This window comes from Strongylocentrotus purpuratus, unplaced genomic scaffold (assembly GCF_000002235.5).
Source record: "Strongylocentrotus purpuratus isolate Spur 01 unplaced genomic scaffold, Spur_5.0 spur5_contig_863, whole genome shotgun sequence".
NCBI classification, from domain to species: Eukaryota; Metazoa; Echinodermata; class Echinoidea; order Camarodonta; family Strongylocentrotidae; genus Strongylocentrotus; species Strongylocentrotus purpuratus.
Window position 1 is genome coordinate 521,047 of NW_022145572.1, and position 72,089 is coordinate 593,135.

At 37.9% G+C, this 72,089-nt stretch overlaps 4 protein-coding genes across 4 annotated transcripts; 1 reads left to right on the top strand and 3 right to left on the bottom strand.

Annotated features, from left to right (window-relative positions):
* The first annotated feature begins 2,913 nt into the window (after positions 1 to 2,913).
* LOC115919211 (histone deacetylase complex subunit SAP18-like) lies at positions 2,914 to 5,789 on the top strand. Its single transcript, XM_030972418.1, has 3 exons — positions 2,914 to 3,040; positions 4,271 to 4,377; positions 5,417 to 5,789. The coding sequence occupies exons 1-3, from the start codon at positions 2,960 to 2,962 to the stop codon at positions 5,787 to 5,789; spliced, it is 561 nt and encodes a 186-aa protein (XP_030828278.1). The 5' UTR covers positions 2,914 to 2,959.
* Positions 5,790 to 9,145: 3,356 nt separating this feature from the next.
* Positions 9,146 to 18,539, bottom strand: LOC763037 (acetyl-CoA acetyltransferase, cytosolic). Its single transcript, XM_030972613.1, has 8 exons — positions 18,370 to 18,539; positions 16,889 to 17,079; positions 16,163 to 16,288; positions 14,950 to 15,067; positions 14,060 to 14,326; positions 11,641 to 11,795; positions 10,691 to 10,801; positions 9,146 to 10,149 (listed from the first exon to the last, which is right to left on the bottom strand). The coding sequence occupies exons 1-8, from the start codon at positions 18,413 to 18,415 to the stop codon at positions 9,979 to 9,981; spliced, it is 1,185 nt and encodes a 394-aa protein (XP_030828473.1). The 5' UTR covers positions 18,416 to 18,539; the 3' UTR covers positions 9,146 to 9,978.
* Positions 18,540 to 23,205: 4,666 nt separating this feature from the next.
* On the bottom strand, positions 23,206 to 32,579 carry LOC579089 (acetyl-CoA acetyltransferase, cytosolic-like). Its single transcript, XM_779223.4, has 8 exons — positions 32,465 to 32,579; positions 29,591 to 29,781; positions 28,934 to 29,059; positions 27,015 to 27,135; positions 25,347 to 25,619; positions 24,805 to 24,959; positions 24,032 to 24,142; positions 23,206 to 23,448 (listed from the first exon to the last, which is right to left on the bottom strand). The coding sequence occupies exons 1-8, from the start codon at positions 32,508 to 32,510 to the stop codon at positions 23,278 to 23,280; spliced, it is 1,194 nt and encodes a 397-aa protein (XP_784316.2). The 5' UTR covers positions 32,511 to 32,579; the 3' UTR covers positions 23,206 to 23,277.
* Positions 32,580 to 38,038: 5,459 nt separating this feature from the next.
* LOC115918294 (cytochrome b5 reductase 4-like) lies at positions 38,039 to 44,217 on the bottom strand. The gene is made up of 7 exons (XM_030972619.1): positions 44,031 to 44,217; positions 42,941 to 43,081; positions 42,130 to 42,291; positions 41,028 to 41,178; positions 39,947 to 40,036; positions 39,250 to 39,417; positions 38,039 to 38,350 (listed from the first exon to the last, which is right to left on the bottom strand). The coding sequence occupies exons 1-7, from the start codon at positions 44,200 to 44,202 to the stop codon at positions 38,296 to 38,298; spliced, it is 939 nt and encodes a 312-aa protein (XP_030828479.1). The 5' UTR covers positions 44,203 to 44,217; the 3' UTR covers positions 38,039 to 38,295.
* Positions 44,218 to 72,089: the final 27,872 nt, after the last annotated feature.

Consider the following 72,089-nt stretch of genomic DNA (forward strand, 5'->3'; position numbering starts at 1 on the left):
ATTAAACTTGTGAACCTTCTTATGTAATACATGTATATAATGTGTACTTAATTTTTATATTGGCTTACATTTGCTCTTTCCTCTCATTTCTTTTTTATGTTATTGTTTATCCTTGATTTGTTACTCTCTTTATTGTCTGTATGCTGTGTTTTTTTAACAGTCTTCTGCACTCAGTTGGACCTCAATTTCCAATTCAAAAATCTCAATTTCAATTTCATTTATATAATATGTGATCAATCAGATATGTGTCATAAGTCCGGATAATAGTTTCATTTTATTTTAAAGTTATTTAATATACATGTAATACTTTGATAGCATTTAATCAGGTAAAGAAAACCCCAGTATAAATATTGAACATGCTAGTTACATTATATTTCTATGGAGAGTCAATGCTATTATGTTATTGAAATTGTACATTTGTAATATGTTATTGAAATTGCAAATTTGTAATATGTTATCTATAATTTCTATGTTGGCGTTACATATGCTCGTGCCTCGCCTTTCTTTATATTTTTATTGTTTATCCTTGATTTGTTACTTGATTTGTCTTATTTGTCCTTATGCTATATTTTTACCAGTCTTCTGAGTGCATCAGTTGGTTGGGCGGAGGGACCTTCACGGTTACAGTAATTAAGTTTGCTCTCTTCTTCCCTGGCCGCCATCTTTTGCACTCAGAATATTGCTACAAAAATTTGTATTTGCAATTTGTTGTCATTCCAATTTTGTATTTACCATGTTTATATTGTTGAATTGTTATATTTCTTGAAAGTGCCGAATAAATAATACAATAATACAATACAATACTTTTCCTTCAAGCGTTCGTGCCAGCCCAGAAAGGGCGAATTAGGGAAATAAATAAAATTAAAAAAGGAGCTATAATAAAGAGAATGAAAAATAAATAAACAAATTTGTTTAAATCCTACAAAAGATCTTAACTACCTATTTTCACAAAATGTATCTACGCCAATACCACAAATCTGTATGTAGCTTTAAATAGGTAGTCATGGCTTAATTGTCACTTCTTCATTTTTGACGACTGCCCCCCCCCGCCCCCTCCTTTATTTCGGCGCCTTGCTGTCCACGGTTTTACAAGTTGGCCTATATATTTCCTGGTGTACTATATGCTCTGCTTTAACTCCTTGGCTGTTCTAAACACATTGCATATAGAGTTTAGAGCTCCGATGTGACCCATTTAATGCGGCAATAGTATTTCTTTTTAAATGATAAACTAATATATATATATATTCAGTGGGTGTGAAGTATTTGAGTTTCTCCCCAATTGGGTGTATTGGGACACTGTGTCACATATAATTATGTAAGTTACACTTTTTCTATGTCCATAGATATGGTAGGCCAATTATTTTTCCCTTATTGCAACAAAAGGTTTCAAATACAAATAAGAAATATAAAGAGATAGGCCTATATAATTGTGTGCAGAACGATGGTAGAAATATGAAACTGCTTGATATGTCAAAAATGTTTTTTTAAAAAGTGCTGAAAGTATAAGACTATAGGGTACCTGTTTACAGATTATTGAAAACAATTCATGGAAAACTTGTGAATACCAAGAAATATATAAATTGTATTTAAAAAAAAATCTTTATTGTGTGAAAATGTCGAAATTTAGATGGAATTCATAAAACTAGTCCTAATCAATTTATCCATTTTTATTTTCACTAAGGGTAATATTATAGTTAGATCAGCGATTCAATAGATGTTTCCTATTTCAAAAAATTATTCCATCAATATCTCAAACATTTATAGGACAATAAATTGGTGTTGAAAATTAATAGTGATTTTAGCATTTTTGAGAATGTTGTCCCAGTTTCCATGACTGTCCCATGCACTCCACACTGCTTGGTACTGTCCACACTGTCTAGTAATCGTGGTGGTGGAGTGGGGGGGGGGGGGGGCTACTTCTCAGGCCTCGTTTAAGACGCCATTTTAAATGATTTTGGTGCCTAATGTCACTGAGTATTTCATACGGTACTAAATGCCATTAGAAATTTGAAAGTCCATGGTGACAAAAAATATTTAAAAAGTTACAAACTTAAACAGAGCTGCCCCACCGTTTATAGGCCTATAACTAATTCATCACCCTTCTCCAGTGGCCTAACCAATGATAATAAAGAACCAAAGACATAAGATTGAAAGAAAGAAAGAAATTAAGACAGAAAATAAAGAAATGGAAATTATGGAGCAGATCGAATAAAGAAAGTAGGAGCAACTTGAGAACACCCGCACCACAAAATTGACCAGATTTTCACCAAAGCTAATCTAGTGCAAAAAGACGTGAATGACCCTAAATCTAAGTCTAGCCAGTGGCAGATCCAGGGGGGGGGGGGGGGGGCGGCTCCCTGAGGAAAAAAAACACTGTAAAAACAGTCACCTTTATATAGACGACTGACCCCCTCCCCTGGTGCTCATCAAGGGCGACGGGGGGGGGGGGGGGTGCGATTTTCACATTTTTTGGGGCAAAACAAAAATTAGTCCTCCTTATACCTGACCCCCGCCTCCGCCCCTCGCTTGTTCATCGACTGGCTGTTTCGCTAAATATTTTTCTCACAAATTGGGCCCCCTCTTTGGCGGCCCTCCCCTGCCGCCGGCTGACCCCTGACTCTATACCTATAGTATAAGTATAACCCTAGGTTATATATAACGTTTATAAAATTTATAACGTTCATGAACATATTATAAACCCTATCGGTGATGAGGTATTATTTTTGATACTCTTATTTTGAAAAAAGAGAAAGAAAGAAATTAATATTTGAAAGAAAGGCGTTGGTGATAATAGTCAGGTCTTGACTGATTGCCATTACAACAAAAAACAACAACAACTATTCTAAAGTCAAACCGGAAGGAAGAGTGAAAGAAAGGATAAAGCATCTAATTTTTTGATAACTGTTTTGAGAGCTAGAGATCGAGAGAGTCTGGAACGATAATTACAATCTTGACAAAGATGGCGTCTCACGTGGTATCACGGATCACAGAGGTCGATAACAAGCCTCCAGCGCCAGAAAACCCGATAGATCGTGAAAAGGTAAGCTAAAAATGCATCGTATAAGTATTTTGAAAAATTAGTGTGAACGTTTGGCGGAAATACATTGCAAAGTTTGGACGCAAAAAGCCCCCAAATAATGGTAGGGTGTTTAGCTTTTAAAAATATTTTATATTGTAGTCCCATATGTTGTCTTTCGTGTACCATAAGCCTGTACCAATCACGGGCCATAAAAAAGGGTCGATACCCCGCCTCTTTCCCCACTCGCAATTAATATTTAAGATGGTACGAGTGTACATGAGAATATGTGTGTATGTGTGTGTATTTCTTTAGTAGTAATGTACTGTAGGGCCTATTTACAAGTCTTACTCAAATCAAATTATTGCCAGTTTTCTTAATTACGACAACAAAATAAAAAATTGAGGACTCTCGGAACTTTAAGGTAGACGTCATGTTGATTTGTGCCTTGTAGATTTTTCTTTCAAATTCGTTTACTGAAATATGCATGCCATAAATGCTGAAATTTGAAAGCCCTAAGACTTAGACCTATACGTCTTTTTCTTTTGTTGAATTCTTCCAGCAGTCTAGGGCCACTCAATTACTTCTGAATAATTTTAATAATTTTGATCATTTTTTTATAATCTCTTTTTATCTAGTGTCTAGATGCCATGACTTGAGTGAAATACGAAGGTTGTCATGATCGAGAATTTAATAAACAATTTTTTGGAAATGAAATGAATTAAAAACAATAGTTAAATTAGAGCTAGTGTACCACAGGGCATTGTGGGCTTGTGGCGTGTGGCGTGCGGCGTGCGCCTGTAATCCAGCTAAGAGTGGAAGTTACAAACTGATTCAGCCGAGGACGCATGTTCGAAACTGAGTCACGTCTTTCGGATGGTGACGTTAAAGGTCAGTCCCCAGACTTAAATAATGATCTGATTGATACACGTCTGTAAAAACCCAATTACACACACACAGGGCGTTTTGGCGTGCACCCTGATCCAGCTATCAATGAAAGTTACAAACTGATTCAGCCGAGGATGCAGGTTTGAAACTGAGTCACTTCTTTCAGATGGTGACGTTAAAAGTCGGTCCCCAGACCTAAATAATCATATCTGATTGTCACACGTCTGTGAAAACCCCAATTACACACACACACACACACATACACGCAAATTAATACAAGTACTAATGTAAGTCTCAATCTAGGTAAACTCAGTTCATGTCACATTGTATTAAATGTCTGTATTTTGTCGTTCGTCTTTTCCACAGACGTGCCCACTGCTATTGAGGGTGTTCTGTAGTAACAATCGCCATCACCAGGAACATGAGTTTTCTAGGGGCACAGTCCCAGCCAACGAACTGCAGATCTACACATGGTAAGTTGGTCATTGTAACAGTTTCACTGAATGCAGAGGTGCCAGTTTTCAAGCTTTTAAGCTTTTGAATGACTGTAGCCCCTCTGTTTCAGGCTTTTCAGACTTTTTATCGTTCAGAATATATGGGAAACCATACTTATGGGGTCAATTTTCATGCTATAAAGGAAAAACCCTGTGACTGGTTTTAGCCCTTACAATGTAGTGGTGGTTATTTTAACTGACTGCTAAGAAAGCATTAAATGCTTGTTAGTAAGCAACCAGAGGACCAACGGCTTTAGGTCCTCTCCAAGAGACCTGGTAATGGGGATGAATGCCTTACCATAGGGCACTAGCGCATCGCCTTGGTGTCAAACCCGGGTCGCTCTACCAACTGAGCTATCGCCATTTCAAAATAAGCTGGTAAATTCTTCACATAAACATGTTGCAGCAAAAAAGTAACAATTAAACATACATGTACAGTATGTTACTTTCTTTAGAAATAATGATTTACCATGGGCATGGTAGTGGCTAAATATGTACATGAGAAAATTGGCAACAAGTATAGCAATATTCAGTACCCTTACATTATGGGAAATATCAACTGAAGTCGGACTCTATAGATAATTTTAAGCAGATTTTGATGCTGTGATGAGAAGCCATGTACTATGTGTTTGATGCAGGGGTTTTAGATACAGAGAGCTTTCTTCTGTGCCCTACAATGTACCCTCTTTTTGGTTGAGTGGATATGTCACTGGACTCTGGATCACAAGGTTTGCGGTTCGAGTCCCGTCGTGGCACTAATGTCCTTTGGCAAGGCATTAATCTACATTTGCCACACTCAACCCAGGTACCTGGTAGGATTATTCCTTGAAATGCACTATGTGCTGATAACGGCAGTTGGAGCTAAAGCTAGAGTAATAATTTCCAAAGCTCTTTGGAAGCGCATGGAGACGTTAATTCATTATGTTTTACATGCTATACAAGAACAGAATATTATTATTATTATTATTATTATTGCCTTTAATTCTATTGTTTGTATTTGATTCTGTTTTCTTCCTAGGATGGATGCTACATTAAAAGAGTTATCCAGCCTCGTGAAGGAGGTCAACCCGGACGCTCGGCGGCGAGGCACATACTTCGACTTTGCCATCGTCCACCCTCATCCCAGACGCAATCAGGCCTACCAGATGAGGGAGATCGGGATGACCTGCTCCGGGCGCAAGGGACCGGACGATTCCGTCACCCTGGGATCTCAGAGTTTCACCATTGGTGATTATATCGATATCGCCATCACCTTGCCCCCGAGGGGTGGGCTCGGAGGAGGGGAAGGGGGAGGGATGGGAGGAGGAGGAGGAAGGATGGGAGGCGGAGGAGGGATGGGAGGAGGCGGGATGGGGATGGGGATGGGGAGGAGAGGGGGTTGGGGGCGGTGATGGATGCAGTGGTATGAGTAGTAGGTAGTGGATCAAAAGGAAGAGGTAGACTCATAGGGTGGGGTCAAGAAGGGGTGGGTGGGAGGAGTTGTGGGAGGTTGAGGGTGGGAAGACGAGGAGGCGGTGTGAAGGAATTTGAAGAAGGTATTTGCATCGACAGTGACTCGTGGTAATGGCAAAAATCACACACAAATCTTCTGTCAAGAGACGGAAGGCCTATGGCATTAAAAATCATTCTTTTCTTAGGTACAGAAGTATTAAAAAGCAAGATTCTTTTTAAATGCTATGAAAGGGAAGGAATGAGGATATTATGCGAATGGAACAAGCAGGATAGAATGTCTTGTATGACCTTGGCATTTAGCAATTGCATATACATTTGCACCTGATATGATACATTGGAAGAAAAGAAAAGAGAAGAGATGCATAATTCAGAGAATGATAAAATCTCTTTGCAAAGACATGAATTGATAATAGGTGTTGATACTTTTATTGCTGCTTACAGAATTCTGAATTTTACATAATGATTGAATGAAGAGTTGAGTTGGCTGCTCTAGGCAATCGCCAACATTGGTTCAATCTACTCTTGGGCATATTATTTCAGAATGACAAATCATATACTAGTGTAACAAATTGTCTTCAAACATAAATATCTTGGAATAAATCTGAGGCAGGTTTGATTCATTTTTGCTGGTTTACCAAATGGTTCATCTTTTAACAAGATTTCTACTTCCCATTCCTCCTCTGTATTTGTGTAATGTACCAGCCATTCAATCAGTAAATTTCATGACTCCACACACTTCATTTTAGTGATTATTTTTTAGTATAGTAGACAGTGAGGTGTACAAAAGTTGTTCTAGTTCCAAGATTAAGAGTTTTTAACAGTTCATAATGGGCAAGGATGTTTATAATGTTTTATCTTGTATGCCAGTGTATACGTTAACATAGGATATTTGGACATCAATTTCATTGCATCTTTCTGCATTTGAAATAAACTAGGGCATGTGTGGCTATGTGGCTTTTAAAGTAATGTTATATCCAAGGGCCCGATCCTAGATACCGTCACGAGTCTTATCAAACTTCTTGACTATCCCATTGAAACTTGTGTTATAAAATTAACACACGTTTCAATGGGATACCGATAGTCAAGAAGTTAGACTTATGACGGTTTCTAGGAACGGGCCCCTGGTCTCAGAAATTTACCTTGAACATGTAACTCATCCCTAATTCCCCAGAATGTCTTATTCTCTGATGCAAGCCAACTAGATTCATAGTCCAGCTTGATAGAACTGAAGTACATGACAAATAGAGTGGACTTGGCATTCTAACTATCTGATGGTCTTTATTTGTGATTTTTTTTTTTGTATTACAAAAAATTAACGACATGCAGAAGGTTTAACATTCTTTTAAAATTGTTTTAATATGCCTTGGCATTTTCACTATTAAAATGTAAATCCCTTTTTCTTTTAGTTCTTGTTTGTATAGTCACTTTTTAATACTTTCAAATTTCTGTGTCTCCCAATGTTGAGGATGGTAGTTGTGAGCATCTACTTGTAAATAAATCTTTGTATTATAAATGAATAATAATTGCATTTTGTCTTTCTTTATTTCTTAGTTTTTGTTCCATCCATGTGTAGTGCTTGCTAATATCCTTTTGATGCATTACAAGTCTTTGTATTCAAGAAACTTTCAAACAATATTAATAATAATAATGGGCATTTCAATAGCGCCGTCTATCTAGAAATTCTATTCCGAGGCGCATTTATTATTACCCCGGCTTTAGCCTAGCAGCTGCCACTACAGCGCTCCAGCATTTCAAGGAATTAATTCCTGCCAGGTACCAATACCTCACTGGGTCGAGCATGGCAAATGAAAATTAAAGCCTTGCCAAAGGACATAAGTGCCCTGTCGGGGATCGAACCACGACCCTCGAATTTCGACTACGGCACTTTTGTTTATATGGTTTATTGAGAACACTTTACAATACTCAATTAATCAACTGAAGTATGAGAAAGCATTAATTTTTATTCAAGTACTAATAATTACCATACACCAAATGACATGAAATCCTCTGTAAATCGACAAATACATAATTACAAGTTGAAATTTCATACAAAGTTATATATTTAGTAAAGCGAATACGTCCGCCACAGATGATCATCATATAGAGGCCTGATATTAGCTTTAAATTCAACTTTGAATACTTTCATAACTGAATTGAAACAAATAAAACAATCCTTCTCCTGCCCTGAGTTCGAGTGGAACATCTCTTACAAACAATACACAGAGAAATGTTCATAGTATGAAATCCATTTTACTGTGTAATCGTAGATGCCTTTTTTAAATCATTGCACATTGTTTAAAATTATTTAGGGCAATACACTTGTAAATTGTCTTTACACAACTTTAGCAAAAATGCATCTACACTCTCATGATTAATGTATCTCCTTTGTGTTGGATCTTCAAGTAATTTAATACAGATAGCTAATATCACAGCTACCACGAGATTACAGTAGAACCTCATTTAAACAACTCCTTGGGATCAGGAATGAGCTTGTTTTACCAAAACCTTGTTATATCCGAGATACAAAATAAAGGAATACAAACAAGTGTAGCCTTGCAAAATGACCCTGTTTAAATGAGTAAACTCCTAGTCACAAGGGTAACTACCTTGCAATATGGAAACCTTGTTGAATCAAGGCTAGGAAGCAATAGAATACAAGGAGAGTGGACTAGCAAAACTACATTGTCACTGAAAGTTTTCCACAATAACGAGGTTGTTCTGTTAAAATGGTGTCCTTCATATTAAACAACATCACAGTAGTTCTCCTTTACCCTGCTCGCATAAGTGGTTCATGCAGTGATATGTTCATCTATTTGATAATTGATACACACTGCAGTCACAACCACAATAGCACTTTGGGTCAAAGATAATTTCAGAACCTCTATACGACAGGAAGCCAGCTAAATTAATCCATTTATTCCTCTTGAATAAGGAAGAAATTATTATAAATCATGATTATATTTTGTTTTCTGCCAGCCATGTTTTCAACTGGCTCTTCGTCCATTTTAGTTTTCAATACACATTACTTTTCATTCAGACATACACAGATAAACAGATGTACATTTTCACAAATGTCGTAATATGTCAAAATTTTGTACATTGGTCCCCATTCCTGAAAGCATAAAGTGTAGGCATGAAATCAAAATTAAGTAGAGCTGCAGGAGAGAGAGCAAGACGCCCTTTCACACAAAGCCTGGCAGAAATCATCAAAATTGATGAATAGAGCCAACAAACTTAAAGCAACCACAACAACAAAAGATAAAACAAATTGTCCAACAAAAATAGAAAAAATATATAATGCTGACCATTCTTCTAGCATTTACAATCTATTATTTTTGGAAATTTCATAATTTACAAAAAAACACAGATACTTCAACAGAACATTTTCAGTGAGTTGTCATTAAAATCATTTTAAAGTACATTATATATCAACAGGAAAAAAGTGTAATAGACTTACAAAAAATCATCAAAGGGATCCCCACATAATGGCTTCTTTCAATGATAAAAAGAATATGTACATGCCTTATTCAATATATATACTCATGTTCTTTTATCTAAGTTATGTATGTTTGGTTCGAAATCAAAGGATAATATTCACTCTCTGTAAAAAGGGGGAAGGTTTGTATCAACATTCCCTCATCAAAAATATAAGACAAATTTTGAGCTTAGATTATCACCTCTTTGAATTCAATGACAGTGCAGCATTTCAAAAGACTGGCTTTTTTTTGGTTTCGCTTGGGAGTGTTTCACATTGAGGCATGTTTTACAGAAACCTGTATATATAGACTACTTGTTCATAAGGACCGTTTCTCTTGTCATGTCTGGGTGGTCTTTATATCCAGTTTCAGCTGCTTGGTATATTTGAGAAAGCTCAATCTGAAAATGCTCACCAATTCCTACAAATTCATTTGTTCAAGAAATATTCTGCTTGTAACTTACTTTCAGGCTAATTAATCATACATTCAATTTAATCATCTTAATTAAATGTCTCTTACCATCCATTTATGGGTTGCAAATGGATGCTACTACCATTAAACACTTTGCAACTTAGGAATTTATTCCCACAAAAGCAGGACCAATTTTTAAAAATTGATTTACTGAGATTGAATGAGATTGTTATTTGCCCGACTATGAAGTTTCTACACACATGGCAATGCCCATCCCTCCCCCGATACAGAGTGCAGCCAAGCCCTTCTTGGCATTGGTCCTCTTCATGGCGTTGAGTAGGGTGACGATGATGCGGGTGCCCGACACGGCTAAGGGGTGGCCCAGGGCTATGGCTCCTCCGTAGATATTGACCTGCACAGAGAGAGACAGAGATAGAGAGAGAGAGAGAGGGGGGGGGGGGGGAGGGATGTGTGCAAGAGGGAGGGAGAAGGAGAGAGTGAGAGAGAGAGAGAGAGAGTGAGAGAGAGAGAGAGAGAGAGAGAGTGAGGGGGAGATAAAGACAATGAGAGAAGAGAGAAGAGATAGAGGAACAAAGGAGAAAGATAAACAAAAAGGGGATAAATAAGAGGTGATAAAAGGTAGAAATATAAAAGTCCATAAGAGAAACAGGGACAGAGAAATGGTGTACAAAATGGAATGAGAGGGAGAGAGAGAAAGAAAAGAGATATGAATGATGAGTCAGTAAACAAAAATGAGAATTCATTTTTTTATAAGTTCATGATAAAACTTTGGTCTTAAGAAGAGTATTCTTCACCTTCTAGTAAATGTATCCATGCTAACGTGTATGTCTTGCTCTCATAAGTGCATTTCAGTCCATTTAGATACCGGTAAGCTTATATTCTGTTAAATATACTGCAAAAGTCATCATGTTCATCCCTGAAAATAAATTTACCTTTGAGGTGTCAATACCAAGCTCCTTGGTGACTGTGAGAGACTGCGCTGCAAACGCCTCATTCAGTTCAAACAGGTCAACATCACCAAGGCTCCAGCCTGCTTTCTCAAGCTATGGAATGAAAAGAACAAAAAACAGAATAGTAAATATGAGTGATGCATTTTGTTTTAATGACTACACTTTAGCTGCAGGCCCTTCTAACTGACGTCCAGATAGGCACTGACCAGCTTCTATCCAAATGAGGTCCTGAATGACCACATGACCAATATTATCAACAACAACAACAGGTCTGGTTAGGTGTAAATGCAGAGATTTCATACCTGTTACACAATAGTAATAATATACCTTGTTCATCAAGGGTAGCCTCATCATGTGTAAAATTTGCAATGATTAGTTAAATTTAGTTTGTTATATATTTGTAAAACTGTGAAAGAAAAAGAAAATCAAACAGAAATAAATAATTTAAATCAAATCAAATCAAATAAAATACTGTTCTCCCCAAGGGCCCCTGCAATCATACTGCTCCAAAACTTATATTTGATAGAGCTCCTTCTTCAACCTGGGCCCATTGCATAAAACTTACCATTGATGGTAACTACCATGGTAACAGGGCTCAACAGCCAATCAAAATCAAGGTTTCCATGGTAGTGACCATCGATGGCGAAGTTACCATCAATGGTAAGTTTGGGGCAACGGGGCCCAGAAGGCATCTAACACCCTTCAGCTTTAATATTACAATTCATGTGACCATTCGGGAGAACAAAAATGATCCTAGATAATATTGCTTTGAGCAGTAAAAAATCTTCTCACCCCTCCCCACCAGATAAAAATGTCGCTGTTTTCACGAAGTGACGGTAGTGAAAAAAATTGCATTCACTTTGCGTGATGATTTTCCTCACTACCGTCACTTCGTGAAAATAGGGACGAAAAGATGGGATGGATCTACTTACAGCTTTCTTGATAGCAGGAATAGGACCAGACCCCATGATAGCTGGATCTACCCCAGCCTGGCCCCATGATACTATCCTTGCTAGAGGTGCCACACCCCTTTTCTGAGCCTCGGACAGCTTCATGAGAACCACTGCTGCTGCTCCATCATTGATACCTGGGCGAGAGGAATAGATGATGTAGTATAAAAGATGGATCAGGGAGGTGGTTCATATCCAGAAAGATGTCATGAACCACGACATGGGCCACTTTAACCTATCATGACTGTACACAGGGCGCGACAAACCCGCTTGCCCGACATCCCGGGGCAACCAAATTGAGCCGTCGGGCAAGTAAATCAAATTATCACTTGCCCGATTCGGGCAAGTGATACTTTTACAGTAATTTCCTAGTGTCCAAGAACTCTACCATTCACCCGTCAACTTCTTACCCGTCGTCAAAATCCAGAAGCAAAAAAGCGATCGTTCCGATTTCGAAAAAACTTCACAGACAGCTAGCCAGCTCAGCTAGCTCAGCGCGCATGCAACAGTGACACTTCAAGCCATGAATGCCGCTCCGCCTCCACGCACGGCCGGCCGTGAGCTAGCTAGAGACAGCTAGCGCGATCGTACCAGCTGCGAGCTTATTCGCGCTCTCTCTCTCTAGCTCTGCAGGCCGCACCGACAGGCCTTTGCTATTCTCTGATTGCCGATTGGTTGAATCACGCCAAATATGACGTCATTATTCTAGGGAAATGAACACGTGCGAATCGGAATGGAATAAACAACAGGGATTTTCTAGTAAGTACAAAAAGTCAAATGTTTGATATTTATTCATAATGACTGTTAATGATTGTGAACATATTATTTAAAACTCGCTGCTCATATAAATCAGATGAATGTTTTTGTCTTGTTTTCAATTTATTACTGCGGTCTCAAGATCCGACCGAGCGAGTCATTGTGATAATAGTATCGAGACCCCCAGAATATAAGCCGTTGTTGTTTTGTTTTCATGGTTTTAGCGACGTTGTTTAGTCTAGTTTTCGCATACTTATCCGAGATTTATCGTAAAATATCTTCAATATTATTATTTAGTAAGAATTTACAAATTTTGGCATGATATTTATAGCAGTGAATGATGAAATAAAAATGTCCGTACTTTATTTAAAATAGTTGATTACCCATTATTTACATGACGTTTCTTGATGGAAGAGTTGACCCAAATTATTAACAGCTGAAAATTAGCCTACGTTTCCAAATGACAGCGGCTTGCACAGACACACACGTGCGTTGATCAGCTGTTTTTTCTCGATTGTGCTAGTAAACATGGAGGCACCGCCTTAAAAGTTTTGGGCAAGTGGAAATATTGTTTGGGCAAGTAAATTGAAAACCCACTTGCCCGACAGGGCAAGTGGTGAAAAAAATTCTTGTAGCACCCTGCTGTACATTCCCATTCTCTCGGACCAGAGCCATCTATATACAGAGTTTGGCCAACTTGGTTTCCCTGGGTGACAACATGGCATATATTCTTTTGTTTTGTGCTTGCTCAACAAAGCAGTAGTTGCCATGTTGTCTCCAACTCCAACCAGGTTTGCCAAACTCTGTGTATAGATGGCTCTATCTTGGACTGTTCTACTACCCCAGCTAGTGGCGATAAAACATCAGTATTGAAGATGCCTGCAGCAACGAGTAGGCAATTTATGGAAGTACTACCAATCAGATGAACCTCTTCCAAGGAAGTAGGAAATGTACTCTGGCAGATCTTAATTCTGCATTGTTAAAATAGGTTTTTCTGCATTTCTTAAAGTTTAGTGTCTGTGTGAGTGATTGTAAATCGGGTTTTTACAGCCATCATAGACACCAGTTGGTTTAACTCATTAAACTTGAAAAAGGGCTAAAACATGTTGAGCCCTGCACATTTTATACAACATGTTGCCTGAAAAGGACCTGAAATAGATACATGAAAAAGCTTGAGATCAGCCAAAATCAAGCAATGAGACATGTATCAATCATATTTAATTATTTACATCTGGGGACCGGTCTTTGACTCAGTTTCAAACCAGGGTCTGACAAAGTCAGTTTGTCGATAACGGCAACTAAAGTTTTGAATGATTGTCATACATGATCTTTCACAAGTTAATCATGGCTTCTTGTTCTTTGTTAAATGAAATTTGTATGAAGCTTTTTCCCCTGGGAGCAAACCTCAGTCAGGAAGAAAAAATGGTATGGAAGGGACATGGAAGGAAGCGACCAACTGATGGCAGCACATCGCTGTCCACGTTTTTAACAGCACATCACTTTATATGTATATATTTTGCACCTGGATTGATGCCTACACACATATTGGACATGGCACACCACACTGCAGTGCGTAATCGTTGCATGAAGTAGCATTTAACGAGGAAGAAGAAGAAAAAGAAGAAGAAGTAACAGGAGGGCTTACCAGATGCGTTGCCAGCAGTAACCGTTCCCGTTGCATCCTTGATAAAGCACGATCTGAGTTTAGTCATCCCCTCGATGGTTGACCCCTTCCTTGGGTACTCGTCAACGTTGACCTCTACCGTGGCCTTGCGGCTCTTAATCGGCACAGTGACGATCTCTGTAGCGAAGATGCCTTCTGTCTGGGCCTTCTCGGCCTTGAGCTGCGACCCCAGAGCAAACTGGTCCTGCTGTTCACGTGTGATTTCCCATTTCTTGGCCAGGTTTTCAGCTGTCAAAATTGGTAATTTTCACAAAATAATGTTATTCCATACAACTTTCTGAGGCATAATGAGGATTTTCCAAGGACAGAATAAGGAATATATTGCATTTGGCAAGCTTTTAAATACAGATGTTTCAGACAAGATGAAGAATACAGAGTTCTTTTTTAAGGTAGAAAAATATGAATCATTTCTCCCAAATAGGAATGGTTTGCAGCTTTTTAAATTCTTTTTGTATTCCATAATAGTTGTCATTTATGCAAGGTTCATGAAGCTCTGCAAGAAATTTGAAGGGTTTTTCCTTCAACACCTTATCAATTGAAGAAGATACAGTAGATCTTGAGTGAATTCACCATGAGTACATGAACATTCACTTGATGGGACAATTAAAGACCATGTCGAAAGCGAAAAAATGAAATAGATGCATTATACATCAACGGAAAGCTAGCTACATAGGCGAGCTGATCAGGTTCACATGTTATGTTGTCACTTGTCAACTGTACGTTTCTTTTATGCAATACTAAAAGAGAACATATTTTGTATTCCTTTAAAATATATTCTACATTCATTGTGCTTTCTATTGATATAAAGTTGCATTTTCATTGGATAGGGTCTTTGAGTACCAATTATATACCTGTAATTCCCATGTGGTAATTATTGAATGCATCCATAAGGCCATCATTTACTAACAGATCCACCAAAGGCTTGTCACCGAAGGACAGACCGCTACGAAGATGGGCTGCATGGGGCGCCTGAGGGAGAACAAACAATGAAATACATACGTATCATGGATCTATGACATATTCTTCATCAACAAACGCGTCGTGGTGGACTTCATAGAGTAAGGCTAACTGAATTCCTAACATCAGTCAACTCCTGGACTTTAACACTAAACCTAATCCTCACCCTAACCTTAACCTAAAACCAAGTTGCAACTTAAACCTTATCCTTATCCTACAACGTTGACGAAATAAAGCCTGGGGCAAATGTGGCATATCGTCAGTTCCCCACAAGAAGGCTATAACAGTAATGGCCTTTTTTTGCGGGCTGCCAGCGAAATGTCACACCATGAATCAACTGGTCGTGCGACTGGGAGAAAGACATGGGTGTGCATGCAGCTAAAGGATGTCAATTTTGAGAACAACATGTTCCAAAGTTTTGATCATTCTGTGACTTATCTATAAATTACTTCCACAAATAATATGTATAGCTACATGTATGCACTGGTTAATTTTTAAATACATTAACAGTTTGTACTGACATTATGGCTCAAACTATCATGCAATAGAAGAGTTTTTTCTACACACAGTCGAAGTAAAAAAATAAAAAAATAAAAACCACCACAATGTAATAAACTCTGTTTCTGCGAACATGGTTTATGACCCCAACCTTTACTTGATGTATGAGCTTTCAAAAATAGCTATACGTGGGTCTGTATGGAACATGGACATAAATTATTACCCTTCTGACTCATACTTCCTGACCCCTCCCACCACAATAGAAGAGTTTCTTCTGTATACACAATAATACTATGTAGTCTCATAAGGCTTTAAACCTTCATACTTTCTGACTTCACAATCAAAATCTAATAAACTCTCATGTTTATACAATCTTTTTTAAACACAATTAGTGAGCCTCCATAGTGGTAATAGAAAAGTATGCACATTTCATAAAAAAATGACTGATAACATGCAACTAAAATATTTAATGAATTATTCCATGATGCTTCTACACACTTTTGTTTCGCTTCCTTGCCCCCTCCTCCCTGAAACAGAACAAATTAGCTTTCAAAGATAACGATAAGTGGGTCTTCCTGACACAGAGTTTATTCATGGACCATTACCAACCTGGCTCATGCTTTCCTGACCCCCTGCAACCACAATGGAAGAGTCCCCACACATGATTGCCTGCGCTCCTAGGACTATTGTCCTCAGGCCGGAACCACACAGCATGTTGACGTTAGTTGCTGGTACCTGCAAACAACAGAGAGATATAAATAACGGATGTCATCAAATTCCAATAGTCGACAATGCCATGCAATACATTTATATCCCCATTTATGAAAGGTACTGTACATCAAAGGTGTTAGTCAGCATTTAGAAATACATGTTTAAAAATCAGTTTAAATGGATCAGCTTTTCAATTTTCAAATATGAGGAGGACAGATACCCATGTTGATTTATATTTTCCTGCACACACAGCAAGTGGTTAATTTCAAGCCAAATTTCTTATCCACATTTAAATTGTTCCCCACTACAGATGCTCAGGACAATTGCAATCAACTTTGAACTTGAAGCTATGATGGGTTGCATATGAATTTGATTGTTTGATTCTTCAAAAACTTTTGACCTGACCTGGGCCTTTTTGCATTGATGGTAACTGTTCCATGTCTGAATACCGTATTTTCATTGGTTGTCAAGTGATGTTGTCATGGTATTTAATACTGATGGCAAAGATGCAATCTCGATAATATGCAATGGGGACAAAGGTGTGACCCATGATGACCTCTTGACACACCAATGACCCCTGACCTTTCAAATGACCTCTACCCAATGTTCCTAATCATTAGTCACCTCAACTGGTATTCCTGCATTCACACTGGCCTGCCTGGCTGGATTCTGGCCTTGACCCGCTGTGTACACCTGACCCATGATGACCTCTGAAACATCACTGCTACTGACCCCTGACCTCTGCAGGGCTTCCTTGATGACTATGGTTCCCAGATCATGGGCTGCTACAGTTGACAATACTCCATTCAGACTACCTATAAACAATAGAAGCAATGATGAAACATCTATTGTGTAGCATTTATTCACCGACAATGTATCCGAGCACTTTACAGAAATACATGTATAATTACCCCGGTTATCGGATTCAGGCATGCTCGAACACAATGTATGCACATTTTAAATTCCCTGGAGAGCATTCCAACCACGCCCCCTTTTACAGACTCTTACAATCCAGAGCGAATTACAATGACTTTTGCATCCTAACAGGTACAACACCTCTGTTGAGACAAAGATTAATGTCTTGTACAAGGGCATTAGTTCCAGGCTAGGATTTTTTGTGATTTATCTTTTTTGGAAAGAGGTGATTACTGAGACTAACGCTGGGAGAAACAACATGTGAAAGATATTTACGATAATACCGATTCAGAATACAAAGACGCACGCACAAATTAGCAAACTTCCTGCGCGCGCTCCTTTAAACACAAATTGCTATTATCGTAAAGCAAGTATCAAATTAGCAAAGCAATAATCGTTTTTTTACGTGTATACTGCATGTCTTTGCATTTCAACCGGAATCAAAATCGCGAACTCTCGTAAGACTAAGAGGTTATCGTTTTTGTAATATAAATTGTACAACTTATCAATATCATCAGGAACATTGGAAGGTAAGCAAATCAGTATCACTCCAATATCAAAATCTCATAATTTATTTTAATTATTTGACCAATTTCAAAGTACTTTGTATGAGAAGAAAGAGTCCACTAGCTATCTCTGAAGCGCAAAGTCAGTGTGCAATGTTTGTTGGGTGCGGGAAGGGGTGTTCAGCTAGACAAAATTTTACTAGGGTTTGTTTGCCTGTCTCTTCACACAGGGTTATGGGTGCTAATTAAAGCTTGGTGATGTTAATATCATATTTAATATTTTCATATGTGATCATGACTGAGGAAGGTCATCAATCAAATATCACATTCACAATTCTATTTTCTTTGATCAAATAAAAAATGTGTGCAACAAATTTACAAAATTTGTTGGACATCCTACAATTGTTTTCTCATGGCAAGTCCTGTCTGAAGTTAGTCAAAATTAATACCATGCTCCGTTTCTAAAGGTTGACATCCACTTCCCCTAAATACAGTCGCAGTTGGGAGCTGGCTGGGGACCAGCGCTGGCCAGTCAACCGAGATACACCTTATATAGTCAAGTGGGCGTGGATTTTACACACTTACAACCATGACAACACACAATTCTTCGCGAGTGGGACCGTACACGGGCAGGCGGCGAATCGTGACAAATCAATGGGCGGAATTCGCTCTTTCTTCACTTACCAATTGCAGTGCGAACGGCAGAAACGATGACAACTGGATCAGACATGATGGCTGATATTTTTCGTTGCGGTGAAGCCGAATTATCAAAAGTAAAAGCACTCTTTGAGTAGAGATTTGACGTTCTCCAGACACAGCTGACGCCACAAAAGAATCCAGTCGTTTGAATAAAAGTGAGCCGTATTGACGTATAGGGAAAATGAATGAATTCAAGAAAAGCCTGTTGAATCAATCTAGTAAAGATCGTCCGAGACTGACCTTTGACACAAAACTTTGGACCACTCAGCTCAAGTCAAAGATCGATGGACAGGAATAGACCCCGGGGAATATACTTCTTATTTGTCTGTTTCAACTTTCAAGGAGGATTTAAATGCAAATATTATTATTATTATTATGTAATCGTGATATTACAGTCCCTGGTGATTAGATATATCTCCCTCTCTTTCGCTTTATCCCCCAGCCTCTCTCGATCTATCTCTCCCTTTCTCACGTCATATGCAACGCTAGTGTTAACCTTATTGGCATTGTTTGTTCCCATACAGTTCAATAAAAGTATTACATTTTCATCTTTTTCTTCATTTTGTGTATATTTTATTCACTGTATATAACTGTAAAGTGGTTATGAAATCATTACAAAAGTATGAAAAATATGAGTGGTTACATAATTTTATCTTTAATCCACATCTACTGGTGCAATATCAACAATAAAAAATGAAAAATATATACCTATCAAAAATATAATTCTAGGGGTATGGCTGCTCAGGAACTATATTATTATGAATAATTACACTTTTTCTCTTTACAAAATGAATGTCATATAACATATTTTTAGTTTTGCAAGCATGTATGTGAACATGGAAAAAAAGAGGCATAATTTATATACATGTTTATCCAAATCACATGGTAAACCTAAATCTAATGCAAAATCCCGCAAAAACAATTGAAATCATATCGCCTTTTCATCCAAAGTCCCCTAATAATGGGTACCATCTTCTGCCAAAATGACCCTTAAAAAGGGGTATGGGTTTAGACGCTTCAGCCGCACACCCCCGTTCAAACCAAATTTGAGTACCTTCCATCTTATTACATCTTATAAAGAGGAAAGAACCCATTCCTGATGGGGTTATAAGCACATTCTCATAACAGCAGACGGAAAAGACCTTTGATAAGTGACATAATTATAACTATAAATGCAAGCGAGCGTAGCGAGCGACCTTTGGGGGATATTGCTCTTAGTCACTTGAAATTAGGGGCACGTGTAATGATGAGAGGAAAAGGGGAAACTTATCGAAAGGGATAAGACACTTATTAGAAAAGAAAAAGGAGCCCGTGTCAAAGTACAATGGGTAATTATCAGAGTTGAAAATGGGGTACTTCTTACACCTAAAAAGAGTGGCGGATCCAGGGGTGGGCCGAAACGGCCGTGCCCCCCCCCTATTGGCGACGCAAAAAAATTGAGAAGGAAAAAAGAGGAAGAAAAAAAAAGGCGCGTACGCAGGGGGGGGGGGGGGGTCGAACCCCCCTCAAATTTTTGTCAAGTTGTCAAGTTGGTCCTGATGTGTATAATGCGTAGACCAGGGGTTCTCAAACTTTTTCTTTGACGGTCCAGAAGCGATTTCTATGAAAGCTGTAAGGTCCGAAATGACACTTGTATACTGAAGATAATGAGGCTTGTTTTTGGTCTATATCTGATCCAAGGAGAATTGTTACAGTTTAAAAAAAACAGAACCACCAGTGCTTCCACTAGTTTAAATAGAGTTTCCTGAAAAAGAACACCCAATATCCTGGAATTTGAAAGAATTTTCTTAAAACTTTCAAAATACCTCTTACGTGGATTTCTTATTTGGATGAATCGCTATGACGTTTTAATATATATCAATTATTGAGTGGGCTTATTTTGCTTTCTAATAGATCCATACAACATGGCAGAGCTTGAGGGGCCTGGCAGAGCCTTTTCAAGAGAGAAATTGTCTTTAGGAGAAAAAAAGAGGTTATTTCTAAAATGAAATGAAAGGGATATTGACTTTCAAGAGAGAAAATTGTCTAAAAGAGAGGAAGAGAGGTTATTTCTAAAATGAAATGAAAGGGCTCTTGTCAAATAGCCCTTTCATTTCATTTTTTCTCTCGAAATAAACCCCTTTCTCTCTTATAGACAATTTTATGAGATGGAATCTTCAATCTGAAGCCTTTTTGTGCTCTTTGAAAATGGCACACTGAATGGGGGCAGTGCAATTTAAATTTCAAGGGATGGATTAGAGTTTTTATCGCTCTTGAAAGTCAAATAGCCCTTTCATTTCATTTTAGAAATAAACTCTAATACATTCCTTGATATTTAAATTGCGCCGCCCCTATTGTGTCCTCTTTTTAAAGAGCACAACAGAGCCCTCAGATTAGGCAGCAAGTAGCAAAACAAACCCGTAACACTGGACACAACATTCAATGGGATGATGCCCATATCATTGAGTTTGAAACGCACTTCTGGTCAAGAATGGTAAAAGAAGCATCTGCATAAAAAGGATGAATCCTTCACTGAATAGGGATTCTTGCTATACACTTTTACCTTTGTGTAAATGATAAAAGGTCCACGGGCGTGGTTGTCAGAAGCTTAATTACATAAAAACTCTCTCCAATTTTGCAGGGGGAGAGCCTTCGTCGGGAGTCTTTAATAATAAAAGGGATAAATCCTTCACTGAATAGGGATTCTTGCTATATGTTACCTTTCTTCGCTCCAGTGATCTCGAGGCAGCAGACAGCAAGAAATTGTGTAAATAATTTGCTGTTGCCGGGAGTCTTGCATGGGGCGGAGCCCCAGGAAGTTCTTGAACTTTAATTTTTTTAAGGAAATTCCAAATAGTCGTCATGAGCGATAGAAATTGTAATTTCCTCCTTGAGAGTCACATAACCCCTTTCATTTAATTTTAGAATTTAATCTCTCTTTCTCTCTTAAAGACAATTTCATATAACTTCTGTTTTCGTATTGTTGTTCGTATTGTGGGTTCACGTGCCCCCTAACCTGCTCATCATTAGTCTTGCACCTAATTTAAAGCGACTAAGAGTAATTTCCCCTAAAGCTCGCTCGCTCGCTCGCATTTATAGATGATACAAATATATGTCACTTTAAAACAAATGCTTTTTCAGTCTTCCGTGATGCTTATAACCCCATCATGATTTGGTTTTTTCACTCTGCGACCTCACAGATCTTACATTTTTTTGTCGCTCGCTTTGCTCGCTCGCAAATGAATATTCAGACAATCACACTCAGCCGAAAGTGTGATGCTTAAGCAATAACTTGTATGATATATAAAGAAAAACAAATATTGAAATCGTCCCTGATAATGGAATCACAATGAAAGGGTATATACCAATGTCTAAAAAAATGTATATTTTCGCTTTGAGATTTCGCTTTGTAGGTGCCCTTTTTTGTTGGTGCTTTCCACTTTGGAAATAGCTCCGCCGCCCCTGCTTACGCATTAGCGCCAGCGTAAATTTCACGCTTGCGCGCACAGGGGGTGTCTGTGTGTGTGTGTGTGTGTGTGTGTGTGTGTGTGTGTGTGTGGGGGGGGGGGGTTCCTCTCTAGCTCTGAAGCTGATTTTTTTTTTTACCTAGATTCGTGCGATTCGGTTAATACTTTTAGAGGGAGTCTGAGGGGTGATGTGCCCCCCTCTGAAGCTGACATTTTTTGGATTTGGATTTTTGAAACTGGATTCGTGCGTTTTGGTTAATAATTTTTTGGGGAGTCTGATTCGATTTCAAAACACCTGCAGTTAATGCGGGATGGTGTTGCAGCCTCTCTTTCCCCGAAAATTTAAAAATTACCAATATGCATTTGTTATATCTTATCTCGTATATTTTGGTGACAATTAACACTTTTCACAACATACATAAGCTCAAATTTCCGCTCACTCGCTTCGCTCACTCGCCAAATTATTAAACCAGGAAATAGATATTGGGGCAAGAGGCTTCAGCCCCCACTGATGGAAATGTCAAAAAAATTGCGCGCTAGCATAACTTGAAAACGGGGAATGTTGATATCGGACAAGAAATGTGACGTGAGCATGTCCCCTTTCCAAAATAATTGTGCCCGTTTGTAGGTACCAGTACACTATTAAAGTACAGTATTCTAATATGACCTTGTTAGTATTGGTAAGTTTAAATAACGGTCTGCGCGAATTTCGAATTTCCGCCCCCCCCCATTTGTGCATTTGTCGACGGAAAAGAGGCAACCATCAGATTTTGATAGGGGCATTTATGAAAAAGGGATAGATTCCTTAAAAGAAAGGAAAAGGGGCATGTATCATTAGTAAAAGGGTAATTATCGGAGGTGAAAAGAGGCACTGACCTTAAATGAAAAGAGGCACTTATGAGAATAAAAAAGGGACACTAATAATAAAGGGATATATGCATTTGTTGAAAGAAATGAGGCACCAAGTAGATTTTAATAGGGACATTTATTTGAGGTGAAAGGGGGTTTTTATGAAAAAGGGTAGGGGCACTTATAAGAAGGAAAAAGAGCATTTATTAGGAAGGGAAAGCGGCACGTGTCAAAATAAAACGAGTATCTCTCAGAATTTAATAGGGTCATTTACCAGAGATGAAAAGGGGCACTAGCATGAGAAATAAAAGGGACTATTTTCTTAGGTGAAAAGGGGCATTTATGAGAAGGGACATGGGGCACATGTGAAAATATAAGGTGCGCTTATCCGAGTTAAAAAGATGTAGTTATTAAAATGGGAAGGGGTAATTCTTACAAAGGAAAAGGGGCACTTGTCAAAGTAAAAAGGGCGCCTCTTAGATTTGAATAGGGCAATTATCAGAGGTGAAGGGGGTGCTTTTTCTAGAGGGTACTTGAAAAAGTGGGAGGGCACTGTGCCTCCCTGCCCCCCGGAAGCGCCGCCTCTGTATTTGCCTGACTAAAATGCTTCTACACAAATGGCAATGCCCATCCCTCCCCCTACGCAGATAGCAGCCAAGCCCTTCGTGACATTGGTCCTTTTCATGGCGTTGAGTAGGGTGACCACGATGCGAGTTCCTGACATGGCTAAGGGGTGGCCCAGGGCTATGGCTCCCCCATAGATATTGACCTGCAGAGAGAGAGAATGAGAGAGAGAGAAGAGAGAAGGGATGTGTGCAAGAGGAAGGGCAAGAGAGAGAGAGAGAGAGAGAGAGAGAGAGAGAGAGTGAGAGAGAGAGAGAGGGAAAAAGGGGGGGGCGAGAGAGGGGGAGATGGAGATAATGAGAGAAAAGAGGGACAAAGGAGAAAGATAAACCAAAAGGGGATAAATAAGAGAAAAATTATGTAAGGGAGAAACATAAAGTCCATAAAAGAAACAGGGTCAGATAAATAACGTACTAAATGGAATGATAGGAAAAGATAGAGAGAGAGAGAGAGAGAGAGAGAGAGAGAGAGAGAGAAAGAAGAAAAAGATACGATCATTGAGTCCTGTAAAATCCCACCTAAGAATCCATTTCAAGTTTATGACAAAACTTTGGTTCTAAGAAGACTATTTCACCGACTTACAAGGTTATCAACGATATGTACGTAATCTCTGCTCTCATGTATTTCGGTCTACTTAGATGAGATCATATTCTGTAAAATATACTGCAGAAGTCTTGCATACAGAGTACAGCATATTGCCCCTGATTTTTTTCTTTTCTCAAAATTACCTTGGACATGTCAATACCAAGCTCCTTCGTGACTGTGAGAGCCTGTGCTGCAAATACCTCATTCAACTCGAACAGATCAACATCACCAATGTTCCAGCCTGCTTTCTCAAGCTAACATGAAAGGAAAAGAACAAAAACAGAAGAGTTAAGATAATGAGTGATGCATTCTGTTTTTTTTACCTAATAACTAAAAACCTTAAACAGGCACTTTATTTGTGAACATATAGTGCCATCTTCTCTTTTGCAACACTTTTCCTAGCCGCGATATGAGTAAAACAGGCTCTTGCTTACTAGTTGATATTATGCAATCATGTTAGATAATTACGAAGATCTATATAGCAGCTTCTTTCAGCTTGAGGTCCTGACTCGTCGTATGAACGATACAATCATAACATTGTAATCTGATTTGGTGCAAATCACGGAGATTTTTACTTGTCATAAATATAAATGCCCAACAACTGATATCCGATGTGGCCTTTTGTCCCTGTCCGACTAGGAAGCCTAGAACACACCAAACTTTCACACTTTCTTACGACCATTAACTAGAATCCCCCTTTTCTGAAAACTTCTCTGTAAAACCATACAAAGTTAGGTGTGATGGTCTGAATATTCATGGACCAGCATGTTCTTTAAGTTTGTTGAGGTCGCACTTCCAGTGTTATTACAATTCTTATGACAAATAAGAACCACAAACATGATCTCAGATAATAATGTCTTCAGCAGTGGAAGACTGGGATGTCCTCAAATGGCCCACCTGCCTCATCTATACTTACAGCTTTCTTGATGGCAGGAATAGGACCAGACCCCATGATAGCTGGATCCACCCCGGCCTGGCCCCACGAGGCTATCCTTGCTAGAGGTGCCACGCCCCTTTTCTGAGCCTCGGACTGCTTCATGAGAACCACTGCTGCTGCTCCGTCATTCATACCTGGGCGAGAGGTGAAGTAGAAGAAGTAGTAAATCTTCAATAGCAGGTGCTTATTTTGTGTTGCTAAACAGTGTTGCTAACAGTTCTGAAACTTGTGCGCGTGTAGATCTATACGAAGAGCATAATATTCCAAAATCAGCTAAATCTACTTTTGCTGAAAATTTAGTTATTAATAACAAAAACATTGTTCACTTAAGTAACCCTCTTTCAACAAAATTATTTACTTAAATTTTGGGAACAATTATGAAAAATGCACCTTCTAATTTTTCCATACTCGCCTGGAGTTAATGGGTTAAACGCTTGCACTCATGGGTCAGATTTTCCACCAGCTAAAACGAAGGGGTTAAGATAGTGATAGCAAGAGGGTCAAGAGCAACGTGAACTTACCGCATGAATTTCCCGCAGTAACTGTTCCTGTCGCATCCTCGATAAAGCAGGATCTGAGTTTAGCCATTCCCTCGATGGTTGACCCCTTCCTTGGGTACTCATCAACGTCGTACTCTACCGTGGCCTTGCGCTTGCGGCTCTTGGTCGGCACGGTGACAATCTCTGTAGCGAAGACGCCGTCTTTCTGGGCCTTCTCGGCCTTGAGCTGCGACCCCAGAGCGAACTGGTCCTGCTGTTCACGTGTGATTTTCCATTTCTTGGCCAGGTTTTCAGCTGTCAAAATCAATATTATTTTCACAGATATAATATTCCATACTTGCCAACCTTGACCTCCGAGGACATAATGAGGAATATATTACATTTTGCATGTAAATTACTGTCTTGTCCCGTTCTTGATTCTCAGTGTTGGCATCCCCCTTTCCCCCCTATTTTGTATTTTCTTCTGTTCTTACTTGTTAATTTAATTATATTACCCATTATTCCTAAGTATGATTTTAGGCGTCCACACTAATTGTACAAGCACTGCTTTTTAGTGGACCCTTCTGTTTTCAATATCTATTCCTAAATTGTTGTAAATGTTTATAATTGATTTGTAATGTTTTCAATGTTGGAAACATAAATAAACTGAAAATTGAATTGAATTGCATACTTTTATACAGACAAGGAGAAGAGTATAGGGTTCATAACACTGGATTGAAGGCGATCTTAAAAACGAATCATTTCTCCCAAAGAGAAATAGTTGATGGTTCCTTTTTTTGTAAAATCGTATTTGTTCTTTTATTTGTATTCCATTTTTTGATTTCATTTATGCAAGGTATACATGTGGCTCTGTAAGAAATTTGAAAGAGTTTTTCTTCAACACCTTGTCATGTGAACAGGATACATTAGATCTTGAACAAATATACTGTGAGTACATGAAAATTCATTTTATGCAACGTTTCAATTCACAAAATAAATAACATGACATGACGAGCAACCCAAGAGGTATTTTATTGATAACAAAATATATAAAAAAGCTCTGTTTTAATTTTCATTCCAAATAAGGTAAACATCCCTTTGGCAAACATTCAAACATACTTTATACAAACAAACAAACCAATTAATCTATATGCTGTAATTTAAAAAAAAGAGATGAGAGCGCTAAAAGTAAGTTATGGCTAGATTAAAGAAATTATTACCAGATATTACGATGCTCCAGAGTCCAGACACCTTTTTAAAGTGGTCGTAAAGATGTACAGGAACCGTATCTTTAAGAAATGTATTACTCCATGTGTCTTTTTTTATTAGTAAAGCATTAGTAAGCCTATTCGCAATGACTTTTTCATTCATTCAGCACGGCTCAGGCGAGCCGATCGGGTAAACATGTTTTGTCGCCATCGCAACTGCAGCAAATTCCCCTATTGACCTAAAATGTGGAGGATTGCGGAAAAGGAGGTTTTAATATGTTTTTGTGCAATAATGAAAGGGAAAATATTTGTTAATTCCTTTACATTTGTATTTTACTTTCATTCAGTTTTCCATTGAATGATATAAAGTTGCATTTTCATCGGATAGGGCAGGGGGAAACAAAAGACGCGCGGTGCCACGGATGACTTCTAAGGGGCCTCTTGGACGGTATCTCCATCCATTACATTCTCCCTAGATAGGGTCTATATTGTACCAATGTACCTGTAATTCCCATGTGGTAGTTATTGAATGCATCCATCAGGCCATCGTGCACTATTAAATCAACCAAAGGCTTGTCACTGACGCCAGATAAACCACTACGAAGATGGACTGCATGGGGCACCTGTAGGAGACCAAACAAAGAAATACATCATTAAAAATGGATCTATGACATATTCATCGGTCACAATAGGGCATTTTTGTACAAAATTCGATGCACGTTTTTGTGAAGTGCCTCGATACAAATAATGTCATTTACACGTCACAAATATATTATGAAGCTTTATTTCAATAGTCAGAATACTAATTGCATCAACTACGTGTTGTTAGGTGGGGGGTCCCGCCCCCCCCACTCAATGTTATTTAGGGTACGCGTATGCATGTTCCCTCCTTTTGAAAACACCCCCTAAGTCCGCCGGGTGTGTAAAGTCATTACGGGCCGGATTTTTGGGAACACGCATGCTGTCCCACCGACCCCGGAGTGGGAGGGGGTGGGTGGGGCAAGCGATAATGTTTGTCCTACCAACAACGTTTGTATGCAATTGGCATTCTTACATGGCTAAACAAATGAGGCATTTATATCCTCATCATGTGGTAAATGTTTTTTGCCCATCACTAGCTTTCCCTCAACTACATGTAGTCTGATAGAAATCTGCCTCTTTCAATATATCTTATAACCCCACTATTCAATGGACTTTCATGTATCTACATGTACACTTAGTTTATGCTCTTTTGCCAAATCCTAAATGATCGTCCAAAGATAATGATAGTACGTGGGTCTTCATGAAACTGAATTTATTCAACCTGGCTTATGCTTTCCTGAACCCTCCGACCACAATAGAAGAATCTCTTCTGCACACAAGTCATCCATAATGGTAGTCTCATAAGACTTCGAACCTTCTTGCATTCTAAATCTTCACAATCAAAATCTAATAAAATCTCGTGTTTCTTATTTGTTATGATCCCCTTAAAACTCAAACAATGAGCCTCCATAGTGGTGATAGATTAAAGGTATTACAAAGTTTTGGTATGGGATCATGAATTTGGTTCAAATTAACATATTGGAAGCATATGCGATCTTACAATATTCAGTGATCGTTGTCGCGGTTGAAATCGAGTCTAAAGTTATGAAATTGTAAATAATAAACTCCTTATGTTGTATAGCTCCCTCTCAAGGTCAATATATTAATTAAACTACAAAACAATTTTTCTTGACTAAAATCGACCGATTAGCTTTTCCCGTTCGGAAATTAAATATCACAACTACACATCCTAAGATTTTCATGGTCGCAGCTACCATTGTACGGCCGTAGGTGCTATTTGAAATTTATCAAAATCTACCGGGAGCACCGGTAAAGTTTTATATTCAATTTTTCTCGAAAGCAGAAGTGTTTTAGGGGCTAAAATTTCTAATGCTTATAATTCATCCACAGGGGCATCCAAATATATCAAAATAGTAAAGAATCACTATCCACCCAATTTTCAAAATTTCCCAAAACTTTGTATTACCTTTAATATGTGCACATTAAATACCAAACTGACGCTTGCTTTCATAATATCTTGCAACCAAAATATTCAATGAACTTATAAATTTCTACACAGTTAGTTTTTGCTCTCTTGCCCCTTTCCTTCCAGAAACCTACCAACAGATTTGGTAGCATGTATATAATTATAATTACTACTTTTGTTAATAATCATGATTGTTAAAGACCACAAAAACTACTGGGCCAGAGGGGATTAGACCACACAGCGAGGTCACTGACAGGTGGCTATCTCATTAACTCAGCTCTCAACTAACATAAGAAAAAGAGGATCATGGGGGACCAACAGGCACCGATTGGGGAAGTTTTCTATATAGAGGGAGCAAGTAGCTACAAGTAGGACAGTGGGGCTTTAATAAAGTGATATTGATACAAACCGACCTGGCTCATGCTTTCCTGACCCCCTGCAACCACAATGGAAGATTCCCCACACATGATTGCCTGTGCCCCTAGAATAATTGTCTTCAGGCCAGAACCACACAGCAAGTTCATGTTATATGCTGGTACCTGCAAACGATAGGGAGGTATCAAGAAAGGATGTCATCAAATTCCAAATAATCAACAATAACATACAATACACATATCCCCAGACTATTAACTAGCCAAATATTTTATTTTATTGCTATAATTAAAAGTACTATTAGGCCTACATCAAAAGGGGTTATTCAACATGTAGAAATACAGTTTAAATGGAATGGATCCTTATCCATATTTTCTTTCTATGTAGGAAGGATAGGAATGGTTCCTTTGTTATTTGATTTATTTCCAGCACATATACATGCAGTATGTGGTCCATTAATTTTAAAGACAGGTTTCTTACTAAGATTTAAATTGTCCCCCACTACAAATGTTCAGAAGGATCTTAATTGAGCTTTGAAGCTGTAATGGTTTATATATCATCTAATTGTTTGATTAGTTACAACCTCTCTTGATCGTACTGGCCGCATACACGTGACCCATGATGACCTCTTGACCCATCAATGACCCGTGACCTTTCAACTGACCTCTAAACTCAATGTTTCTAATCATTATTATCACCTCGACTGGTATCCCTGCATTCATACTGGCCTGTCTAGCAGGGTTCTGGCCTTGACCTGCTGTGTACACCTGACCCATGATGACCTCTGACACATCACTGCTTCTGACCTTTGACCTCTGCAGGGCTTCCTTGATGACTATGGTTCCCAGATCATGAGCTGGAATAGTCGACAGTACTCCATTCAGACTGCCTGTTCACAATATAGACGCAATGATAAAACATGCACCATGCATTTACACATTCATCAAGCAATGATAACTGCGTTTATATAGTGCTTAGTCATCGGATTCAGATTCGCCCGCTCACAATGTACTCGCACATTTTCCACTTCCTGAGGAGCATTTCAACCATGTACTATTTTACAGACTCTCACAACTTATGCTGAGCAAACTTAAGTGCCTTGCGTATCCTACCGGATACCCATTTAACACCTGGGTGGATAGTGGGGCTGGGATTTGAACATGCAGTGTCCAGTAATCTACAGTCTGGTGACCACTAGACCACAACACCTCTACACAGCAAGAATGTTATGACCATTTAAACATCGCTTTTTTATGTGCCTTAAAAAAACGTCAATATCTGTCAAGTGCAGATTTCTTTGTCTTTGAACATGATTTCGACCTTGGATGATAACTGGAAATATCAGACGCTCTTTCTAATATTAGGTTAAATGATTTAGTGGAGTGAAATTCCTGAGAAAGAACTAAAATGATTCTCTTAATTTACCCCATTTATTTTATACATGCAATAAATCTAATCTCAATGTATTGTGAGATCCTATTTAGTGGTCGATAAAAATGTTATGACTGAGGAATGGTCAACGATCAAATATCACCTTTACAACCCTAAATGTTGTTATAATTAATTAAATAAAAAACGCACGTGACAAAGTTTGCAGGAAAAGTTTGCAGGAACCCCCACATCATGGCAATTTCTGTCCGAAGTCGGACAAATACCATACTCCATTTCAAAATGTTGACATCCACTTCCCCCAATACACTAGTCGTGGTAGGACGTAGGATGGGGGCCCCACTGCACTTGGAGCCGACCATGAATGGTCCTAGAATTGAACCCTGGGGCACTCCACATCTTACTGCCATCGTCTGTGATTCACATTTTACTAGTACAACATATTGTTTTCGATTACTTAAATAACTGTTAAACCATTCCAATATAATTTCTCTAAAACCATAATATTCCAATTTGTTTGATAAAATTGTGTGATCAGGAAAATCAAAAGCCTTGCTAAGATCTAGAAACAGGCCAATTGGCCAAAACAAAGGCCAACAGGCATTTGTGACCTTATGTATAAACTCGGTGATGGCAGAAGATGTACAGTGTCCCGCTCGAAAACCAATTTATTTAGGAGTAATGATATTGCACTTTTCCAGGAAATTATATTATATCTTATATCTCATGAAATCTATTCGTGTAAAATATACATTGTATTCAAAAGTTATAAAATCAAATCATCGACAGGATCTTGTTGATAAGTACAAAAAATACAGAAATGTACTGACCACTGTGCTAAGAAATGCAAAAAGAAAGTACTATTGCGATTTGTTACAAAATAATGTGAAGGATACAAATAAAACATGGGCCATTATCAATGAATAATTGTTAGCTGGAAAAAACAGATCACCGAGAAGAGCTGAAGTGGACAGACTAATTAAGAAGGTTCATGGAGAAAGTATGCAACTTACATCTCAATCTGATATTGTGAATGAATTTAATGACTTTTTTTGTAAATATTGGACCGAATTTAGCAGATGAATTGCCGAATACAGATGTAGCATATGGTGATTTTTAGGGCAGAATATAGAGCAATCTTTATTTTGGAAACCAATAACTGCAGTTGAAGTTAAAAGTCAAGTTCTGCTACTTGATACCAAAAAGGTTTGTGGTCACGATAACATTCCAGTGCAATTAATTAGAGATAGTGCTCCATATATTTCAACATCCACTGGCATATATATTTAACTTGTCATTAGAAACTGGCAAGGTTCCAGATGAAATAAAGATTGCAAAGGTTACTCCCCTACACAAAAAAGGGCCAAGAGAAGATCCAGGTAATTATAGACCAATATCGGTTTTACCTGTCATCGGTAAAGTTTTAGAAAAATTGATAAATATCAGATTAATACAATTTCTAGAAAAAAATGATATATTCTATTACCATCAATATGGATTCCGAAAGAAATATAGCACTAAATTGTCTTTGATCAACTTGATAAATTCAACTTTGAAATCTATAGATCAGGGAAAAGTAACTCTGGGTATGTTCATCGACTTTAAAAAAGCATTTGACACAATTAATCATAATATATTACTAGGTAAACTATCTAGTTATGGCATTCGAGGATTACCTCTAGAATGGGTTAAGGATTATCTCAGTAACCGATTTCAGTTTGTCCAGTGTGGTCAAACGTTATCAGAAAGGAAAAAGATAAGATGTGGTGTTCCACAAGGATCAGTATTAGGGCTAAGTATCGATTGTAACAGTAAATTCATTATTTTTTGTTTTTTGTTAAGGGGTTAGGCTCGACTAGCACATGTGCTATTATCTGGCCCCTTTTACCAACCAATAGTTTCTCTTTCTGTATATGTAATTATTGTATAAAATGTATGGAATGTATTGCTGTTGGTAAAAAATAAATCAAATCAAATCAAATCAAATATACACGACTATGTACACATTTCTCTAAAATCTTTGACAAAATAGGAAGAACAGACATGATCCATTTTTATAAGTGGGAATAACCTTTGCAATTTTTAGTTTATCTGGGGCAATACCAGTATTTAAAGATAAAATGAAAATGTCACATAAAGGGTAACATAAAATATAAATAACATTTCGCTTTTTATTCACTTACCAATCGCAGTGCGAACGGCTGAAACGATAACAACTGGATCAGACATGATGGCTGATATATTTAGTTGCGGTAAAACCGAATTATCAAAAGTAAAAGAACTCTTTGAAGAGAGATTTAACGTTCTCCAGAAACAGCTGACGCTTAAAAATTAAAAACACTAGCCGCATGGACTCGATCGAACGGGGAAAAAAAATGAACTCTAGAAAAACCCCGTAAAACAAAACTAATAAACTGATAAAGATCGTCCGAGATAAGACTGACCTTTGACACAAAACTTTGGACCACTAAAGTCAAAGATCGATTGACGGTAATCGACTTTTTGTTTGTCTGATTCAAGAAGGATATTAAATGAACTACGGGGTTATCATGGTTATCATATAATGTACTTGTTATATTACCCCCCCCCCCTCCAGTGGCGTACGCAGAATTTTTTCAAGGGGTGGGGGGGGGGGGGGTTACAATCGGGCCCAAAATTTCGCAACGACTCAGGAAAATATGAAAAGTCACTCAGTGGGGGGGGGGGGGGGGGGGGGGGGGTAAGCGGACACTTTTTTTTTTTGGGGGGGGGGTCCAAAAAAAATCGCAACGACTCAGCCAAGAGGACACTTTTTTTTTTCTGGTCTCGAAATTTGAAAATTTGACTATTTGATCCGTTGGGGGGGGGGGGTAGGTCACCTTTTTTAGGTCAGCCATTGGTATAATTTTAAATTGGTATAAATTTTAATTATAAAAAAAAAAAAAAAAAAAAAAATAATAATAAAAAGGGGGGGGGGGGTTTCACAAAAATCATACACAAAACATACACATAAAAAAAAATCAAGGGGGGGGGGTTTAACCCCAAACCCCCCCCCCCCCCTGCATATGCGCCTCCCCCTCTCCCTCCCTCCCTCTCTCTCCCTCCCTCCCCCTCTCTCTCTCTCCCTCTCTATGTCACTTTCATCCCTCTCTTTCCCCATCCTCCTCTCTCGATTTATCTCTTCTTTTTCACAAACAACACTATAGTTAACTTTATTGATATCTTTTGTACACACACAGTTCAATCCAAGATTCCATTTTTCATTTTTTATAATCTTAATTTTTTATTTGTGATATCACAACAAAAATATGAATAAAATGAATGGTAATCTGGTAACATAATCATCATCAATTAACATCTACTGATCAAAATATACAAGGAGACAGATGGGCTTTCTTTTTCTTTACTTTGTCCATTTTATATATAATATGTGTCCAACTCAAGTGTACAGATACAAACAACACTTCATTTCCCTGCACAAGGAGCACAATGTCTATAAAAACTACCATGCTTAATACATTGCCAGTTATACATTGTTTCAAAAAAAAATGCAAGGTGGGTTTCTTGATAACTAAGAAAGCAGTGGTATAGGAAACATTAAAAATAAAAATAGACTTCATGTTATTATTAGCTAATCTTTAACCTTTAGTAATCATATGATTTGTTCCACTGGGGTGTCATCTCAAATTCGTAGTGGGGACATATCATCATTAGTGGAGTCGAAAATGACCCCCTATTTGCAGACTTTCAAGAATATTTTCCATGAAATGTGACCCATTTTTGCCCAATGCAAGGTTTAGAATGTGCGCTAAATATAGTCCTATGTTTGGCTTATTGAGTACAAACTCACAAAAAGTATCCCATTTTGAAGGAAATCTGAGTCACAGCTTCCATCTTGAAATATATGACCCTTTTTCTATCAATTTCTTGTTCTTTATAGAAAAAAAATTGTCCCCTTTTCAAATTTATTTTCTTCACATTTGCAAACACTGAAATGCGTGCGATTGTAGTGAAAATTAACCATATTTTCACGAAATTTCGAACTATCATGCCTATACAATGCCAATATGAATTGACACCACCAGGGTTTGTTGCAGCATTTTATCAATTTTCACTACTTCTTACCAACTAGTGGAGAATACCTGTTGCTATTTTTATAAAGAAAATACCTCTTATCCCCAAGTAAATAGTGATAATATTCTATTGATAGCAGCAATTCTAGTAAATTTTGTATAAAACATATCATTATATAAATATACATGTATCTATATCTAAATATACTATTTCATCTCCACCACATGCACAAACTCAAACATTCTCCTTAGTTTCATAAGAAATATAAGACGTTAGCTTTATCTTTATGTAAACAATACAACATACAAGCACTATGCAAATACAGTGTAGTGTCAATGTTTGTTTTTTCCCTGCAAGGAATCGTTGTCATATAAATCATACATGTTGAATACAAATTATTATACAAATAGTCCCGAGAGATAAATGTACAATGGCTAAGGAAAGATAGATAAAAAATGCCAAGTATATAATAAAAATTACGATGAGATATCCATTTACCGACAAACCTTGAACTTTGGGGGTTATTATGAGAGAGGGATTAACACCCCTTTCATGTTAGGGGTAGACAAAGGTCGAGCCTGGAATCGGTCGGGACTTAAAAACAATTATGTACCTCTGTCTGCTATACTGCATACATTACACAAGAAACATCCCCAAAACACCTGGAAAAAAACATGTATTAATCTCCCTGCCACTAAAAGTAACACCATTCTATTCCCCCAACCTCCCTCTGAAAGGCAGGGTATTCTACTTCACTACTTCAGATTTACGTATACTGCTCACAATGTCCTGATATCCCACAATATCCCCCAAGGCATGTCCCACAATGCATTACCAACTGCATGACGCGAGCGTGATGATGATTAGGTACACAAACCAGAAATTACTCAATAATAATAATAATAAGAATGTTTTATTTACCCAGGGTAGCCACTTCAGTTTATGAAACTGCTCTTCCGGCGGGCCCTGCATAACATAATATGTTATTACTACCCTTCTCCAATCTAATATGCTGAGCGCCTAGATAGAAGGCAGGAGGTCCCATTGTTATAAGTCTTTGGTATGAATCGGCCGGGGTTCGAACCCACGACCTCCTGTTCATGAGGCAGGTGCTCTAACCACTGAGCCACTATGCCCGGTCTCGAAAGATGGTGTAATTGGAAATACACAACAGCAGTGAAAGTGATGTTGATAAAATGCCTGCCTTTGAATTATGAAATGGAGCGATATCCAAGAATAAGTAGAAAAACAAAAAGCAATCAAGATCACAACATACCTGTTTTTAATTATATCCTGATTCAAGGAATCATATGAAAAATGGGAACCAATGCCAGCATTGGCTTCATATAAAAATGTTAATAATAGTACCCTTTTATTTAAAAAAAAGTTCATAATGCTGATGATATTAAACATTATTTGTGCAAACATATAGTAGATCATTTAAGGGCAACCAAGAGTTGATAACAAAGGTAGTTTTGAAGGATAGCAGACAAAAGCAGAGTGACTGATTGTGCAAAGTTTAAACAAAACTGGATAAACAATATAGAAGAGTTCTGAATTTTTTGCAGTTGAGATCACTATAAATATCAGTACTTCAGACTGGTGAATTAATATGGTCGCTGTTTTGTAGTATTGGACAATTTCTCCACTTGTTCTAACATAAGAAATAACCTAGCAGAATCAATTCATTCTGTAGAGGATCTACCACAACTTCCCATCAATAATACATTCTGTGTACAGTTCCATGTGCTTGGGTGAGAATTGAGATTCTATATTTCGCATTTCTACACATGGAAGAGTGGTCCAAAAATGGTGTTACAGTGAAAGGACCACTATGCCAATATGAGACCTACATACATTTAACATTTAGTTAAATCTCGACATCCACATAATTTTTTGTTTACAGTACACAGATATATATATTATAAGTTTTAATATGATATGTAAAATGAGTTTAATCTTTTACAGCATAATAAAGATTGGAAGTATTTCAGAAAAGGCTGAAACATTACACAATTTTAGAGATTCAATGAACCCCTCGGAAATGTCCTTAGGTTCTGGAAAACTAGGAAAAGCACAATGTACCGGGAAACAATATGATGCGACAAATGCCCTAGTTACAATATATACATTTTTTCCACAAAATTCAGTACGGAATGAAATGACAGCGAGGTGCAGAATACCAAAGGGTTTAAAAAGTATGTACTCATGAACAAACAAATATATACATACTTATACAAGAGCAATGTATCATTCATTTTGCTTGGGAGAAGAGGGGGAAGTAAAAATATGCATTACCGTATGTATCTCCAAACCATTATACACTATAAATTCCTATAAAAATACACCTAAAAAAAAAGATTATGAATAACCCTTGTATAAAACAACATAATTCATGATTCATGTGTATCCAACAGTACTATGCAATAAGAATATATGAAACATCTAATATCCATAAATCTAAATACAATTTGAATTTGAATTCGTTTAAAATTGGTATGTACACTATATACATTATATGTCCATACATGAATCTTCAATATCCAAACTACTGCATAGGTCTAATCTATTTCTACAGATCGATTATGCTGGGGAGTGTTTCACAAAGACTAAAATCGACTTTAAGTTGGACTTTACTATGGCAGGCCTTTCATGCCACTGTTTGGTCTCACCATTATGATCTTTAGATAATATTTTTTCCTTTAATAATGAATTATCAAAAAAAGGAAATTCTGTAGATATGTGACTGTGATTTTGTTTACGTCCCTTGAGAGACCAATGCCAGTAAATGGTGAGAGCAAACAGTGGCATGAGTGGCCTGCCATAGTTAAGTCCAACTTAAAGTCGATCTTAGTCTTTGTGAAACGCCCCTGAACCTTATCTTTAATTTTTACATTAAATCCTTTGTCTACTGGAACTGGGTTGCTCCTGTTTTACAGTGTAAGCCTACGGGAATGAAACATTTCAACTGGTTAAATTCTACATCATTTCAGGTGTCACTATACAGACCAAGCATGTCCAATGGGGTAACAGTACTGATTGAGATCCAATAATATACAACATGTTGAAAACAACAACCAGTAGTCTTGCAAGTGCTCACACATATACAGTCAAACCTGTCTATAGCCACCGCCCATGAGAAACACAAAAAGTTGTCTTTGTAGATAGGTTCCTTTAGTACATGTTTCAATGAGAAACCATTTTCAAGGGAAACAAAAAATGTGGTCTTTGTAGACAGGTGGTCTCTAAAGCAGGTTTGACTGTATACGTACCATTCATATCTTTTGACTGAAGAACATTGGTCTGAATTCACTGTGAAGCACCAGGCTTTGCCAACCACACCTTCATATCAGAAGAAGAAAAAAAACAAACATTTTTTGGTGTTTTTGTCCTTCATTCATCGGGGCTCATTTTAGATGTGCATCTGCAAAAGCAAGATTTCCTATAAACAGTGATGCTCATGTATGCATCTTTTGATCTTTCCGAGGGCTCTGTTTGGCCGTAAATATCTCCATACACACGTACCACTACTGCATGAAGGTCGATGGCAGGGCAGTCAACGAATCAAAAGTTCTCAGAACAGGTCTGAAATATTCATAGGACGATGGTATGGCCTGGCGGATGGGCAACACCCAGATGTAAAGACTGATCCAGTCCCAAAACATCTCCATACCTACATACCGTCCTTCTTTTCACGAAGTGACGGTAGTGAAAAAAAATTGCATTCACTTTGCGTTACGATTTTCCTCACTACCGTCACTTCGTGAAAACAAGGACGATACTATCGCTACATGTAGGTTGATGTGTCGTAAGGCTAGGGCGGTCGTAACAAGTCATAACAGGTCTGAAGTATTTATGGTTGGATAGGCAGCACTGAGATGTACTTTAAAAACTAATCCAGTCTATCGTAAAATGTTTTCATCAAAAGTCTATTTTCTTTGTCCAACGTCTCTTCTTGTGATCACCCAGCGAACATGCAGATGCATTTCTCATTATTACCAGCATCAAGAAGTAGTCTGTAAAGAAGAAATACGGATACAATGAAAAAAAAATGTAAAGACCAGATCAAAATATCAAATTAACTCTCGTCACGTATTTGTTTGAAAAAAAGTAGATGTAGTGGGTTTCAGTGCAATTTAATTTTGGATTTCTTCAAAACAACAAAATATGGGGACCTTATTCTTTGTAAAATATATAATGAATGTACTGTAATCCATTTAAGGAACAGGGTTAGGATTAATGTTACAAAAGAACAGCAGATAAAAATAGCCCAGAACAAGATAAACACCTGCAAATTTGTTTATCTTCATCAATCTCTAATCAAATGAAAGTTTATTGATTTTGTAAAAATGATTTTGGATAATACAGGTACGTGTTGTATAATAAGCTTCCATTATGATTCTACTATACTTAACTTTGTAATTAATCTTAGTATCATATTTGTTTATGGATTTAATTTTTATTAATATTTTTAACAGGGCCTCATGGAAAAACCAGCTTTAAAGGTGAAATGAGTTGTCCTGTGTAATAATCAGAATTGATTAATTGAATATATAAATAAAATAATTAAATGAATGAATGAAGTATTAATAAATGAGCAAAAAAACCAACAACAAACAAATAAATGAAAAAATAATCATATTACTAGATAAACAAAGGGATTCGCTCCTTCTTCCTTGTAATACAAGTTCTTTAATTAAATTGATGTTCCTACGTATAAATTGTATTGTTTGAAAAGATGTCAATATGTTGTCAAATTGAATGGAAGAAAATAAATGTTCATTTGAATTGAATCGAAACAGTTAACTAACTAATTAACTAACTAACTTTATGTATTAATTAATAAATAAACATTGAATAAATAAACTAACAGATAAATAATAAAATAAATAAATGACAAAAAAATTGGACATACTGGTAAGCCGTGTTCATGAATGGTGTAGGTCCACAAATGGCAAAGACGGGAGTTTCTTTGGGTCCATGCTTGGGTATCATCTTGCCCAGCAGGTCTTTACTGATGCGACCCGTGAGACCCGTCCAAGACGGCGCACCTTCAGCAGACAGGATGTGAGTGACTTCAAACCTGAGGGATAGTATCAGATATTGTGAAAATATTTAGTTAAGATCTGATCATGCGATTACATTAAGAAAGCAAATTCTGGAAAAGATTGAAAAAGGCAGATTTATGCAGCATAGGAGTCTTAGCTCAAATGTGAGTTTTGGAATCATTAGTACGATGAACAGAAATTGATCTTGTAAAAGTCACTCTACTTACTACTCACTCTACACAGGAATGTGTATATGGGATTACACAAATATGTGGCATGAGAGTTTGGTCCAAGCACTTTAGTAGATGCTTCTCGTCACATACTGAACATGAAGGCATAAGAAGAGCCATCATTTTCAGGGGACACGTTTCTTATGATATTCTTTCACAATGAGCATGTGACATATTTAAGCTTGCATCTAAAAGTATTCAACAAAGGCCCTAATTTAAATAACCAGTCCACCTTTCACTCTATATGTCTTCAATGATGTACATGTTTGTAAAACCACTTCAAATTCACTCCAAATTCAATTATTCAGATAGAATCATTTCTGACAGCTCTCACCTTCCTTTGCTTTGCTCTGCACACTCATCCAAATGTTCCCTCCATACAATATCCTTCTGAGTCTTGTTGAAGAAGAGGAGTTTTAATTTGCTGCATTTTCATGCACACGAAAAAGGGGAAAAGAATGCAAAATCATGTAGTAACAGTAGAAATTTTAGCTTCTTGCAGCGGTATACTACATGCTCCTCCATTGCATGGTTACAACGTAAAAGAAGCATAACAATAGAATAGAAGAGATGAGAGAGAGAGAGAGAGAGAGAGAGAGAGAGAGAGAGAGAAGGAGATAATGAAAGTAAGAGGTAGAAGGAAATGGGGACAGTCTTCATAATATGTCAGTGTACCAATTTTCTATCTTTTTAAGATAAGAGAAAAAAAAGAGGTGAGGAATGTATCTAACAAATTTATTTATATATGCTATCTGGTTTAGACACACTATAACTTCACCATAATATTAGACTTGAGTCTTTATTTACCTATCTATAAAATGAAAGTTTAGCTAACATTAAGCCTCATCAAGATTGGTATGCATTTCAATACAAACTCTTTATCCTAACCATGTGATTCTCCCTCTGTGTGACACGACTATGATTTTAAGCAATTATGCATTTTTAATTGATGCATCTTTTTTGTGAATAGGTTCCGTTTCAAGCACATTTCAATATGAAATACCGCTTCAAGGGCAACAAAAATACGGTCATTATATACAGGACGGCCAGGTGGTCTTTGTATTCTTTCCCGACAGGTGGTTTGCCTGTTTGACCGTGGTTGAGCACTTAAAGCCCGTCTGCACTAGTTTGGCCAGGAGGGATTAGACCTCCCTGCATGGTCACTGACAGGTGGTTATCTCATCAAATCAGCTCTTCATGAACATAAGAAAAAGGGGATCATGGGGGACCAACATGCACCGTTTAGACAGTGTTTGCTATATAGAGGGCGCAAGTAGCTATAAGTAGTGCAGTGGGGCTTTCAATTCTTGGGTGGGATCCAAGGCCCATGAAGTGAGGGGGTTTCTCCCACCCCACCCCACCCAACCCAACACCCCCTACCCATCATAATGAAAGTGTGGACTTTGTCATTATACCATTTGGAATCTTCAGCCAGGCCCATCTGTATAAGTTTAACCATGGGCGTGAAGCCCGTGCCTGCCGCGATAAAATAGACCACTGTCAGCTGCTTGTATGTACACTCGTGATCGAAGGTACCACTGTGGTTGCTCATCTCTATATTGTCACCTTTAAAGAGAAAATCAAGAGAAAAGACTCACAATTTAAAGCCGTCTGTTCTAGTTTGGCCAGGAGGGATTAGACCACCCAGCGTGGTCACTGACAGGTGGTTATCCTATCATCTCAGCTCTCAATTAACATAAGAAAAATAGGATCATGGGGGACCAACGGGCATCGCTTAGGCATTGTTTTCTATAAAGAGGGAGCAAGTAGCTATGTACAAGTAGTGCAGTGGGGCTTTAAAATTGCAATATTTGAACATGCGTGTAAACTTGAAAGAAGCATGATGATGTAAATCGTAACGGTATCGACAGAATTTGACATTAGATATCTAAGCATACATGTACCGCACATTAACAAGCATATCCCCCTCACCCCCTCCTTCTCTCTCTCTCTCTCTCTGTCTGTCAAACTCTCTATGAAAATCTCATTGTCTTGTGCTCATTATAACTTTACTTTGGCAAAACATGATTGTATTTTTCTTTCCTTCTCATTTCATCCTTATGACCCTGTGTCTCCCTGTGTCTATTTCTCTCAGTTTCACTCTCTGTTTGTCTGTCTGTCTCTGTCTGTCTCTGTCTTTATCTCTCTATGTCAGTACTTTTCATACTTTTCTTTAATCATCTTAACCATCGTGATCACAATAATCATCATCATCATAATCATCATCATCACCATCATAATCATATCCCCCACTACCATTAACTTCTTCATCATTAACTTGTCTTTCTCTCTCTCTCTATCTCTCCATCTCTTGTTCCCGCTCCCTCTCTCTCTCTCTCTCCATTTCCATCTCCATCTCCCACTCCCTCTCTCTCGCTCCCTCTCTCTCTCTCTCTTGCTCTCTCTCTCTCTCTATCTCACTCTCTCTCACTCTTTCTCTTTCTCTCTCTCACTCTCTCTCTCTCTCACTCTCTTTCTCTTTCTCTCTCGCTCTCTCTGAATACATTCTCTGCTTACCTTCTTTGAGAGTTGCTAAGTGTTGGGTGAACTGCCCCTGTGGATATACTTTGAGCATTAGGTGAACGCTGTTCCTGGAATTGGGTCCATCCGTCTCCTCGTCCCCGTCGTCCTTGAGTAGACTTGGGAAGACTGGTGTATATGGTCTGCTCACTTCTTCCCCTGTAACAGAACAAATCTCATGTGTGTTGTATTCACATTGATAACTGAGCCTATGGTCACATGTCACAAAGAATAAATATACAAAGAATACATGTCGTTTTCAATGTTATTAATTTTAATTCGTTCTTATAATGGCGCTTTTCAGGACCGCAGGCCCTCTCCCTGGGGAGCATTCCAGCCAGGCATCATTTTTACAAGTGCGCACTTGCTCATCTAACCACAATTACTTTCAAATCCTACCGGGTACCCATTTAACACCTGGGTGGTGAGTGGCAAATGTAGATCAATGCCTTTCCAAAGGACATTAGTGCGGCGGCGGGACTTGAACCACGAACCTTGTGATACACAGTCCAGTGACGAATCTACTCGACCACCTCTATGCATAATTGGCCTTATCGTCAAGGATTACCAGAGGAGGCCATGTTGCCAACTTATCCAAGATATGTGTGAAATCCTCTGGGGCTACAGCCCATGAGACCGACACCCCAGGAGACCGAAAATGCCAGTCTAATGGGCCTTCTGGACGATTTCTGAAGATTCAAAAGACCAATATGTCTTCTATTGACTTTTTCTATGTTCACAAGACCGACATTGTCGGTCTACTGGAATGTCCCGATCCTCAGAGTCAAACAAGTTAGAAGTTGCTTACCGTTGATGTTTGCTTTGAGATAGACATGATTTCCGACTGGAACTTTGAACTGTGTGCCCTCTGGAAGGTCAAAGGTCATCAGATACGTGTCGTGCGTGACGGCTGTCCGTTTACTCAGTGTACAGGATCTGAAGGCAGGCTCTGTTATAGATGAAAAACATATACAGTAAAGTGAAGATTGTATTAGATATACCAGCTTTCACATTGGTGATTTGATTTGGCGAGATCTTTAAAATATGACTGTGGCAATGTTAAATTTTAGATTTTCGAGAAAGGTAAAGGTTAGGGTTCAGGCTTGGTATAGTTGGTAAGTATTTGAAAATAGCCTTGGGGCATTCATCACCAGAGCATGCGTTGTACAATCTTAAAGTGGGAGGATGGATTTGTAAGCCACAGGTGAGAATTAAAATTTAAAAAATTATAAATTTGGAAGAAGGTAAATCATAAGAACTATAATAATATGATAGGTATACAATTATTTGGTCCACTGGTTGCTTTCTTACAAGTACAGACATGCAAAAAATTCAAAATCCTGATGTTGATGCCACAACAAAGTCTAAGTTTACAGATCTGAAATGACATTTGACCTTGACTTCGTCACCTAAAAGACTAATCACATGATTGGTGATACTTGATAACCCTTGTTTAAGTTTCATGGAATAGGAATGTATACTTTTTCATAACAATTCAAAATCTTAACCTTTGGAAATTTTTGGTGTTAATGCCACAACATAGTCTAAGTTTGTTGACCTGAAATGACCTTTGACCTTCACTTAGTGACCTGAAATTCTACTCACACAATAGGGGATACTTGATAACCCTTTGGGCCAAGTTTCATTGAATAAGAACTTATACTTTCAAAATTATATTAAAAATTCAAAAACTGAACCTTAGTTTTTGATGTTGACGCCGCCGGCAACAGAAAAGCGGCGCCTATGTCTTGCTTTTGCTTTGCAGGCGAGACAAAAAGTAAACATTACAATGAAGCATTTAAGCACCTTTTAATGGCCCTTGTAATGCACATGCAAGTACAAATGCTTGTTTATTCAAAGTGTGTCTTTTGTGTCAATGAGTATAATCTAACACTCACCATAATCGGTGGCAGGAGCTGTCTTCTTGTGGTCATCTAGAGGGAGCCCTAACGTTGTCCATTTGATGTTTGGGTTCTTCTTCTTCAGCCAAAGGTCGCATCTCATTGGCATATTACCCTTGCGCTGTGTTACTGTAGAGTGAGTCAGTCCGTAAATGAAAAGATTAGGCATAGTATTGTTATTGTAAATGTTGAAGCCTGCACTATGCAGTTACATTTTCATCTTCCCTTTTTAATAGACTGCAGGATTTCATTGATTGTATTCCATTCCAGCAGTCCTAAATTATACTCGGGACTAGATAATGTACATGATAAAAAACAATGATACAAAATTCAAACATTTCATTCAATAATATTCCTCTTTTACATGTATATAGCGCTTAATACATCGATGATGTCTGTAAGCACACACACAATGTATGCACATTCTCCACTCCCTGGGTAGCATTCCAGCCAGTCGTCATTTTACAGATGCTCACAATGCTGAGCAAACTTCATTAACTTCATTAACACTTGGGTGTAGAGGGGGACATGTAGATTAACGTCTTGCCAAAGGACATTAGTGCAGGGCTGGGATTAGAACCCTGGACCTTGTAATCTGTAATCAGGTGACTTATCCACTAGACCACAACACCTCTACAATTCAATGCTAGTTACAGACAGTAAGAATCATTACAGTATCTTAAAAAGATGAATTCATTGTTATTTCACATTCTTAAATTATGACTGGACTGATGTTTGTGAGCATGTTTTTATTTAGTAATTGAGAATTAATTTTTTCCCCTTCAAATTGTTGCAAATTCATTGAGAGTATTTTCATTCATAATAACAAGACTCTTGCACTAGCTATCATAGTAATGCGTATAGAGAACATGTTTGTTTGCAGTTTATGATATCTTGATTTAAAACTCAAACTGCAATTACAACAATTTCAGAATTATTGTGCACTACACAATATCACCTAAACAAAATAACAGTCGCATAGTCTACTTTACATCTCATAACACATTGGGTTAAGCAGCGGAAAGTACACACAAAGGCGTTCATCATGCATAGCACATTTTTATCTCCATATGCCATTCATTAACACTTATTGATACTTTGTTAGTGTCTTTTTCACCAGGCAGTTTACTGGGTCAAAAGAGAATGACGCTTAATGGAGCATGGACATGTTCAATGAGACATTTACATCTCATAACACATTGGGTTTTGCAGCAAAAATTAACACACAAAGGCATTCATCGTGCATAGCACATTTTCATCTCCATATGCCATTCATTAACACTTATTGATACTTTGTTAGTGTCTTTTTCACCAGGCAGTTTACTGGGTCAAAAGAGAATGACGCTTAATGGAGCATGGACATGTTCAATGAGACATTTACATCTCATAACACATTGGGTTTTGCAGCAAAAATTAACACACAAAGGCATTCATCGTGCATAGCACATTTTCATCTCCATATGCCATTCATTAACACTTATTGATACTTTGTTAGTGTCTTTTTCACCAGGCAGTTTACTGTGTCAAAAGAGAATGACGCTTAATGGAGCATGGACATGTTCAATGAGACATGTGCAGACATATCGGAAGCATGCATGACCTTGCTTGTGATAAATGATAAATTAAAGAGCTTAATTCAACTAGATGGAATTTTGACTGCGCGCAGTCGAAAATGATGCCTCCGCCATAGAGCAATTTAAACAAGTTTGGAGTTTAAATCTCCAGTGGTTCTTGAGATATCATGATAACAATCTCAATGTATGGAATTTCATAAGTTGACCTCTGTGACCCTTGACCTTTGACCTACGAGCTCCAAAAGCTAATCAGATTGTCTTCCTATGGTGATACACACTATCATTAAGTTTGAAGTTTAAATCTCCAGTGGTTCTTGAGATATTATGATATGGTGATACATACTATCATTAAGTTTGAAGTGAAAATTCTCCAGTAGTTCTTGAGATATCGCGATAACGATCTCAATGTATGGAATTTCATAAGTTGACCTCTGTGACCCTTGACCTTTGACCTACGTGCTCCAAAATCTAATCAGATTGTCTTCCTATGGTGATACACACTATCATTAAGTTTGAAGTTTAAATCTCCAGTGGTTCTTGAGATATTATGATAACAATCTCAATGTATGGAATTTCATAAGTTGACCTCTGTGACCCTTGACCTTTGACCTACGTGCTCCAAAATCTAATCAGATTGTTTTCCTATAGTGATACACACTATCACTAAGTTTGAAGTTTAAATCTCCAGTGGTTCTTGAGATATCATGATAACAATCTCAATGTATGGAATTTCATAAGTTGACCTCTTTGACCCTTGACCTTTGACATACGTGCTCCAAAATCTAATCAGATCGTCTTCCTATGGTGATACATACTATCCTTAAGTTTGAAGTTTATATCTCAAATGGTTCTTGAGATATCGTGCTAACAAACTCAATACAAGGAATTTCATAAGTTGACCTCTGTGACCTGTGACCTTTGACCTACGTACTCCAAAATCTAATCAGATCGTCTTCCTATGGTGATAAATACTATTCCCGAGTCTTAAGTTTAAATCTTAAATGGTTCTTGAGATATAGTGATAACGGTCAAACGGGACGGACCATTTACCATTTCGACCCGAAAGTTGTGATAACTCAAATTTTTCAATATTTGCCACTACGCCCCTTTCAAAGGGATGTGGGGGTCAGGATCCATCTTATCGCATGTATGTACTTTCATTATGGGGAAACTAGCCAATTCAAAAAATATAATATTTTCCTCCAAAATGCTGAACCACCCCGGCCCTTAGAATTTTGGCCCGAAAGTTGTAATAATTCAAATTTTTACAATATTTGCCCCTATGCCCCTTTCAAAGGGATATAGGGTTCAGGATCCATCTAATCGCATGTATGTATATTCATTATGGGGAAACTAGCCAATTAAAAAAAATTAATATTTTCCTCCAAAATGCTGAACCACCCCGGCCCTTACAACTTCGGCCCGAAAAGTTGTGATAATTCAAATTTTTACAATATTTGCCCCTACCCCCCTGTCAAAGGGATATGGGGGTCAGGATCCATCTAATGACATGTATGTACATTCACTGTGGGGAAACTAGCCTATTAAAAAAACACAATATTTTCCTCCAAAATGCTGAACCACCCCGGCCCTTACCATTTCGGCCCGAAAGTTGTGATAACTCAAATTTTTCAATATTTGCTACTACTCCCCTTTCAAAGGGATATGGGGGTCAGAATCCTTCGAATGGCATGTATATACATTCATTGTGGGGAAACTAGCCATTTCAAAAAAAAAAATATTTTCCTCCAAAATGCTGGACCACCCCGGCCCTTACCATTTCGGCCCGAAAGTTGTGATAACTCAAATTTTTCAATATTTGCCCCTAGCCCCCTGTCAAAGGGATATAGGGTTCAGGATCCATCTAATCGGATGTATATACATTCATTATGGGGAAACTAGCCAATTTAAAAAAAATAATATTTTCCTCCAAAATGCTGAACCACCCCGGCCCTTAGAATTTCGGCCCGAAAGTTGTGATAATTTAAATTTTTTCACAATATTTGCCCCTATGCCCCTTTCAAAGGGATGTGGGGGTCAGGATCCATCTAATGGCATGTATATACATTCATTATGGGGAAACTAGCCAATTAAAAAATATAATATTTTCCTCCAAAATGCTGAACCACCCCGGCCCTTACCGTTTCGGCCCGAAAGTTGTGATAACTCAAATTTTCCAATATTTGCCCCTAGCCCCCTGTCAAAGGGATATAGGGTTCAGGATCCATCTAATCGGATGTATATACATTCATTATGGGGAAACTAGCCAATTTAAAAAAAATAATATTTTCCTCCAAAATGCTGAACCACCCCGGCCCTTAGAATTTCGGCCCGAAAGTTGTGATAATTCAAATTTTTACAATATTTGCCCCTATGCCCTTTCAAAGGGATATAGGGTTCAGGATCCATCTAATCGCATGTATGTATGTATATTCATTATGGGGAAACTAGCCAATTAAAAAAAATTAATATTTTCCTCCAAAATGCTGAACCACCCCGGCCCTTACAATTTCGGCCCGAAAGTTGTGATAATTCAAATTTTTACAATATTTGCCACTACGCCCCATTCAAAGGGATATGGGGGTCAGGATCCATCTAATGGCACGTATATACATTCACTGTGGGAAAACTAGCCAATTTAAAAAAAAAAATATTTTCCTCCAAAATGCTGAACCACACCGGCCCTTACAACTTCGGCCTGAAAAGTTGTGATAATTCAAATTTTTACCATATTTGCCCTACCCCCCTGTCAAAGGGATATGGGGGTCAGGATCCATCTAATGGCATGTATATACATTCAATGTGGGGAAACTAGCCTATTAAAAAAACACAATATTTTCCTCCAAAATGCTGAACCAAACCGGCCCTTACCATTTCGGCCCGAAAGTTGTGATAACTCAAATTTTTCAATATTTGCTACTACGCCCCTTTCAAAGGGATATGGGGGTCAGGATCCATCTAATGGCATGTATATACATTCATTGTGGGTAAACTAGCCTATTAAAAAAATATAATATTTTCCTCCAAAATGCTGAACCACCCCGGCCCTTACTATTTCGGCCCGAAAGGTGTGATAATTCAAATTTTTACAATATTTACCACTACGCCCCATTCAAAGGGATATGGGGGTCAGGATCCATCTAATGGCATGTATGTACATTCATTGTGGGGAAACTAGCCTTTTCAAAAAATATAATTTTTTCCTCCAAAATGCTGAACCACCCCGGCCCTTACAATTTCGGCCCGAAAGTTGTGATAATTCAAATTTTTACAATATTTGCCCCTATGCCCCTTTCAAAGGGATATAGGGTTCAGGATCCATCTAATCGGATGTATATACATTCATTATGGGGAAACTAGCCTATTAAAAAAAAATAATATTTTCCTCCAAAATGCTGAACCACCCCGGCCCTTAGAATTTCGGCCAAAAAGTTGTGATAACTCAAATTTTTCAATATTTGCCCCTAGCCCCTGTCAAAGGGATATAGGGTTCAGGATCCATCTAATCGGATGTATATACATTCATTATGGGGAAACTAGCCAATTAAAAAAAATAATATTTTCCTCCAAAATGCTGAACCACCCCGGCCCTTAGAATTTCGGCCCGAAAGTTGTGATAATTCAAATTTTTACAATATTTGCCCCTATGCCCCTTTCAAAGGGATATAGGGTTCAAGATCCATCTAATCGGATGTATATACATTCATTATGGGGAAACTAGCCAATTAAAAAAAAAAAAATTTTCCTCCAAAATGCTGAACCACCCCGGCCCTTAGAATTTCGGCCCGAAAGTTGTGATAATTCAAATTTTTACAATATTTGCCCCTATGCCCCTTTCAAAAGGATATAGGGTTCAGGATCCATCTAATCGCATGTATGTATATTCATTATGGGGAAATTAGCCAATTAAAAAAAATTAATATTTACCTCCAAAATGCTGAACCACCCCGGCCCTTACAATTTCGGCCCGAAAGTTGTGATAATTCAAATTTTTCAATATTTGCTACTACGCCCCTTTCAAAGGGATATGGGGGTCAGAATCCATCTAATGGCATGTATATACATTCATTATGGGGAAACTAGCCAATTAAAAAAATATAATATTTTCCTCTAAAATGCTGAACCACCCCGGCCCTTACCATTTCGGCCCGAAAGTTGTGATAACTCAAATTTTTCAATATTTGCTACTACGCCCCATTCAAAGGGATATGGGGGTCAGAATCCATCTAATGGCATGTATATACATTCATTATGGGGAAACTAGCCTATCAAAAAAATATAATATTTTCCTCCAAAATGCTGAACCACCACGGCCCTTACCATTTCGGCCCGAAAAAATGTGATAATTCAAATTTTTACAATATTTGCCCTACCCCCTGTCAAAGGGATATGGGGGTCAGGATCCATCTAATGGCACGTATATACATTCATTATGGGGAAACTAGCCAATTAAAAAAAAAAAATATTTTCCTCCAAAATGCTGAACCACCCCGGCCCTTACCATTTCGGCCCGAAAGTTGTGATAACTCAAATTTTTACAATATTTGCCCCTATGCCCCTTTCAAAGGGATATAGGGTTCAGGATCCATCTAATCGCATGTATGTATATTCATTATGGGGAAATTAGCCAATTAAAAAAAATTAATATTTTCCTCCAAAATGCTGAACCACCCCGGCCCTTACAATTTCGGCCCGAAAGTTGTGATACTTCAAATTCTTCAATATTTGCTACTACGCCCCTTTCAAAGGGATATGGGGGTCAGAATCCATCTAATGGCATGTATATACATTCATTATGGGGAAACTAGCCAATTAAAAAAATATAATATTTTCCTCCAAAATGCTGAACCACCCCGGCCCTTACTATGTCGGCCCGAAAGGTGTGATAATTCAAATTTTTACAATATTTACCACTACGCCCCATTCAAAGGGATATGGGGGTCAGGATCCATCTAATGGCATGTATGTACATTCATTATGGGGAAACTAGCCAATTAAAAAAAAATATATTTTCCTCCAAAATGCTGAATCACCCCGGCCCTTAGAATTTCGGCCCGAAAGTTGTGATAATTCAAATTTTTACAATATTTGCCCCTATGTCCCTTTCAAAGGGATATAGGGTTCAGGATCCATCTAATCGCATGTATGTATATTCATTATGGGGAAATTAGCCAATTAAAAAAAATTAATATTTTCCTCCAAAATGCTGAACCACCCCGGCCCTTACAATTTCGGCCCGAAAGTTGTGATAATTCAAATTTTTCAATATTTGCTACTACGCCCCTTTATAAAGGGATATGGGGGTCAGAATCCATCTAATGGCATGTATATACATTCATTATGGGGAAACTAGCCAATTAAAAATATATAATATTTTCCTCCAAAATGCTGAACCACCCCGGCCCTTACCATTTCGGCCCGAAAGTTGTGATAACTCAAATTTTTCAATATTTGCTACTACGCCCCATTCAAAGGGATATGGGGGTCAGAATCCATCTAATGGCATGTATATACATTCATTATGGGGAAACTAGCCTACAAAAAAATATAATATTTTCCTCCAAAATGCTGAACCACCCCGGCCCTTACTATTTCGGCCCGAAAGTTGTGATAATTCAAATTTTTCAATATTTGCTACTACGCCCCTTTCAAAGGGATATGGGGGTCAGAATCCATCTAATGGCATGTATATACATTCATTATGGGGAAACTAGCCAATTAAAAAAATATAATATTTTCCTCCAAAATGCTGGACCACCCCGGCCCTTACCATTTCGGCCCGAAAGTTGTGATAACTCAAATTTTTCAATATTTGCTACTACGCCCCATTCAAAGGGATATGGGGGTCAGAATCCATCTAATGGCATGTATATACATTCATTATGGGGAAACTAGCCAATTAAAAAAATATAATATTTTCCTCCAAAATGCTGAACCACCCCGGCCCTTACTATGTCGGCCCGAAAGGTGTGATAATTCAAATTTTTACAATATTTACCACTACGCCCCATTCAAAGGGATATGGGGGTCAGGATCCATCTAATGGCATGTATGTACATTCATTATGGGGAAACTAGCCAATTAAAAAAAAAAATATTTTCCTCCAAAATGCTGAACCACCCCGGCCCTTAGAATTTCGGCCCGAAAGTTGTGATAATTCAAATTTTTACAATATTTGCCCCTATGTCCCTTTCAAAGGGATATAGGGTTCAGGATCCATCTAATCGCATGTATGTATATTCATTATGGGGAAATTAGCCAATTAAAAAAAATTAATATTTTCCTCCAAAATGCTGAACCACCCCGGCCCTTACAATTTCGGCCCGAAAGTTGTGATAATTCAAATTTTTCAATATTTGCTACTACGCCTCTTTATAAAGGGATATGGGGGTCAGAATCCATGTAATGGCATGTATATACATTCATTATGGGGAAACTAGCCAATTAAAAAAATATAATATTTTCCTCCAAAATGCTGGACCACCCCGGCCCTTACCATTTCGGCCCGAAAGTTGTGATAACTCAAATTTTTCAATATTTGCTACTACGCCCCATTCAAAGGGATATGGGGGTCAGAATCCATCTAATGGCATGTATATACATTCATTATGGGGAAACTAGCCAATTAAAAAAATATAATATTTTCCTCCAAAATGCTGGACCACCCCGGCCCTTACTATGTCGGCCCGAAAGGTGTGATAATTCAAATTTTTACAATATTTACCACTACGCCCCATTCAAAGGGATATGGGGGTCAGGATCCATCTAATGGCATGTATGTACATTCATTATGGGGAAACTAGCCAATTAAAAAAAATATATTTTCCTCCAAAATGCTGAACCACCCCGGCCCTTAGAATTTCGGCCCGAAAGTTGTGATAATTCAAATTTTTACAATATTTGCCCCTATGTCCCTTTCAAAGGGATATAGGGTTCAGGATCCATCTAATCGCATGTATGTATATTCATTATGGGGAAATTAGCCAATTAAAAAAAATTAATATTTTCCTCCAAAATGCTGAACCACCCCGGCCCTTACAATTTCGGCCCGAAAGTTGTGATAATTCAAATTTTTCAATATTTGCTACTACGCCCCTTTATAAAGGGATATGGGGGTCAGAATCCATCTAATGGCATGTATATACATTCATTATGGGGAAACTAGCCAATTAAAAAAATATAATATTTTCCTCCAAAATGCTGGACCACCCCGGCCCTTACTATGTCGGCCCGAAAGGTGTGATAATTCAAATTTTTACAATATTTACCACTACGCCCCATTCAAAGGGATATGGGGGTCAGGATCCATCTAATGGCATGTATGTACATTCATTATGGGGAAACTAGCCAATTAAAAAAAATATATTTTCCTCCAAAATGCTGAACCACCCCGGCCCTTAGAATTTCGGCCCGAAAGTTGTGATAATTCAAATTTTTACAATATTTGCCCCTATGTCCCTTTCAAAGGGATATAGGGTTCAGGATCCATCTAATCGCATGTATGTATATTCATTATGGGGAAATTAGCCAATTAAAAAAAATTAATATTTTCCTCCAAAATGCTGAACCACCCCGGCCCTTACAATTTCGGCCCGAAAGTTGTGATAATTCAAATTTTTCAATATTTGCTACTACGCCCCTTTATAAAGGGATATGGGGGTCAGAATCCATGTAATGGCATGTATATACATTCATTATGGGGAAACTAGCCAATTAAAAAAATATAATATTTTCCTCGAAAATGCTGAACCACCCCGGCCCTTACCATTTCGACCCGAAAGTTGTGATAACTCAAATTTTTCAATATTTGCTACTACGCCCCATTCAAAGGGATATGGAGGTCAGAATCCATCTAATGGCATGTATATACATTCATTATGGGGAAACTAGCCTATCAAAAAAATATAATATTTTCCTCCAAAATGCTGAACCACCCCGGCCCTTACAATTTCGGCCCGAAAGTTGTGATAACTCAAATTTTTCAATATTTGCTACTACGCCCCATTCAAAGGGATATGGGGGTCAGAATCCATCTAATGGCATGTATATACATTCATTATGGGGAAACTAGCCTATCAAAAAAATATAATATTTTCCTCCAAAATGCTGAACCACCCCGGCCCTTACTATTTCGGCCCGAAAGTTGTGATAATTCAAATTTTTCAATATTTGCTACTACGCCCCTTTCAAAGGGATATGGGGGTCAGAATCCATCTAATGGCATGTATATACATTCATTATGGGGAAACTAGCCAATTAAAAAAATATAATATTTTCCTCTAAAATGCTGAACCACCCCGGCCCTTACCATTTCGGCCTGAAAGTTGTGATAACTCAAATTTTTCAATATTTGCTACTACGCCCCATTCAAAGGGATATGGGGGTCAGAATCCATCTAATCGCATGTATGTATATTCATTATGGGGAAATTAGCCAATTAAAAAAAATTAATATTTTCCTCCAAAATGCTGAACCACCCCGGCCCTTACAATTTCGGCCCGAAAGTTGTGATACTTCAAATTTTTCAATATTTGCTACTACGCCCCTTTCAAAGGGATATGGGGGTCAGAATCCATCTAATGGCATGTATATACATTCATTATGGGGAAACTAGCCAATTAAAAAAATATAATATTTTCCTCCAAAATGCTGAACCACCCCGGCCCTTACTATGTCGGCCCGAAAGGTGTGATAATTCAAATTTTTACAATATTTACCACTACGCCCCATTCAAAGGGATATGGGGGTCAGGATCCATCTAATGGCATGTATGTACATTCATTATGGGGAAACTAGCCAATTAAAAAAAAATATATTTTCCTCCAAAATGCTGAATCACCCCGGCCCTTAAAATTTCGGCCCGAAAGTTGTGATAATTCAAATTTTTACAATATTTGCCCCTATGTCCCTTTCAAAGGGATATAGGGTTCAGGATCCATCTAATCGCATGTATGTATATTCATTATGGGGAAATTAGCCAATTAAAAAAATTAATATTTTCCTCCAAAATGCTGAACCACCCCGGCCCTTACAATTTCGGCCCGAAAGTTGTGATTATTCAAATTTTTCAATATTTGCTACTACGCCCCTTTATAAAGGGATATGGGGGTCAGAATCCATCTAATGGCATGTATATACATTCATTATGGGGAAACTAGCCAATTAAAAAAATATAATATTTTCCTCCAAAATGCTGAACCACCCCGGCCCTTACCATTTCGGCCCGAAAGTTGTGATCACTCAAATTTTTCAATATTTGCTACTACGCCCCATTCAAAGGGATATTGAGGTCAGAATCCATCTAATGGCATGTATATACATTCATTATGGGGAAACTAGCCTATCAAAAAAATATAATATTTTCCTCCAAAATGCTGAACCACCCCGGCCCTTACAATTTCGGCCCGAAAGTTGTGATAACTCAAATTTTTCAATATTTGCTACTACGCCCCATTCAAAGGGATATGGGGGTCAGAATCCATCTAATGGCATGTATATACATTCATTATGGGGAAACTAGCCTATCAAAAAAATATAATATTTTCCTCCAAAATGCTGAACCACCCCGGCCCTTACTATTTCGGCCCGAAAGTTGTGATAATTCAAATTTTTCAATATTTGCTACTACGCCCCTTTCAAAGGGATATGGGGGTCAGAATCCATCTAATGGCATGTATATACATTCATTATGGGGAAACTAGCCAATTAAAAAAATATAATATTTTCCTCCAAAATGCTGGACCACCCCGGCCCGAAAGTTGTGATAACTCAAATTTTTCAATATTTGCTACTACGCCCCATTCAAAGGGATATGGGGGTCAGAATCCATCTAATGGCATGTATATACATTCATTATGGGGAAACTAGCCAATTAAAAAAATATAATATTTTCCTCCAAAATGCTGGACCACCCCGGCCCTTACTATGTCGGCCCGAAAGGTGTGATAATTCAAATTTTTACAATATTTACCACTACGCCCCATTCAAAGGGATATGGGGGTCAGGATCCATCTAATGGCATGTATGTACATTCATTATGGGGAAACTAGCCAATTAAAAAAAAATATATTTTCCTCCAAAATGCTGAACCACCCCGGCCCTTAGAATTTCGGCCCGAAAGTTGTGATAATTCAAATTTTTACAATATTTGCCCCTATGTCCCTTTCAAAGGGATATAGGGTTCAGGATCCATCTAATCGCATGTATGTATATTCATTATGGGGAAATTAGCCAATTAAAAAAAATTAATATTTTCCTCCAAAATGCTGAACCACCCCAGCCCTTACAATTTCGGCCCGAAAGTTGTGATAATTCAAATTTTTCAATATTTGCTACTACGCCCCTTTCAAAGGGATATGGGGGTCAGAATCCATCTAATGGCATGTATATACATTCATTATGGGGAAACTAGCCAATTAAAAAAATATAATATTTTCCTCCAAAATGCTGAACCACCCCGGCCCTTACCATTTCGGCCCGAAAGTTGTGATAACTCAAATTTTTCAATATTTGCTACTACGCCCCATTCAAAGGGATATGGAGGTCAGAATCCATCTAATGGCATGTATATACATTCATTATGGGGAAACTAGCCTATTAAAAAAAAATATATTTTCCTCCAAAATGCTGAACCACCCCGGCCCTTAGAATTTCGGCCCGAAAGTTGTGATAATTCAAATTTTTACAATATTTGCCCCTATGTCCCTTTCAAAGGGATATAGGGTTCAGGATCCATCTAATCGCATGTATGTATATTCATTATGGGGAAATTAGCCAATTAAAAAAAATTAATATTTTCCTCCAAAATGCTGAACCACCCCGGCCCTTACAATTTCGGCCCGAAAGTTGTGATAACTCAAATTTTTCAATATTTGCTACTACGCCCCATTCAAAGGGATATGGAGGTCAGAATCCATCTAATGGCATGTATATACATTCATTATGGGGAAACTAGCCTATCAAAAAAATATAATATTTTCCTCCAAAATGCTGAATCACCCCGGCCCTTAAAATTTCGGCCCGAAAGTTGTGATAATTCAAATTTTTACAATATTTGCCCCTATGTCCCTTTCAAAGGGATATAGGGTTCAGGATCCATCTAATCGCATGTATGTATATTCATTATGGGGAAATTAGCCAATTAAAAAAATTAATATTTTCCTCCAAAATGCTGAACCACCCCGGCCCTTACAATTTCGGCCCGAAAGTTGTGATTATTCAAATTTTTCAATATTTGCTACTACGCCCCTTTATAAAGGGATATGGGGGTCAGAATCCATCTAATGGCATGTATATACATTCATTATGGGGAAACTAGCCAATTAAAAAAATATAATATTTTCCTCCAAAATGCTGAACCACCCCGGCCCTTACCATTTCGGTCCGAAAGTTGTGATCACTCAAATTTTTCAATATTTGCTACTACGCCCCATTCAAAGGGATATGGAGGTCAGAATCCATCTAATGGCATGTATATACATTCATTATGGGGAAACTAGCCTATCAAAAAAATATAATATTTTCCTCCAAAATGCTGAACCACCCCGGCCCTTACAATTTCGGCCCGAAAGTTGTGATAACTCAAATTTTTCAATATTTGCTACTACGCCCCATTCAAAGGGATATGGGGGTCAGAATCCATCTAATGGCATGTATATACATTCATTATGGGGAAACTAGCCTATCAAAAAAATATAATATTTTCCTCCAAAATGCTGAACCACCCCGGCCCTTACTATTTCGGCCCGAAAGTTGTGATAATTCAAATTTTTCAATATTTGCTACTACGCCCCTTTCAAAGGGATATGGGGGTCAGAATCCATCTAATGGCATGTATATACATTCATTATGGGGAAACTAGCCTATCAAAAAAATATAATATTTTCCTCCAAAATGCTGAACCACCCCGGCCCTTACTATTTCGGCCCGAAAGTTGTGATAATTCAAATTTTTCAATATTTGCTACTACGCCCCTTTCAAAGGGATATGGGGGTCAGAATCCATCTAATGGCATGTATATACATTCATTATGGGGAAACTAGCCTATCAAAAAAATATAATATTTTCCTCCAAAATGCTGAACCACCCCGGCCCTTACTATTTCGGCCCGAAAGTTGTGATAATTCAAATTTTTCAATATTTGCTACTACGCCCCTTTCAAAGGGATATGGGGGTCAGAATCCATCTAATGGCATGTATATACATTCATTATGGGGAAACTAGCCAATTAAAAAAATATAATATTTTCCTCCAAAATGCTGGACCACCCCGGCCCGAAAGTTGTGATAACTCAAATTTTTCAATATTTGCTACTACGCCCCATTCAAAGGGATATGGGGGTCAGAATCCATCTAATGGCATGTATATACATTCATTATGGGGAAACTAGCCAATTAAAAAAATAATATTTTCCTCCAAAATGCTGGACCACCCCGGCCCTTACTATGTCGGCCCGAAAGGTGTGATAATTCAAATTTTTACAATATTTACCACTACGCCCCATTCAAAGGGATATGGGGGTCAGGATCCATCTAATGGCATGTATGTACATTCATTATGGGGAAACTAGCCAATTAAAAAAAAATATATTTTCCTCCAAAATGCTGAACCACCCCGGCCCTTAGAATTTCGGCCCGAAAGTTGTGATAATTCAAATTTTTACAATATTTGCCCCTATGTCCCTTTCAAAGGGATATAGGGTTCAGGATCCATCTAATCGCATGTATGTATATTCATTATGGGGAAATTAGCCAATTAAAAAAAATTAATATTTTCCTCCAAAATGCTGAACCACCCCGGCCCTTACAATTTCGGCCCGAAAGTTGTGATAATTCAAATTTTTCAATATTTGCTACTACGCCCCTTTATAAAGGGATATGGGGGTCAGAATCCATGTAATGGCATGTATATACATTCATTATGGGGAAACTAGCCAATTAAAAAAATATAATATTTTCCTCCAAAATGCTGAACCACCCCGGCCCTTACCATTTCGGCCCGAAAGTTGTGATAACTCAAATTTTTCAATATTTGCTACTACGCCCCATTCAAAGGGATATGGAGGTCAGAATCCATCTAATGGCATGTATATACATTCATTATGGGGAAACTAGCCTATTAAAAAAAAATATATTTTCCTCCAAAATGCTGAACCACCCCGGCCCTTAGAATTTCGGCCCGAAAGTTGTGATAATTCAAATTTTTACAATATTTGCCCCTATGTCCCTTTCAAAGGGATATAGGGTTCAGGATCCATCTAATCGCATGTATGTATATTCATTATGGGGAAATTAGCCAATTAAAAAAAATTAATATTTTCCTCCAAAATGCTGAACCACCCCGGCCCTTACAATTTCGGCCCGAAAGTTGTGATAACTCAAATTTTTCAATATTTGCTACTACGCCCCATTCAAAGGGATATGGAGGTCAGAATCCATCTAATGGCATGTATATACATTCATTATGGGGAAACTAGCCTATCAAAAAAATATAATATTTTCCTCCAAAATGCTGAATCACCCCGGCCCTTAAAATTTCGGCCCGAAAGTTGTGATAATTCAAATTTTTACAATATTTGCCCCTATGTCCCTTTCAAAGGGATATAGGGTTCAGGATCCATCTAATCGCATGTATGTATATTCATTATGGGGAAATTAGCCAATTAAAAAAAATTAATATTTTCCTCCAAAATGCTGAACCACCCCGGCCCTTACAATTTCGGCCCGAAAGTTGTGATTATTCAAATTTTTCAATATTTGCTACTACGCCCCTTTATAAAGGGATATGGGGGTCAGAATCCATCTAATGGCATGTATATACATTCATTATGGGGAAACTAGCCAATTAAAAAAATATAATATTTTCCTCCAAAATGCTGAACCACCCCGGCCCTTACCATTTCGGTCCGAAAGTTGTGATCACTCAAATTTTTCAATATTTGCTACTACGCCCCATTCAAAGGGATATGGAGGTCAGAATCCATCTAATGGCATGTATATACATTCATTATGGGGAAACTAGCCTATCAAAAAAATATAATATTTTCCTCCAAAATGCTGAACCACCCCGGCCCTTACAATTTCGGCCCGAAAGTTGTGATAACTCAAATTTTTCAATATTTGCTACTACGCCCCATTCAAAGGGATATGGGGGTCAGAATCCATCTAATGGCATGTATATACATTCATTATGGGGAAACTAGCCTATCAAAAAAATATAATATTTTCCTCCAAAATGCTGAACCACCCCGGCCCTTACTATTTCGGCCCGAAAGTTGTGATAATTCAAATTTTTCAATATTTGCTACTACGCCCCTTTCAAAGGGATATGGGGGTCAGAATCCATCTAATGGCATGTATATACATTCATTATGGGGAAACTAGCCAATTAAAAAAATATAATATTTTCCTCCAAAATGCTGGACCACCCCGGCCCGAAAGTTGTGATAACTCAAATTTTTCAATATTTGCTACTACGCCCCATTCAAAGGGATATGGGGGTCAGAATCCATCTAATGGCATGTATATACATTCATTATGGGGAAACTAGCCAATTAAAAAAATATAATATTTTCCTCCAAAATGCTGGACCACCCCGGCCCTTACTATGTCGGCCCGAAAGGTGTGATAATTCAAATTTTTACAATATTTACCACTACGCCCCATTCAAAGGGATATGGGGGTCAGGATCCATCTAATGGCATGTATGTACATTCATTATGGGGAAACTAGCCAATTAAAAAAAAATATATTTTCCTCCAAAATGCTGAACCACCCCGGCCCTTAGAATTTCGGCCCGAAAGTTGTGATAATTCAAATTTTTACAATATTTGCCCCTATGTCCCTTTCAAAGGGATATAGGGTTCAGGATCCATCTAATCGCATGTATGTATATTCATTATGGGGAAATTAGCCAATTAAAAAAAATTAATATTTTCCTCCAAAATGCTGAACCACCCCGGCCCTTACAATTTCGGCCCGAAAGTTGTGATAATTCAAATTTTTCAATATTTGCTACTACGCCCCTTTATAAAGGGATATGGGGGTCAGAATCCATGTAATGGCATGTATATACATTCATTATGGGGAAACTAGCCAATTAAAAAAATATAATATTTTCCTCCAAAATGCTGAACCACCCCGGCCCTTACCATTTCGGCCCGAAAGTTGTGATAACTCAAATTTTTCAATATTTGCTACTACGCCCCATTCAAAGGGATATGGAGGTCAGAATCCATCTAATGGCATGTATATACATTCATTATGGGGAAACTAGCCTATCAAAAAAATATAATATTTTCCTCCAAAATGCTGAACCACCCCGGCCCTTACAATTTCGGCCCGAAAGTTGTGATAACTCAAATTTTTCAATATTTGCTACTACGCCCCATTCAAAGGGATATGGGGGTCAGAATCCATCTAATGGCATGTATATATACATTCATTATGGGGAAACTAGCCAATTAAAAAAATATAATATTTTCCTCCAAAATGCTGAACCACCCCGGCCCTTACTATGTCGGCCGAAAGTTGTGATAATTCAAATTTTTCAATATTTGCTACTACGCCGCTTTCAAAGGGATATGGGGGTCAGAATCCATCTAATGGCATGTATATACATTCATTATGGGGAAACTAGCCAATTAAAAAAATATAATATTTTCCTCTAAAATGCTGAACCACCCCGGCCCTTACCATTTCGGCCCGAAAGTTGTGATAACTCAAATTTTTCAATATTTGCTACTATGCCCCATTCAAAGGGATATGGGGGTCAGAATCCATCTAATGGCATGTATACAGGGTGTATCATAATAAAGGATATTGAAGTTTAATGACGATTTATATGGAAACTACTGATTTCATAATCAAGCACTTATGTCTGTTGTAAAGGACAGAATGTCCTCTTTTTAATGACACCCCAATCATACTTCTACTGTCACAGTTGACTGAATAACAAAGCATTGCTGTCCACCATGTGAAAGGTGCACTGTGACAAGTTAGCATTCAAAGATTAGTGCTTGTGTCAGCCCAGACATATTGAAATGCTGAACAATGAGTGGATTTTGTGTCTAAGAAGGAAATGTTATCAAACTTGGCACAGTGCACCTTTCACATGGTGGACAGCAATGCTTTGTTATTCAGTCAACTGTGACAGTAGAAGTATGATTGGGGTGTCATTAAAAAGAGGACATTCTGTCCTTTACAACAGACATAAGTGCTTGATTATGAAATCAGTAGTTTCCATATAAATCGTCATTAAACTTCAATATCCTTTATTATGATACACCCTGTATACATTCATTATGGGGAAACTAGCCTATCAAAAAAATATAATATTTTCCTCCAAAATGCTGAACCACCACGGCCCTTACCATTTCGGCCCGAAAAAATGTGATAATTCAAATTTTTACAATATTTGCCCTACCCCCCTGTCAAAGGGATATGGGGGTCAGGATCCATCTAATGGCACGTATATACATTCATTATGGGGAAACTAGCCAATTAAAAAAAAAATAATATTTTCCTCCAAAATGCTGAACCACCCCGGCCCTTAGAATTTCGGCCCGAAAGTTGTGATAACTCAAATTTTTACAATATTTGCCCCTATGCCCCTTTCAAAGGGATATAGGGTTCAGGATCCATCTAATCGCATGTATGTATATTCATTATGGGGAAATTAGCCAATTAAAAAAAATTAATATTTTCCTCCAAAATGCTGAACCACCCCGGCCCTTACAATTTCGGCCCGAAAGTTGTGATAATTCAAATTTTTCAATATTTGCTACTACGCCCGTTTCAAAGGGATATGGGGGTCAGAATCCATCTAATGGCATGTATATACATTCATTATGGGGAAACTAGCCAATTAAAAAAATATAATATTTTCCTCCAAAATGCTGAACCACCCCGGCCCTTACTATTTCGGCCCGAAAGTTGTGATAATTCAAATTTTTCAATATTTGCTACTACGCCCCTTTCAAAGGGATATGGGGGTCAGAATCCATCTAATGGCATGTATATACATTCATTATGGGGAAACTAGCCAATTAAAAAAATATAATATTTTCCTCTAAAATGCTGAACCACCCCGGCCCTTACCATTTCGGCCCGAAAGTTGTGATAACTCAAATTTTTCAATATTTGCTACTACGCCCCATTCAAAGGGATATGGGGGTCAGAATCCATCTAATGGCATGTATACAGGGTGTATCATAATAAAGGATATTGAAGTTTAATGACGATTTATATGGAAACTACTGATTTCATAATCAAGCACTTATGTCTGTTGTAAAGGACAGAATGTCCTCTTTTTAATGACACCCCAATCATACTTCTACTGTCACAGTTGACTGAATAACAAAGCATTGCTGTCCACCATGTGAAAGGTGCACTGTGACAAGTTAGCATTCAAAGATTAGTGCTTGTGTCAGCCCAGACATATTGAAATGCTGAACAATGAGTGGATTTTGTGTCTAAGAAGGAAATGTTATCAAACTTGGCACAGTGCACCTTTCACATGGTGGACAGCAATGCTTTGTTATTCAGTCAACTGTGACAGTAGAAGTATGATTGGGGTGTCATTAAAAAGAGGACATTCTGTCCTTTACAACAGACATAAGTGCTTGATTATGAAATCAGTAGTTTCCATATAAATCGTCATTAAACTTCAATATCCTTTATTATGATACACCCTGTATACATTCATTATGGGGAAACTAGCCTATCAAAAAAATATAATATTTTCCTCCAAAATGCTGAACCACCACGGCCCTTACCATTTCGGCCCGAAAAAATGTGATAATTCAAATTTTTACAATATTTGCCCTACCCCCCTGTCAAAGGGATATGGGGGTCAGGATCCATCTAATGGCACGTATATACATTCATTATGGGGAAACTAGCCAATTAAAAAAAAATAATATTTTCCTCCAAAATGCTGAACCACCCCGGCCCTTAGAATTTCGGCCCGAAAGTTGTGATAACTCAAATTTTTACAATATTTGCCCCTATGCCCCTTTCAAAGGGATATAGGGTTCAGGATCCATCTAATCGCATGTATGTATATTCATTATGGGGAAATAAGCCAATTAAAAAAAATTAATATTTTCCTCCAAAATGCTGAACCACCCCGGCCCTTACAATTTCGGCCCGAAAGTTGTGATAATTCAAATTTTTCAATATTTGCTACTACGCCCGTTTCAAAGGGATATGGGGGTCAGAATCCATCTAATGGCATGTATATACATTCATTATGGGGAAACTAGCCAATTAAAAAAATATAATATTTTCCTCCAAAATGCTGAACCACCCCGGCCCTTACAATTTCGGCCCGAAAGTTGTGATAATTCAAATTTTTCAATATTTGCTACTACGCCCCTTTCAAAGGGATATGGGGGTCAGAATCCATCTAATGGCATGTATATACATTCATTATGGGGAAACTAGCCAATTAAAAAAATATAATATTTTCCTCCAAAATGCTGAACCACCCCGGCCCTTACCATTTCGGCCCGAAAGTTGTGATAATTCAAATTTTTCAATATTTGCTACTACGCCCCTTTCAAAGGGATATGGGGGTCAGAATCCATCTAATGGCATGTATATACATTCATTATGGGGAAACTAGCCAATTAAAAAAATATAATATTTTCCTCCAAAATGCTGAACCACCCCGGCCCTTACCATTTCGGCCCGAAAGTTGTGATAACTCAAATTTTTCAATATTTGCTACTACGCCCCATTCAAAGGGATATGGAGGTCAGAATCCATCTAATGGCATGTATATACATTCATTATGGGGAAACTAGCCTATCAAAAAAATATAATATTTTCCTCCAAAATGCTGAACCACCCTGGCCCTTACAATTTCGGCCCGAAAGTTGTGATAACTCAAATTTTTCAATATTTGCTACTACGCCCCATTCAAAGGGATATGGGGGTCAGAATCCATCTAATGGCATGTATATACATTCATTATGGGGAAACTAGCCTATCAAAAAAATATAATATTTTCCTCCAAAATGCTGATCCACCCCGGCCCTTACCATTTCGGCCCGAAAAGTTGTGATAATTGAAATTTTTACAATATTTGCCCTACCCCCTGTCAAAGGGATATGGGGGTCAGGATCCATCTAATGGCACGTATATACATTCATTATGGGGAAACTAGCCAATTAAAAAAAATAATATTTTCCTCCAAAATGCTGAACCACCCCGGCCCTTAGAATTTCGGCCAAAAGTTGTGATAACTCAATTTTTCAATATTTGCCCCTAGCCCCCTTTCAAAGGGATATAGGGTTCAGGATCCATCTAATCGGATGTATATACATTCATTATGGGGAAACTAGCCAATTAAAAAAAAAAATATTTTCCTCCAAAATGCTGAACCACCCCGGCCCTTAGAATTTTGGCCCGAAAGTTGTGATAATTCAAATTTTTACAATATTTGCCCCTATGCCCCTTTCAAAGGGATAGGGTTCAGGATCCATCTATTCGCATGTATGTATATTCATTATGGGGAAATTAGCCAATGAAAAAAAATTAATATTTTCCTCCAAAATGCTGAACCACCCCTGCCCTTACAATTTCGGCCCGAAAGTTGTGATAATTCAAATTTTTCAATATTTGCTACTACGCCCGTTTCAAAGGGATATGGGGGTCAGAATCCATCTAATGGCATGTATATACATTCATTATGGGGAAACTAGCCAATTAAAAAAATATAATATTTTCCTCCAAAATGCTGAACCACCCCGGCCCTTACTATTTCGGCCCGAAAGGTGTGATAATTCAAATTTTTACAATATTTGCCCCTACGCCCCTTTCAAAGGGATGTGGGGGTCAGGATCCATCTAATGGCATGTATGTACATTCATTGTGGGGAAACTAGCCTTTTCAAAAAATATAATTTTTCCTCCAAAATGCTGAACCACCCCGGCCCTTAGAATTTCGGCCCGAAAGTTGTGATAATTCAAATTTTTACAATATTTGCCCCTATGCCCCTTTCAAAGGGATATAGGGTTCAGGATCCATCTAATCAGATGTATATACATTCATTATGGGGAAACTAGCCAATTAAAAAAAAAAATATTTTCCTCCAAAATGCTGAACCACCCCGGCCCTTAGAATTTCGGCCCGAAAGTTGTGATAATTCAAATTTTTACAATATTTGCCCCTATGCCCCTTTCAAAGGGATATAGGGTTCAGGATCCATCTAATCGCATGTATGTATATTCATTATGGGAAAACTAGCCAATTAAAAAAAATTAATATTTTCCTCCAAAATGCTGAACCACCCCGGCCCTTACCATTTCGGCCCGAAAGTTGTGATAACTCAAATTTTTACAATATTTGCCCCTATGCCCCTTTCAAAGGGATATAGGGTTCAGGATCCATCTAATCGCATGTATGTATATTCATTATGGGGAAATTAGCCAATTAAAAAAAATTAATATTTTCCTCCAAAATGCTGAACCACCCCGGCCCTTACAATTTCGGCCCGAAAGTTGTGATAATTCAAATTTTTCAATATTTGCTACTACGCCCCTTTCAAAGGGATATGGGGGTCAGAATCCATCTAATGGCATGTATATACATTCATTATGGGGAAACTAGCCAATTAAAAAAATATAATATTTTCCTCCAAAATGCTGAACCACCCCGGCCCTTACTATTCGGCCCGAAAGTTGTGATAATTCAAATTTTTACAATATTTACCACTACGCCCCATTCAAAGGGATATGGGGGTCAGGATCCATCTAATGGCATGTATGTACATTCATTATGGGGAAACTAGCCAATTAAAAAAAAAATATTTTCCTCCAAAATGCTGAACCACCCCGGCCCTTACCATTTCGGCCCGAAAGTTGTGATAACTCAAATTTTTCAATATTTGCTACTACGCCCCATTCAAAGGGATATGGGGGTCAGAATCCATCTAATGGCATGTATATACATTCATTATGGGGAAACTAGCCTATCAAAAAAATATAATATTTTCCTCCAAAATGCTGATCCACCCCGGCCCTTACCATTTCGGCCCGAAAAGTTGTGATAATTCAAATTTTTACAATATTTGCCCTACCCCCCTGTCAAAGGGATATGGGGGTCAGGATCCATCTAATCGGATGTATATACATTCATTATGGGGAAACTAGCCAATTAAAAAAAAATATATTTTCCTCCAAAATGCTGAACCACCCCGGCCCTTAGAATTTTGGCCCGAAAGTTGTGATAATTCAAATTTTTACAATATTTGCCCCTATGCCCCTTTCAAAGGGATAGGGTTCAGGATCCATCTAATCGCATGTATGTATATTCATTATGGGGAAATTAGCCAATGAAAAAAAATTAATATTTTCCTCCAAAATGCTGAACCACCCCGGCCCTTACAATTTCGGCCCGAAAGTTGTGATAATTCAAATTTTTCAATATTTGCTACTACGCCCCTTTCAAAGGGATATGGGGGTCAGAATCCATCTAATGGCATGTATATACATTCATTATGGGGAAACTAGCCAATTAAAAAAATATAATATTTTCCTCCAAAATGCTGAACCACCCTGGCCCTTACTATGTCGGCCCGAAAGTGTGATAATTCAAATTTTTACAATATTTGCCCCTACGCCCCTTTCAAAGGGATGTGGGGGTCAGGATCCATCTAATGGCATGTATGTACATTCATTGTGGGGAAACTAGCCTTTTCAAAAAATATAATTTTTTCCTCCAAAATGCTGAACCACCCCGGCCCTTAGAATTTCGGCCCGAAAGTTGTGATAATTCAAATTTTTACAATATTTGCCCCTATGCCCCTTTCAAAGGGATATAGGGTTCAGGATCCATCTAATCAGATGTATATACATTCATTATGGGGAAACTAGCCAATTAAAAAAAAAAATATTTTCCTCCAAAATGCTGAACCACCCCGGCCCTTAGAATTTCGGCCCGAAAGTTGTGATAATTCAAATTTTTACAATATTTGCCCCTATGCCCCTTTCAAAGGGATATAGGGTTCAGGATCCATCTAATCGCATGTATGTATATTCATTATGGGAAAACTAGCCAATTAAAAAAAATTATATTTTCCTCCAAAATGCTGAACCACCCCGGCCCTTACCATTTCGGCCCGAAAGTTGTGATAACTCAAATTTTTCAATATTTGCTACTACGCCCCATTCAAAGGGATATGGGGGTCAGAATCCATCTAATGGCATGTATATACATTCATTATGGGGAAACTAGCCTATCAAAAAATATAATATTTTCCTCCAAAATGCTGAACCACCACGGCCCTTACCATTTCGGCCCGAAAAAATGTGATAATTCAAATTTTTACAATATTTGCCCTACCCCCCTGTCAAAGGGATATGGGGGTCAGGATCCATCTAATGGCATGTATATACATTCATTATGGGGAAACTAGCCAATTAAAAAAAAAAATATTTTCCTCCAAAATGCTGAACCACCCCGGCCCTTACCATTTCGGCCCGAAAGTTGTGATAACTCAAATTTTTACAATATTTGCCCCTATGCCCCTTTCAAAGGGATATAGGGTTCAGGATCCATCTAATCGCATGTATGTATATTCATTATGGGGAAATTAGCCAATTAAAAAAAATTAATATTTTCCTCCAAAATGCTGAACCACCCCGGCCCTTACAATTTCGGCCCGAAAGTTGTGATAATTCAAATTTTTCAATATTTGCTACTACGCCCCTTTCAAAGGGATATGGGGGTCAGAATCCATCTAATGGCATGTATATACATTCATTATGGGGAAACTAGCCAATTAAAAAATATAATATTTTCCTCCAAAATGCTGAACCACCCCGGCCCTTACTATTTCGGCCCGAAAGGTGTGATAATTCAAATTTTTACAATATTTACCACTACGCCCCATTCAAAGGGATATGGGGGTCAGGATCCATCTAATGGCATGTATGTACATTCATTATGGGGAAACTAGCCAATTTAAAAAAAATATATTTTCCTCCAAAATGCTGAACCACCCCGGCCCTTACCATTTCGGCCCGAAAGTTGTGATAACTCAAATTTTTCAATATTTGCTACTACGCCCCATTCAAAGGGATATGGGGGTCAGAATCCATCTAATGGCATGTATATACATTCATTATGGGGAAACTAGCCTATCAAAAAAATATAATATTTTCCTCCAAAATGCTGAACCACCACGGCCCTTACCATTTCGGCCCGAAAAATTGTGATAATTCAAATTTTTACAATATTTGCCCTACCCCCCTGTCAAAGGGATATGGGGGTCAGGATCCATCTAATGGCATGTATATACATTCATTATGGGGAAACTAGCCAATTAAAAAAAAAAATATTTTCCTCCAAAATGCTGAACCACCCCGGCCCTTACCATTTCGGCCCGAAAGTTGTGATAACTCAAATTTTTACAATATTTGCCCTACCCCCCTGTCAAAGGGATATGGGGGTCAGGATCCATCTAATCGCATGTATGTATATTCATTATGGGGAAACTAGCCAATTAAAAAAATTAATATTTTCCTCCAAAATGCTGAACCACCCCGGCCCTTACACTTTCGGCCCGAAAGTTGTGATAATTCAAATTTTTCAATATTTGCTACTACGCCCCTTTCAAAGGGATATGGGGGTCAGAATCCATCTAATGGCATGTATATACATTCATTATGGGGAAACTAGCCAATTAAAAAAATATAATATTTTCCTCCAAAATGCTGAACCACCCCGGCCCTTACTATTTGGCCCGAAAGGTGTGATAATTCAAATTTTTACAATATTTACCACTACGCCCCATTCAAAGGGATATGGGGGTCAGGATCCATCTAATGGCATGTATGTACATTCATTATGGGGAAACTAGCCAATTAAAAAAAAATATATTTTCCTCCAAAATGCTGAACCACCCCGGCCCTTAGAATTTCGGCCCGAAAGTTGTGATAATTCAAATTTTTACAATATTTGCCCCTATGTCCCTTTCAAAGGGATATAGGGTTCAGGATCCATCTAATCGCATGTATGTATATTCATTATGGGGAAACTAGCCAATTAAAAAAAAAAATATTTTCCTCCAAAATGCTGAACCACCCCGGCCCTTACCATTTCGGCCCGAAAGTTGTGATAACTCAAATTTTTCAATATTTGCTACTACGCCCCATTCAAAGGGATATGGGGGTCAGAATCCATCTAATGGCATGTATATACATTCATTATGGGGAAACTAGCCTATCAAAAAAATATAATATTTTCCTCCAAAATGCTGAACCACCACGGCCCTTACCATTTCGGCCCGAAAAAATGTGATAATTCAAATTTTTACAATATTTGCCCTACCCCCCTGTCAAAGGGATATGGGGGTCAGGATCCATCTAATGGCATGTATATACATTCATTATGGGGAAACTAGCCAATTAAAAAAAAAAAATATTTTCCTCCAAAATGCTGAACCACCCCGGCCCTTACCATTTCGGCCCGAAAGTTGTGATAACTCAAATTTTTACAATATTTGCCCTACCCCCCTGTCAAAGGGATATGGGGGTCAGGATCCATCTAATCGCATGTATGTATATTCATTATGGGGAAACTAGCCAATTAAAAAAAATTAATATTTTCCTCCAAAATGCTGAACCACCCCGGCCCTTACACTTTCGGCCCGAAAGTTGTGATAATTCAAATTTTTCAATATTTGCTACTACGCCCCTTTCAAAGGGATATGGGGGTCAGAATCCATCTAATGGCATGTATATACATTCATTATGGGGAAACTAGCCAATTAAAAAAATATAATATTTTCCTCCAAAATGCTGAACCACCCCGGCCCTTACTATGTTGGCCCGAAAGGTGTGATAATTCAAATTTTTACAATATTTACCACTACGCCCCATTCAAAGGGATATGGGGGTCAGGATCCATCTAATGGCATGTATGTACATTCATTATGGGGAAACTAGCCAATTAAAAAAAAATATATTTTCCTCCAAAATGCTGAACCACCCCGGCCCTTAGAATTTCGGCCCGAAAGTTGTGATAATTCAAATTTTTACAATATTTGCCCCTATGTCCCTTTCAAAGGGATATAGGGTTCAGGATCCATCTAATCGCATGTATGTATATTCATTATGGGGAAACTAGCCAATTAAAAAAAATAATATTTTCCTCCAAAATGCTGAACCACCCCGGCCCTTACAATTTCGGCCCGAAAGTTGTGATAATTCAAATTTTTCAATATTTGCTACTACGCCCCTTTAAAGGGATATGGGGGTCAGAATCCATCTAATGGCATGTATATACATTCATTATGGGGAAACTAGCCAATTAAAAAAATATAATATTTTCCTCCAAAATGCTGAACCACCCCGTCCCTTACCATTTCGGCCCGAAAGTTGTGATAACTCAAATTTTTCAATATTTGCTACTACGCCCCATTCAAAGGGATATGGAGGTCAGAATCCATCTAATGGCATGTATATACATTCATTATGGGGAAACTAGCCTATCAAAAAAATATAATATTTTCCTCCAAAATGCTGAACCACCCCGGCCCTTACAATTTCGGCCCGAAAGTTGTGATAACTCAAATTTTTCAATATTTGCTACTACGCCCCATTCAAAGGGATATGGGGGTCAGAATCCATCTAATGGCATGTATATACATTCATTATGGGGAAACTAGCCTATCAAAAAAATATAATATTTTCCTCCAAAATGCTGAACCACCCCGGCCCTTACTATTTCGGCCCGAAAGTTGTGATAATTCAAATTTTTCAATATTTGCTACTACGCCCCTTTCAAAGGGATATGGGGGTCAGAATCCATCTAATGGCATGTATATACATTCATTATGGGGAAACTAGCCAATTAAAAAAATATAATATTTTCCTCCAAAATGCTGAACCACCCCGGCCCTTACCATTTCGGCCCGAAAGTTGTGATAACTCAAATTTTTCAATATTTGCTACTACGCCCCATTCAAAGGGATATGGGGGTCAGAATCCATCTAATGGCATGTATATACATTCATTATGGGGAAACTAGCCAATTAAAAAAATATAATATTTTCCTCCAAAATGCTGAACCACCCCGGCCCTTACTATTTCGGCCCGAAAGTTGTGATAATTCAAATTTTTACAATATTTGCCCCTACGCCCCTTTCAAAGGGATATGGGGGTCAGGATCCATCTAATGGCATGTATGTACATTCATTGTGGGGAAACTAGCCTTTTCAAAAAATATAATTTTTTCCTCCAAAATGCTGAACCACCCCGGCCCTTAGAATTTCGGCCCGAAAGTTGTGATAATTCAAATTTTTACAATATTTGCCCCTATGCCCCTTTCAAAGGGATATAGGGTTCAGGATCCATCTAATCGCATGTATGTATATTCATTATGGGGAAATTAGCCAATTAAAAAAAATTAATATTTTCCTCCAAAATGCTGAACCACCCCGGCCCTTACACTTTCGGCCCGAAAGTTGTGATAAT

Coding starts and splice junctions, on each gene's coding strand:
- LOC115919211 (XM_030972418.1), top strand. CDS start 2,960: ATGGCGTCTCACGTGGTATCACGGATCACAGAGGTCGATAACAAGCCT. Junction 3,041..4,270: donor ACCCGATAGATCGTGAAAAG/GTAAGCTAAAAA, acceptor TCTTTTCCACAG/ACGTGCCCACTGCTATTGAG. Junction 4,378..5,416: donor GAACTGCAGATCTACACATG/GTAAGTTGGTCA, acceptor TTTTCTTCCTAG/GATGGATGCTACATTAAAAG.
- LOC763037 (XM_030972613.1), bottom strand. CDS start 18,415: ATGTCTGATCCAGTTGTCATCGTTTCTGCCGTTCGCACTGCAATTG. Junction 14,327..14,949: donor TTACCACATGGGAATTACAG/GTATATAATTGG, acceptor CAATTTTGACAG/CTGAAAACCTGGCCAAGAAA. Junction 10,150..10,690: donor TTGGTATTGACACCTCAAAG/GTAAATTTATTT, acceptor CTCTCTGTGCAG/GTCAATATCTACGGAGGAGC.
- LOC579089 (XM_779223.4), bottom strand. CDS start 32,510: ATGTCTGATCCAGTTGTTATCGTTTCAGCCGTTCGCACTGCGATTG. Junction 29,782..32,464: donor AGCCGTTCGCACTGCGATTG/GTAAGTGAATAA, acceptor TATTGTGAACAG/GCAGTCTGAATGGAGTACTG. Junction 29,060..29,590: donor ATGCAGGGATACCAGTCGAG/GTGATAATAATG, acceptor TATCGTTTGCAG/GTACCAGCATATAACATGAA.
- LOC115918294 (XM_030972619.1), bottom strand. CDS start 44,202: ATGCCTAATCTTTTCATTTACGGACTGACTCACTCTACAGTAACACAG. Junction 42,292..42,940: donor TCTCAAAGCAAACATCAACG/GTAAGCAACTTC, acceptor GTTCTGTTACAG/GGGAAGAAGTGAGCAGACCA. Junction 40,037..41,027: donor CTGGCTGAAGATTCCAAATG/GTATAATGACAA, acceptor ATGAAAATGCAG/CAAATTAAAACTCCTCTTCT.